The sequence below is a fragment of the Ichthyophthirius multifiliis genome, assembly GCF_000220395.1.
Source record: "Ichthyophthirius multifiliis unplaced genomic scaffold scaff_1120509249449, whole genome shotgun sequence".
Lineage (NCBI taxonomy): Eukaryota > Ciliophora > Oligohymenophorea > Hymenostomatida > Ichthyophthirius > Ichthyophthirius multifiliis.
The window spans coordinates 1-56,733 of NW_004087701.1; the positions used below are offsets into that span (position 1 = coordinate 1).

Genomic DNA, 56,733 nt, shown 5'->3' on the forward strand with positions numbered 1-56,733 from the left:
TAATAATAATAATATAAAGCCAAATTAATATAATTAAAAAATAAGTCTTATAAATTAAATTAAAATTATTTAAATTTAAATTTAAATTAATATTTATTAAATTTATAATTATTATATATAAATTTATATTTTTTTTTTGTTTCCATCTCATATATTTAATTTAAGAAATTTGATTTTAATTTAAAATGAATAAAAATTAAAATATAATTTTTATATATTAAGCCTTTTTTATTTTTTGAAATTACATTTTTAATTAAAATTAAAATAAATTTTTTATTGATTATATTTAATTTTACTTTTTTTACGAAAATTATTTATTTATTTTTCTAAAAAAAAAATTATTAAATATTAAAAATATAGAAAATATTTAGTATAAAATTTTTGTATTTCATATTTTCATATAAAAAATTAAAATAAAAATATATTAAGGTCAAAAAAAATAAATTAATTTAAATTTATTTTATTATTATAAAATATGTTTTACTCAAACCTCAAATAAAAATACAAAATAAATGAATATACTTCAATTTTTTTTTATAAAATAAAAAATTTCAATTTTAAAATATTAATAAGAAAAAGAGAAATAATTAGGAGTAATTTAATAAATATTTTATAGTACTTTTCAAGATATTTATAAATGGAAGAGTAAATAAATTACTGTAATATTTTTTAATAAACTATTAAACCTTCTTTATTTCTAATCTTGTCTTTAAATAAAAAAAATATATTAATTATTTTTAAAAATATTGCATTAAAAAAAATATAAAGCTTAATTGTTTGTTTATAAAAATCTTTAGAGAAAAAATGATAACTATTAATTTAAATGATAATTATTATAGTTATATATATATATATAAATAATTTAAATTATTATAATATTAATAATAATGTATATAACTTTTATTTAAATCAAAATAAGTTTAATTTACAAAAATAATGCAAACCTTCACTATATTATCACAAACCACATATTTATATTATTATTTTTTACTTTTTTTTTAAATAAAAATTTCACTAATATAAAAAATAATTAATACAAATATATTATAAATTTTTTACTATTTTATATTCATTATTTTTAAAAATAATTTTTATTTTATGAAATGTATCTAATTTTTATTAATATGTCTTTTATTTAATTATTTAATATTTTCCTTATGAAATTATAATATATAAGTTTAAACTAAGAAATAAAAGTTTTATATCAATTTATCTTTTATTTTTGATAGGGTATATAATACACTTTTTTAATTTTTTTATAATCATAATAAAATTAATTTAATATATAAATTTCATTTAAAATTGAAACAAAAATATGTTTTATTTTCTTTAGTTTAATTTAATATTTATAAATTTAATAAAATATAAATTATTAATAATAAAGATAATAAAAAATTAAAATATAATATGTTTGTAATCAATAAATCTGTTTTATAAATCATTATTATTATATATATTCAAATTAAATATTAAATAGTTTTTATTCATACTAAATAGTTTAGTATATTTTATTTTTTTTAATAGATCTTTATTATGAATTAAATTTTTTATGATAAAAATGAAATAATGGTAAAAATAAAATCATAAAAAAAAATTATAATAAATTTGTAATTTACTATTAATATTAATTATAAATTATTATTTATATTGTTTTTTTTATAATAAAAATAAATAAAATTGAATAATGATAATTCGAATATTATTTAATAATAATAAGTATTCAAATAAAAACGATTTTACATATTGATAATAATTGTTTATATTAATGAAAATTAGTCATTAATATTCTGTAACTATATTAAATATATATATATTTAATAAATTAAATAATATATATTAAAAATATTTTAAAATAAATTAAAATAGTAAATTATTTAACTAACAAAATAATTATTAGTATATAAAGTAATAATAGTAAAATATTAAATTTTTAAATATTATCAATTCAATTGTCTTTTCTAACATATTTCTAATATCTTTCTTAATTCCTCTAAAGAATACCCTCTATAGGCCCCAATAATCTTTTAAAGCTATCACTGTCTAAATAAAGTAATTTACAATCATCCTTAAATAAAATTTAAAATAATTTAATAAATTATAAATATATAATTAAATATATTACTAGTGCAATAACATTAGCCTATCTTGGAACATTATTGACAAGAGCCAATTCACCAAAGTAGTCACCTTCTTTATATTCATAAACAGTCTCTTCTTTTCCATTTTCTAAAAATTATAAATATAATATATATATATAAAATAATAAATACTGTCAGTTTTTGAAGCTTTTAAATTTCCACTTTCCACAATATAAAAATTATTTCCAACTTCTCCCTTTTATTTTGTTTTTTTTTAAAAAAATATAAAAAAAAAATACTTCTCTAATAATATATTCACCAGCTTTATATTTAATGTCTTTCATACCATCACATAAATTAGTTAATTCATAAGGATCCATACATTCCAAAAGTTGAACTTTTTTCAAAGTATATTCCATTCTTTCTCTTTTCTTAAATGTAGAATCTTTAACAATATTATTAAAGCATTCCCTATCTAATCTAAATAACAAGCTATCTACTTTAGCCTATATAGAAGCTGCCCTTGGTGCATTATAAAGTAAAGCTAATTCTCCAAAAGCTTCACCTGGTTTATATGTTTTTAAATAAGTGTTTTCATCTGAATTTTTATTAAACTTTTTAAAACAATCTAACTCTCCTGAATCTACAACATATAAATTATCTCCATCCTCCCCTTGTTTTATTACCCATTCTCCGGCCGCAAAACGTACTTCTTCCATTGCATTTATAACTATTTCTCTTTCTTTCTCATCCAAAGCAGAAAACATAAATGCTTGCATTAACCTGTGTTCAATTCGTTTTTTTGAATCTTAATCTTTTTATATTACTTTTGCAAAATAGGACTTCTTCTAATTAAAATTTCCATATACTTCAGCACTGACACTGGTTCGCATATTTTTTACGGGTTTTTAACTTGCTTATCTTTTTATTTAAGTTTCGTCAAATAACTCTTCTTCATCATCTTCTTCATCATCGGATTTATGTAATAAATCTTGAATTGCAGGTTTACCTTTTGGGGAAAAAAATTATTAATGATAATTTTCTTCTTCTTCTTCCTTTTTTTTATTTATTTTTAAATCTTTTATATTTATTTTACTAATTGTTTAAAAATTTTTATTGGTTATTTTTATATTTCAAGGTCTTATTATTTTCCTTTTGATTCCAACCAATCAATGATAAATTTAATCTTTTTTTTTTTTTTTTTAAGTTTTTATTTATATTTCTCTTACATGATCTTGAGGCATTTCTTTTATTAAATCTAAAATTAATTTCTCAAATACAGGATTTATTTAATTTTTGTATTTTTACAATTATTCTAATTTTTCATTGTTCATTTTTATTATTTTTTATTGTTATATTATAAAAGTTTTTTATGTTTTTTTATTTATGTATTATTATTAATATATATATTTAAAAAACTATTTTTTTACATTTTATAATCATAAAAATTAATATTGATAAGTAAAAAAACAAGCATTTAAATATATATAAATATAGAAAAAATGAATTTGATTGAAGAAATATATCCAAGAGTTAAAAGATCAATAGATTTATCTTTATAAAATTAAACAAAAATACAATAGAATTCTCTATTTTTAAAAAAGAAAACATTTGAATTTACAGAGGAATAAATAAATAAAAAAAAGTAATAAATAGAAGAGAATTTGTTAAAAAATCAATAAAAAAACGATTAAGTATCAAACCATTAATTATAACTAGATATATTAGAAGAAGATACGTTAATAAATGTATATTTTTTTCATTTTTTACTAAATAAAAAAATATAATAAAAGGATGCAATTAAAATATTAAAAAAAGATCAAAAATATAGAACTTAAAAAGAAATTTAAATTTTATTAAAATGTGCTGGAGACTTAGCATTTTTTAAAAATTAATTCGGAGAAAATAATAAAAAATTAATTCTTGAATGTACTGAATATTTTTAACATATTTCTATCAAGTAAGATTAAATAGTTTTTAAATAAGGTATATTTAATTTTTTACTAAGAAAAAAAAAACAAAACAAAAATCTAAGGAATGCCTGAAAGTTTATTTTATATTATACTAAGAGGAACAGTAAGTGTAAATATTGATGTTAAAAGTATTATTTAATAAGAAACTAAAAACGGAATAGTAGAGTAAGAAATTATTGAAAATGTAAAAATAAGGGAATTAAATAAAGGTTTTAATAATTAATTCAATATTTTTTTATTTTTAAACAATATAAATATATAAATAAAAGGAGAAAGTTTCGGAGAATTGGCATTGATAGATAAAAATCCAAGAAGTGCAAATATAGTTTGTTTAAAAGACTGTGATTTTATTACTTTAGATAAAAATTCATTTAATAAAATATTAAGTATAAATTTTAAATAAGAAAAACATGTTTTATTTTAAAAAATATAAAAAGAATCTTATTAAATTACAAAGTTAAATGAAGAACTTACTATTCTAAAAAAAAGTCCTTTATTTTAATTCTTTTAATTGAATACTTTAAAATAAATATTTTTATTATTTTAAGTAAATAATTATGTTAAAGACGAATACGTAATTCAAGAAGGATAAATAAGTGATAAAATATATTTTATAAAAAATGGAGAATTTAGGGTTATTTTTAAGATTTTAATTATATTTATTATTTATAAAAATAAAAGATTACTAAATCTGTATTAATTAAAATAGAAGATGAAGAATAGTGTTTTCTTAACAAAAATGCTAAATAAACAAAAATTTAAATGTTAAAAGTAAATAATATATTTATTATATATGACTATAAAATAAAAACAAAGATTGGTATTTTAGGCGCTTTTTAGACATTTGGAGAAGAAGAATTTTTTACAAATGATAAAAGATAAGTAAATATTAAGTGTATTTCTAATACTGCTTAAGTGATTTTATAATGCTCATTTAATTTATTATTTTTTTTTAAAAAAAAAATATATTAATATATAGGTTATGATATTAAATAAAAAAGATTTCATGAAAAAAATGGCAAATGATAACGAACAATTATAAAAAATTTAACAAATAACTTTAGAAAAAAAAAAATATAGAGAAAATTAAATATAAATTTAATTGTCAATATTTTAAAATATATATAGATAAACAAATAACTAATATATAGAAGAATATCCAATAACCCCATTTAATAAATAAGATACTAAATATCATTTTTATACTATTAATAAAAGAAAGAAATTCTTAAAAGAAGAATAAAAAAATAACATTTCAAATGAATCTTACCATTATGAAAAGTCTGAAACATAAAGTTAAAAAGAAAAAAATCTTAAAAAAAAAGTTTTTTTTTTTTTCCTTTTTTTTTTTTTATTTTAATATTTATTTTTATTTTGTTTTTTTTATAAAAATATTTAAACTAAACATTTTTCTAAAAAAGGAACATAAATAAAATGTTCATCACCGAGATAAAAAAATAATACTCATAGTGATTATAATAGGTAAAAAAATAAATAAAAAATACACTATAAAATAAAAATTAAAAGTGAATGCTAATTAAATAAATTATGTTCGAAAAGAACTTATGATTAATCTAATGAATAATAATATGTAGATAAAACAAAAAATAATGACTATAAATTATAATAACTTGAAAATTAAGAACAAAAATAATTATCTTTGAAAAAAACTTAATCAAAAATATAATAATTAGGATATATTTCACCTAGATATTAATAGTAATAGTAATAACTATAATTGTTGAGTTTTTTAAAAATGCCTTTATTATAAAATGTACATAAACCATTCTAAAAATCTTAAAAATTTAAAAATATTTTCTTTAATAGTTTAGAAGATAAAACAGCAGGAACATGGAATTCTTTTATGGAAGCCAAAATAAAAAATATAAAGCCAACAGTTGATTTAAAAGAATATTTTAGTCATAAATAAAAGCAAAAATAAATATAAACAAATATTTCAACTTTTAATTAAAATTCTTTATCAAGTTCTCCACGATACTATCCTTTTAATTAACCTTTAGAAAATCCAAACAAAAGCTAATAATTATTTTAAAATCCTATATATAAAATACAAACTCCATAAATATAACTAAAACAAAATTTTACTTAACTAACTGGTATAGAGAATACAAAAAATAACATTAGCAATAGTATTATTTAGAATAATAATCTTTCTTATTCCTAATAATCACTTAAAAAAAATTTTTTGATAAAAAATAGAATAAATTACCATTTTAATATAATTAGAATACTTTAAATAATGTAGTTTAATATATTAACCAAATCTTTTATAAAAAAAGAAATAATTTTGATAAATTAAATTAAGGGAATATTTATAAATAAATATAGAAAGATAATTAAAAATTTAGTTTAATTGATCAAAATAGTAAAATATGATTAAATAAATAATATTATTTTTTTCTTATTATATGTTTCTATAAAAAATATAAATAAAATAGAATTAAAATTATATATTTTTAATTTAAAATAATATAATCAAATTAATAATATTTATTTATCTTTTAGTTTTATGATATATATTAATTATATAGAGAAGAAAAAAATATATATTTTGAGATTCTTTATTTTAAAATTTTAATTTTATTTATTGATTTTTTATTTTTTTTTCTAAAATTACTTATAAACAAATAAACAATAATGAGTAATTATTTATTATATATATTTTTAATAAAATTATTATACCAAAAATAGATTAAAACTAACAATCTTTATAGCTTGATTTAAAAAGTGAAATAAAAATTACTTAAAATATAAATAATGATATAATAAAGGATTCAATAATTCCTTAAATATCAAACACACCAAAAAGCTTATAAAACATCGAAAGTTAAGATTTATAAAATGAATAGTAAAATTAAAAAAATTATATTTTGATTTAAAAAAGTAAATAATTAGTTTATATTTTATAGAATTATGGCAATTTAAGATTTTGATAATTTGAAAAATGTAAGTGAATAAAATTTAGCTATTTTGGAAAATAAAAAATAAATAAATAAAAACTTTATTTTTATAAATTATGAGATACTAAGATATTAATTAATTAAAGATATATTACTTGTAGCAATTTTTTTTTTTATAGCATTAAATTTATTTAACTTTATTTATGGAAGCCTGCAAGTTTATAGATTAAAAAATATAAATATTTAATACATAATTGTCCTTTTATTAGAATTAATATTAATAATTCCTCTAATACTGTTTTTTGCAATAATATTAAACGATAATAATTTCATATAAAATAGCAAAATCCTTCATAAGATTCTTAAAAAAATAAATTTAAACTAAACTTTCATTTTATTTTTTATCATCAGTTGTACATAAGTTATTTTTTTGATAATTTTTTTAGTGTTTAATTATTTGAATTAATTAAAATTAGATTTTTTTAAATATATAATATTAATTTCTGTATTTTCTAAATATCTATATATATAATATATATATTTACTTGAAAAAAGTTTAATTTGAAAAAGTTTATTTTTAAAAAAATAATTACTTAAATATAAATATAAATGACAATAAAAAAAAAAAAACTTTATAAATATAAATACATAGATATATAATAATAAAAAAATAAATTAATATTTAGTTAATAATTTATATAAGTGGGTGTGTAGCTCAATTGGCAGAGCGCTTGATTTGCATTCAAGAGGCAGGGGGATCGATGCCCCCCTCATCCATATATTTTTTTTATAAAAATTAATATTAATTAAATTATAATTTTTTTTTTTTTTATAAATATTTATTAATTTAAATAATAAAATATATAAGTAAGAATTTAGTTTATTTAAATGGACTAATATTAAAAAAAAATACCTATAAGCGATTGGATAGGAAAAACAGTATGTTAAAATTATAAAATAATACAAAAAATCGGATAAGGATCATTTGGTAGTATTTATAAAGCTTCTCGAAATCCTGAATCTTAAAATAAACATTTAAATATAATAGGAGATGATTTATACGCAATAAAAATAGAAGAAGATCTAAAAAATGATATATTAGTAAAAGAAGCTCGAATACTAAATGAATTAAATGGATAATATGGATTCCCAAGAATGCATTATTTTATAAAAACAAAAGATGCAAGTAAAATGGTTATATCATTATTAGATAAATCAATAGAGATTTTATTTAATATATGTAATAAAAAGTTCAAATTAAAAACAATATTGATGATAGCTGATTAAATGATAACAAGAATTCAAGATTTACATAAAAAAATTATATTCATAGAGACATAAAGCCTGATAATTTCATGATTGGAAGAAAAGAAGAAAAAAACTTAATTTTTTTGATTGATTTTGGACTTGCTAAAAATTTTCTTAAAAAAGATGGAACACATATCCCTTTTTAAAATAATGTTGGATTGATTGGAACTACCAGATATACTTCAATTTAATCTCATTTAGGTAATGAATAATCTAGAAAAGATGATTTAGAATCTTTAGGTTATTGCTTAATATATTTATTTAATGGAACATTGCCTTGGATAGACTTGAAATGTAAAAATAAATAAGAAAGATAATAAATGGTACTTTAAATTAAATAAAAAATATAAATAACAGAATTATGTAAAGGTATGCCTTTTGAATTCAATAAATATATGATTTATGTAAAAAATCTTTCCTTTACTGAAGAGCCAAATTATAATTTTATTAAAAATCTATTTAGAGTACTTTTCTTAGAATTAAAATATGAATATGACGATAAATTCGATTGGATTATTCAGGATTGTATATACTTATTTTTAACTTTATTTTTTATTTTTTTGTAAAAAAAATTATAAAATAAATAAAAAATAGAATTAAATAATAATGAAATATAATAAAACTTTTTAAGTATATAATCACTATAAAACTAATAATCAAATATCCCTTAAAATACATCGAGTTCATATTCAAATAAAATAAATATTTTAGATAAAAATATATCAAGTGAAGATAAGCAATGTATGCATAATGTAATTTTTTTCATTTTTTATTTTAGTTGGAAATTACAGGTAAGTTTGTTAGAAGAAAGGTTAAAAACTAAACTTAAGAATAAAAAAAAGTTGAAGAATTATTTATTAAAGACGATATGAGATATTTTGTTGATAGGTAATTAGATATAAATAGCAGTTAAAAATCTAAAATAAATAGTTAAAATAATAATTTATAAGAAGAAATTAATAAAATTGATAATTATGAAAAATAAATTATAAATTTTTAATTATAAAAAAATAATTTAAATTTATAGTTTGAAGAAAATATTATGAAAAATGATGATGAAAATATTATGTAAAATGATGAAGAAGAAAAAAAAATAGATGAAAATATGAAATAGTTAACAAATAATTATATTAAAATGTATTTAAAATTTTATATATATATATATATATCTATATATATATATTTATTATTTTTAGAAAAAGATTTTAACAATTTTGATTTTAAACTATATTAATCATATTAATCTATAAAATAATTTATTTGATATAAAATTATTTATTTATAAATTAATTTTTTATATAAATAAAAAAAAAATAATGACTAAAATATTAAATAATTAAAAAAAAATATTAGATATATAAAAATAATTGATATTATATAAAATGAATAATAATTATATTATGAAATTCTACATTCAATAATTATTAGCATTAAAAAAATTAATTAAATATTAATTAGTAAATATTTTAAAAGTAGAATAAAGATATTTACATTTTTTTGTATTTTAATATATAATTAAAAAAATTAAAAAAAATGAATTTAATATATTAATAATAAATTTTTATATTAATTAAAAATATTAGAAAATATAATTAATAAAAAAAAATATGAATTGAATAAAATTTTTTGAAAAAAATTAAATATGAAAAATAATATTTTTTTATAAATAAAATTAAATAAACTGAAAAGATAAAAAATTACAATATATAAAATTATTTGTAAAAAATATATAACTGTTTTAAAATTAAGATACAATATATTAAAAAAATTAAAAATATAATAATAATAATAATAATAATAATAATAATAATAATAATAATAATAATTTTGATATTATAAAAAAATCTTAAAACAAAAAAAAATACAAAATAAACATATATATAAATAATAATTTATTATAATAATAATTTTAAATATATCTAATAATTTTAGTTATTATATTTATGAATAAAACATGATTATTTTTTAAAAAATGTGCTAAAAATGAATATAATTAATGATTATATAAATTATTATATTTATTATTTAATTTAAATATATTTATAATATTTATAGTACATATTAATTTTTATAATTAAAAATATTTTAAAAAATATCTATATATCTTAATAATTAATTTTTTTATTTTATATTTATATATTTAGAAGCATCATAAATTAATATTTTCTTATTATTTATTTTTAAGAAATAAAAATGAAAATCTATTAATAATATTAGAAAAAAATGAATATAATTTAATACAAATAATAAAAAATATATTATAAAACTTTGAACTTGATAATATATTTAATTCCTATTCGTATAACTTCGTATAATGTAACTTATGTTCTTTTTTTTATTAATATGATAATTAATTATATACTTAATGATTTTTTTTTTTAAATATATTTTATGACGAATGCAATTTAGATTGCTATAATTTTTTTATGTTTAATATCATATAATAAAAAAAAATTAATTAATATAATTTGAAAAGTAATATATAAAATATAAATTCAAATTATAATTATAATATATTTAGTTGAAGAAGTAAAATGGAATAAAAATGGTTAGAATAAAAATATTATTTTTTAAAAATATATTTTTTATTAAATAAATTATTTTTTTATTAAAAAAATAAAAAAATATTTTTTAAGAAAATTGTTTTAAAAACAAAACTTTAAAAAAAAATATAAATAAAAATAAAAAAATTCATATGTAAATAAAAATTCTTATATAAATAAAAAATATATTCATCTATTATTTTTATTATCACCATTAATAGCAATTTCATTATTGGTAGTATTATTATAAACAAAAGAGGAATCTTCTATAAAGATCCTTAAATTATTTTTTTCCTAGTAAATGTTTTTTTGTTCACATTTTTTTATTTTTCTTGATTTAATTAAATTCTGATTTATAATTATCATCTATAATATTTACTTATTAATTTTAAGTACTTTTATCATCTTCCTTATCTTTATTATTAATTTAAAAATTATGTTTTTATGTTTCTGATTCTTAAATATTTATTAGTTCTGGCTCTTCAACAAGAGCATTTTTATCATTTTTTCTCTTCTTAATAATAAAAATTAAATACCAAAAAGCAATTATTAAAATAACGAAAGCTGTCACAATAACAAAATAATAAAATATATGCATATTATTATTATTATTTAATTTAAAATTATTTTCATTTTAAATAATCTCTGAAACTAATTAAAATTCAACGTTTTCTTACGCGTAAATAATAAACTCTAAATTTTAATAATTTTAAGGTAATTTAACTTAAAACTCTTACTAATTTTCTATTTAAAAAATATTTTCTTTGTTCGAATTAAATTAATGAATTATAATAACTTTAAAATCTTTTACATTATTCTTTAAAATTAGATTATAATGGCAAATCTAATTATTTATTTCTTTCCTTGGATTCTAAAATTATATTATTTCGAAACCTTATAAACCTATTTTTCCAAAAACACTTTTAGTTAAAGGAAAAACATTATTTTTTTCAAAAATAGAGGATTTAAATGCTATCTAGAATCTGTTTTCTTACGAATTAAAAATATTAATTTACAAGAAAGAAGGAGTTTTTTCCAAATAAAAATAAAACTGAAATATAGAATTATTTTAAAGCACTATTTATTGATAAGATTAAATATCTTCTTAATTATTTGGCTTTATTTATATTTATATTTCTTTATTGTTTTTTAATTGTAGACTATTTTAATTATTTAACATATAAAATTCTAATAAATATTTCTAGCTTATTTGCAAAGGCTTTATTTTTTATACTTAAAATTCAATTTTTTCACCTTTCAATATTTATTATTCTTCAAAATTTATTGCTTTTTTAGATTTATCATTAACTTATATTTCTATTTGGAGATTTTGTTCACCTTCTTAAATTAATATGTAATAATTAAGAGTTTCAGAAAGGTATATTGTACATATTTCTAAAAGGGAAAATAAGCAAATTTATTAATATTAGCTATATTAATAGTCAAATTAATTAATTTCCAAATGTTTTACAAGTTATAATGCAGACTCATAATTATTAAATATATGCATTTAAGGATAATTATGATAATCTTATATATCCTTTAATTTAATTTAAATTTCTTTAGTCTTATTAATTTCTGAGAGACTAAATTAATACATATTTTACTTAAGCTAATTATTTATAATTATCTAAGTAGGCTTATTTATGGGAATGTCTTTAAATAATTTTTATTATTGCGTTTTTATATTTATTATTATTAAAAAAAAAAAAAAAAATTTATATGTCATTTTTTTTTTTTTTATTGTTAGAATTATAGGCAATTATATTATATTTTATTTTTTAAAATAATATATTGACTTCTTTTTTTAAAAAAATAAAATATTAAATTAAGTATATTTAAATATAAAAATATAAAAATATAAATTTTTAACTTATCTTATTTTATTTTATTTAAAATAAATAACAAATATAAACTAATAAAATTTATTTTTATTATTTAAATAAATATCTAGAAATCAATTATATTTTATTTTTTAAAAAAAAATAATATAAATATAATTTAAATTTTATAATTTTTTATTATAAATATAGATAATTTCTTTAAATTTTATTTCAAAAAATATTATAAAAAATGTAATAATAAAAAGAAAATATTAGCTTTTTTGCATCATTAAAAAGATTTATATTTGGAAATTAGTAAAACTCTTAAGTAAGATACAAACAAATAGAATAATTATTAAATCAACATTAAAAAAGTATAAAACAATTGCAAGAATTTATATAATAATTAGATGAATTATAATATTTTTCATTTTCAAAAACATTCAAATTCAATAAAAACATAAATAAACATTGCGAGAAGTATTTTATGACAGAAGAAGATATAAGAATATAAAGAATATAAAAAGATTAAAAAAAATATTAAAGTATTTAAAATAACAAAAAAAAATATGATAATGAAAAGGAATAAAAATAGGAAAAGAAATTCACATAAATAATATAAAACAATTAATAATAAAAAAATTTATAAGAAAAAGAATAAAAACATTAAGAAAATATAGAAGACGAAATAACTGAACGAAAGAAGATATTTAAATAAAAATCAAGAAGATCATAAACAATAAATAAACTATTAACTTCTTATCAAGTGGTAAAGAGTAGAAAAATAGCCAATTAAGCGATTACAATTCAAGTTTTTTAAGATGAATAAATAAAAGATGAAAATGATAGAAGCTTTTATAAAATTATTATTAATGAAAAAAATTATTTGCAAAAATCATCCTAAAATAATACGTTATATAATAATATGGAAAATATAAAAGATAATAATATTAATGAAAATATCAAAAACTGTGATTCTTATTTTCCTTAAGTTGTATTTAGATTTGCAGATAATTTAATTAAAATGAATAAATGTAGATATAATTCTATTTAAGTTAAAGTACATTAAATATTATTAATAATAATTATATTTAAATATATTTAAATATTAGCTAGAATATAATTATAATTAAGATTTGACAGAAGAAGAAAAATAAATAAATAAATATATTGATAAATTAGACCCAATTTATAAAAACTTAACATTTTTATAAAGAATTTAAGGACTTTTATCTTTTTATCTATATGAAAGTGAATCAGTGCTAATTAAAATGTAATAATACTAAGAAGCTTATACAATAGAAAGGTAAAGATTAGAAAATTTATAAATGAATACTAAAGCAAATAGTGCAACAAAGAAAAAAAATAAATTTGAATAATAATAATAAAATAGAAAAAGTCAAGAATACAGTTTTAAATAATATTTTATAAAGTATTATTTAAATAGAGAAGAAGATCTAAGAGTAAAAAAAATATATACATATAAATATAAATATACATATACATATAAATATACATATAAATATATATATAATAATATATAAATATATATTTATATATATATTTTTTTTTTTATATATATATTTTGTTTTATTTTTTAACAAAAACAATACTTTTTGATTATTTATAGCATATAAATTATATTATATAAATTATAAATATATAACAAAAATTATTAATTTTTTTTTAGTTTTTAATGCTTCATTTAATTAATAAATAAATGTTATACCATACTTATTGTCTTGAATAAATTAATATTGAAGAGAGATGGATATTATCAAATTAAGGTGAAGATGGATAAAATATAAATGAATAGATAGAATGTGTTTTAGATGAAGTCAATTCTTACTTAAATGAAGTTATTAAAGATAAAAATTTAAAAGATGATGAGGAGAATTAAAAAAACAAAAAATGAAATATTAATTTTTAATTTTAATTAATTTTAAACTTTCTGTTTATTATTTAAAATAAATTACTAATACATGCATTTAATACTTATTATTGTTTTTTTATTTCAAATTAAAAAGTTAAAAAAAAAAATTAAAAAAAATTTAAAATAACAGAGTAATTTAATTTTTATATTTTTGTTTTTTATTATAAAAAAAATATAAAAAAATGCATAAATAATCTTTATTTTTAAAAGAAAATTCTGCAAAACATTCACGTTCAAAATCAACTGCAACCGCTCAAAATTGCCTTTAATTTTTTCCTCAAAACCTACAATAATATTAATAATAATAATAAATTGAAAAAAAGATTTTAAAATAAAAAAACATAAATAATTAATATCCCATTAATTAAAACGATTTAATATTGAGAAAATGCATAACTCCGTTTGATAAAGAATGTAAGAAAAAATAATCCTCATAACGTGTCATATAAAAAGACTTAAAAAAAATAGTAAAATCGCAATATTTATATATATATATGAAATTTTAATTAAAAAATAGACAATTCTTCACCTGATAAATGTTAAAGTTTTCATCATTCAAGGACCATATCTCATACATAAGATACATCATTTTAGCAAAAGTAAACCAATAAATTAACACTATCATCAAATACATCAAAACATATAAGCGGATTTCGAGCATAAAATACATATAAGAATATAAACAACATCAATAATAATACTAAAAAAATATAAAAAAACTAATAAATAAATTACTTATCAAACTAAAGTGTTTAAATATAATAAGTAAATGCTCCAAACTATTATTATAAAAATGAATATAATTCCACAAAACCACAATAAAATAGATAAAGAGCCAATAAATCAGTTAATGGTTAATTTTATTTTTAATAATAACAATAATTATATCCTCCGCAATAAAAATAATAAAATATGAGTAATTATAATGCAAATAATTTATCTATGTCTTTTTAAAAAGAAGATAATTATTATACTTTATAAAAAATTCCAAAACAACCTATTTTAAATAAAGCCGCAATTGAATTTTTCTAAAAAGGTAAATAATTATTTAAAGAGAACAACATTGAAGAAGCTTTAAAATGTTTCAATGAAGCACTTAAAGAAGATCAAATGATGCTTGAAAGTTAATATTTATTAGGAGTTTGTTTCTTATCTTTTAATTAATATTCTAAAGCTATAGAATAATTCTGTGATTTATTAGAAAAAAATGAAAATTTCAAAAAAAACGTTTTTTTATTAATCGCTATTGCTTATAAAAAAACTAACGAAATTAATGCAGCTATATAAATAGTAAAATTTTTTTTTATTTACTTAAATATAAATATTATTTATAAATAGCTTGGAAAAGCTATAATGTAATATCCTTAATATTACGATGCTTATATATATAGAGGCAAGTTATAAGTTAAAATGAAAAGATTTGAAAAAGCAATTTAAGATTTTGATATAGCTATTCATTTAAATCCTTAATGCGGTTTAGGTATTTTTATATAACTTTTTTAATTTGTTTTAATACTATTTTTATTTTTTTAATAAATAAAATAGGTTATATGGGAAAAGGAGATTGTTTAAGATTTAGTGGATAATTTAGTAGCGCTATAAATCTTTATACATAAGCCTTAGAAAAAGAAGAAATAATTGGGTAAGTAGCAATTTTAAAAAGAGCAATAACTTATATAGAAGCAAAATAATATGATAACGCGAAATAAGATTTATAAATAGTAAAAAAAAATTGATAAATATTTAAAAAATAAAATATAGATATTAAATTAAGATAATAAAAATTCAGAAGCGTATTATTTTAAAGGATTATTATACTATACATAAAGTAAAATATATATATATAAATATATATATATATATATATATATATATATATATTTATATATATATATATTTATTTTTTCTTTTAAAATAGATAACCTTAATGATGCCATATTATGTTTTGAATAGGCTATAAAACATAATAATTCTCGAAAAGCTGTAACAAAAGCATTATATTAAATAGCTAAAATAAAAATAGAATTACGTGATTTTTATTAAGCATTCCACACAATAACCAGAGCAGAATTTTTAGACGTAGATAAAAAGGCCTTAGAAAAATTTAGAATATTTACAGACGGAGTAACTTTTTTAATGAAACGTAAATATTAAGAGGGAATAGAAAATTTATCTAAATTAGTAAAAGGATATAATCTGGGTGATTTTTTGAAACCTTTAGTGTATACTTATCGTTCTTACGGATATTTTTGTTTAGGAAAACATCAAAAAGCACTCCTAGATTTACAAACTGTAGAAAATAAACTCGAGAAATGTTCGAATTATAACAAATATATATGCGAGGGAATTTTAAGTGCCCAAAACAATTAATTCGAACAAGCCATGAATTTTTTTAATAAGGCCAACAAACTTTTCTCTCAAAAAATGGAACCTTTCTTCTATAAAGCAATGACTTTAGTAAGATTTACTAATAAACTAATCCCCAAAACCGACGAATAAAAGCGAATTTAATACAAATAAAACGCTTTAAAAAACCTCGATAAAGGAATAGAGTTAAATGATCAAAATGCCAATATATATTTTCATAGAGGAGTCTTACGTTTCTCCTTAAACTAAATAAACGACAGTATATAAGACTTTGATAAAGCAATAGAAAAATCAGAAGACAATAATGCTAAACACTACTATGCTCGAGGACTAGCTTATGCTTGCATAAACTGTAAAAAATAAGCCATAAACGATCTTTCAATAGCCATAAATCTCGACTAAAATTACTCAAATGCATATTTAAATCGTGCGAAATGCTTTCACTTAATTGGTGATAGAAATTCTGCTTTTGTAGATTTATAAAAATTTGTAAATATAAAACCTTAAGACCCTGATATTCATTTATGGGCAGGTAATCTACTATTTAACATAGGAGCATATGAGGATGCAATAAAAGCTTATTCTCATGTAAATAATATAAGTAAAAATTGCGATATACTTCTTCTAAGGGCAAAATGCTATATGGTATTTAAAGAACTAAATAGTGCATTAGAAGATATGGAGAAAATAATAGAATTAAATTAGGAAAATTTAGATATTCGATTCGATTAAGTTTGCCTTATGTCGCTTAAAATTGCCTCTTAAGGAAGTCAAGAAATCGAATAAATTTCTTTTTTTGAATAGGCACTTGAGAAAATTTAATAAAGCAAATAATTCGAAAAAAGGTCAGGAGCTTTTTTTAAAAGATCAGATAGTTTATTCTTTAAAGGGTTCTATAAATTCCATTTAAGAGACTATGAAGGAGCTTTAAGAAAGTTTAAAAAAAGTTTCGAATTTAAAAATTAAGAATGTAAACTTAAAGAATAAAATCTTTGCGAATTACTTGAAGATGATGATGAAGCAGTACATATTTCAGAACTAGAAGAATATGAATTTTAGAATAAAACTTATAATATTTATGAGTATTATTATAATTGTGCCAGTTGTCTTATTATGATGGAAAAATATCAAGAAGCATTCAAATATTTAATATAATTATAAGAAATATTACCAGAGGAAGAAAAAGTCAAATGTTTGGAAGGACTTTTATTGGTTTTAAATGATGAAATTGAAAATAAAAATACAAATAATATTTGTAATTTTATTTTTGAATATATATATTTATTAATAAATATATATTAATATATATATATATATAGATATATATACTATTATATATATATATATATATATATATTTATTTATTATATATATATATTTTTAGAATTAAATAACTTTTAGCTATTTCCTGTTAAAAATAGACTTTGCTCAATCTTCCCAAGTTTAAAAGCTCCTTTTAAATCGCATAAAGATTTTGTAATTTTATTATATTATATAATAGTTATTTATATTTTTTAAAAATTTTCTTTATAAGTAAGTTACTTTATATTTTTGTTTACCAAAAGTTGAAGCACCATCTATGATTCCATTCTTTGATGAAAATTTACTATAATAATTATAGGTATTTTTTTTATATATATATATAATAATTTTGTAATATGTAATTTAAAAACATAACAATAAATAAAGCCTACTGTAGTAGAAAATAAGCCTGAAGCTCCCTGGATAAGGAAGACTTCAGAAGGAATAATATTCACAGATAATGTTTAACATTTTGAAGATTTAGATTTGAAAACAGAAACTAAAAGAGAATCAGGTAAATATTTTTTTATAATAATTAATTTTTTTATTTTTTTAAAATAGATGATAATTAATAGGAAGAAGTATAAAATAAAAATATTAATTAAAAAATTCATGCTTTTGATTATGATGAATTAATGTTTGATAACTCACATTATTTATATAATGATTATAAAGATATAGGTATTTTTATTATTATTATTAAAATTATTTATAAAATACTCTATATTTATTAAAATTTTTAAAATAAAGATTATTCTTATGATGGAGATGAAGGTAAAAACGATTAAGTTATTGAAAAAAATAAATTAAAAGATATTCTTAAATTAGATGAGGATATTGAAAAAAAATTAGCAAAATTAAATAGAAAAATATGACTTCATATCATAATTAAACTTAAAAAACTTTAAATTTTATGATATCTTATAATATTATAATAATATAATATATTTTGCCTATAAATTAAAATTAATTTATTTAACTACATTTTTTAAAATATTAAAAACTTTTATAAAAATAAATAAATAAACAACTTTTAAAGAAATGAAAAAGGAAAATAGTTATATTAATTGTTAACATTGTTTTTTTTTCATATTTTCTATAATAAACTTAATCAAAAAAATAAAAAAATAGAAAGACACATTGAATAAAAAAGCCTTTTGTTTTTATTTTTTTGGATTAAATTTAAAAAATAAAAAGAAAAAATAAATAATATATTATTTTATTTTATTAATTATAAAATATATACATTTATTTATATATATATTAATATTTTTTTTTTTAATATTTATATTATATCTTTTTAAAATAAATTCAATTATTTTTAAGATTACAAATTAAAAAAATTATTTCCAAATAAAAAAAAAGCAAAAATTAATTTAACAAGTAAAAATATATTATTGAAATGGCTCCCAAAAAAAAAAAAAATCAAGTCAATTAAAATCAAAACCAGTCTTCAAATCAAGTCCAAGCTGATAAATTAAAAGTAAAAAAGTTTAAACTTTTTAAAAAAAATTAATCTCATAACAACAACAACAAAAATTATCTATAAAAATATAATAAAAAATTCAAAGGAATTAGGGAATAAATCGTTATAAAATGAAAATTATTTAAAAGCAATAGAACTATATACATAAGCAATTAAATTAGATGATTAATCTTTTGCATATTTTCATAATCGCTCTCTGGCTTATTATTTATCAGAAAAATTTGAAGAGTCTTTATAAGATGCGACATAATGTAAAAATTTAAACCCTGAATATATTTAAGCATATTTAAGAGAATCATCAGCTTTACTATAATTAGATAGATTAGAAGTTTTCTTTTAATTATAAAAATAAAAAATATACATATATTTAAATAGGAGTCATTTTAAGTATTAGAAAATGGATTAAAATTGGATAATCAAAATGAAGAATTATTATAATTAAAATAAAAAATATAATAAGAAATAAATTAAGTATATTTTAAAAAAGTTAAAAAATTATTAAATTAAAAATTAAAAAAAAAGTTAAATATATTACCTCCTAATCATCCTGAAATTGTAGTTCATTAAAAACTTTTAGATTGGCTAAATGATGGAAAAGCTGAATTCAGTAACTTAAGAATATAAACCTATTGTAAAAATTATAGAGGAGTACATACACGAAGAAAAATTTATGTAAAAAAATAATATTTATTACTTTTTTGTAAAATAATAAAAAGAATAAATAAATAATACTATTTATTCCAAAATCTCATTTAATAACATTAGAAATGTCCAAATAAACATCAGTAAGTAAAAAGATAATAGCAAAAAAGCTAAATTTATTATCCCCAAAGCATTCCTACTTATCCACATTTTTATTATAAGAAAAAAGAAATCCTGACTCACTTTGGTCTATTTATATAAATATTCTTCCAAGTGATTATAATCAATATCCTATATTTTTCCCAGAAGAAGATCTCGAATGGCTTTCCGGTTCTCCATTTTTGAATTAAGTACTTGAAAAAAAAGCTGATATAAAAAGAGATTATGATGATATATGCTCAATAGCTCCAGAGTTTGCAATAAACACATTCCAAGACTTTTGTTGGGCAAGAATTACTGCTTCTTCAAGAGTTTTCGGTCTTTAAATAGATGGATAAAAAACTGATGCTTTTGTGCCTTTGGCAGATATGTTGAATCACAGAAGACCGAAATAAACCTCTTGGTAATACGATGATAATAGACAAGGTTTTATAATTGAAGCTTTAGAAGATATTCCTCGAGGGGATTAAGTATATGACTCTTATGGGTAAAAATGCAACTCGAGATTTTCCTTAATTATGGATTTATTAATATGAATAATGATGCAAATGAAGTAGCTTTAAAGTTAAATTTTGATTAAGACGATCCTACTTTAGCTAGAAAAATAGAAATGATGGGAGGTGAACTTCCCGATCTGAAGATTTTTAGAATTCAAGAAAACTATTAAGAGACTAATGTTATTGAATTTATGGGATATATTAGATTTATTCTTATTAGAGATTAATAAAAATTACTTCTATTAAGCAATTTATAAGAATAATAATAAGAAAATAATGACAGTAAATTTTACAAGCCTAAAAAAACTCCGCCTATTTCTATACAAAATGAAATCGATATGTGGAATAAAATAAATTAAGTTTGTTAGAATTAAATGTAATTATATAAGACTAATATTGAAGTAGCTTTTTTTAGTTTAAATTTTATATATATATTTTAATATAATTTAATTTATTAGGAAGATAATTAATTACTTTAAGACAATAATCTAACTTTAAATTAAAGAAATTGTGTTTTATTGAGATTAGGAGAAAAAGATGTAAATATATATTTTATTTTGGTTATCTATATTATATACAGATTTTGAGATTTTACATAGAAATGTCATAGAAAATGATTACATTATTAAAATTAAATAGAAAAGTTTTTTTTTTTTTTAAATTTAAATTTTTTTTTTTTTTTAGGAAATTAAAAAAGTTTATATCTAAGGTTAATACATTAAATACAACTCTTACATAAATAAAGTTATTATTTAAACACTTCTATAAGTAAATAACGAATGAAAATAAACAAAAATAATATATATTTGTTTTTGTATTTTATATAAGCTTTAATTAAATCAACTTTCGTTTGTTTATTTATATATTTATTTAAAGTTCAAATAATTTTTATTACTAATTTAATATTTTTAATTTTTTTTTAAATATATATCATATATAAATATATATATGTTAATAAACTCTCTTCATTATTTTTTTTTTCTTAAGTAGTGGTATACTTAGGAATTTTAGAACTAAAGTTTTAATATTATTTAAATGCTATGTCTAATATAAAAAAAATATATATAATTATAAAATAATTTTATAAGATATAGAATACCTCTATATTATTAATATTATTAACAAAAATCTATTTTTAATACACTTGTTAAATATCCATATGTAAATAAAGTATTAATAAGTAGACAAGCTGTAAATGTCAAACTAAATTAACAAATAAAGTTAGAAAGTAAATATAATCCAACAATCAACTTTTATTTTAATTAATCAAAAATAATAAGTATTTAGAATTAATTAATATATAAATTGATATTTTTTTTTGTTACTTTTATTTATAAATCAGTTGACTAGTGAGTTTTTTTGAAAAATTATGTAACTGCAGTCTTAATATTCAATATCTAAATAATGTAAAGTTAAATTGTTTCTTCAGTTACAAATAGGTAATCTTCATCTTCATCTCTATATATTTTTTTTTTAATATTTTATATTGAAAAACATATAAATATATCTTTTTTATATTACGAATTTTTAGTTTTCAAAACAAATTTAAGTAATAATAAATAAGCAATATTGAGCAAAGTAAATATGAATGCAAAACTAAGTAAAGAAGCGAATAATCCTTAATCATTAAGATATATCGAAAAAAATAACGCATTTAAGGTTGCTAAAATAAGAATAGATTATTTTTAGTTTTTCCATGAAAACAATTCTGGCAATTCTATAGAAGTAAATATAATATTTTAAATGTAAAATTTAAACATATATATAAATTATATATATTTAACACAACAAGTTGACATATTTTTTATATAAATTAATAAATATATCTTTTTTTAATTAAAAATGCAAAAATATATATTATATATTATATTAATATATAAAAATTATTTTTATATTTATTTTATTTTTTTTATAATATTTATTATATATATTAAAAACTTATATAATTAATTGATAATAATATGAAAAAAAAAAAAAATTATAAAAACTGACATTTTATTTTCTTTAAAAATACAAAACCATACTTTAATTCTATAAGTTTAGATTCAATTTTTATTTTTTTAAATGATTTATGAATTTAATTAAATTTTATTATCATATAATTTATTTGTAATAATAAAAAAAATATATATATAAAAATTAAAATATTAACTTTTATATATAATTTATATTAAATATTCAAAGCTTATATGAAATCGAAATTGGCCATTAATTAAAATCTTCATTATATAATTAAAAAAAAAATATTAAAAAATGAATGCAATAATATATTGTTAATATGACTATTATAATAATTTTTTTTTAAATAAATTAAATTTATTATAAACAAGAATATATATATATTTATATATATCTTATTATATTTTATGTAAAAAAGATTATTAATGCAAATTTGTGATATTCGCAAAATATTTTCTGAAAATTATAATTATCATTATATAGATAGAAAGCATAATTTTTTAAACTTTACGAATTATAAAAAGATATATTAAACATGAAATATTTTTAAAATAAATACATAAGTAATAATATATAAAAAAGTCTTTTAATAATATTTTTTTTATCAATTCGAAAATAGGTTATTGAAAATTTAAACTTATTTCTAATTTTTAATTAATATTAATTAAAATCTATATAAAACTATTGTCGAACTTTAATATATATAAAAAAATATATAAATATATTTAATAATTAAATATTTTAAGAATTTTAAATTATTTCACTTAAAAAAGAATTGACGATTTTATTTTATTAATATTTAAATAATGAAACAATTATTATGAAAAGATTAATATTTTTTTATTAATACTATTTTTAATGAAATGAAATTTATTTTTAATATTATACAAAATAAAATTATTTCTAAATATTTAAATTAACTTAATTTATTTTTTTTTAAACGCAAAAAAATTAAATTATATTTTTAATTTTTATTCAATCAATCGATATAGTATTTTTTAAATATAATTATATGAATAATTACTGTAAAGCTAACTATAACTAATTCCGTTTTATAACTCTTATCTCGATTTATTTTTAGTTCTATTGTATAATCTTATCCTTCCTTCAATTTACTTCTTTTATATCATTCGTTTCTTATTTTTTAATAATAACTACTATATTTTATTTAAATTTTTATAATATACTGAATAAATATAGTATATATGCTTAACTAATAATTTATTTATTATATTTTACAATATTGAAACATGAATACGTATATTTTTTCGAATTACTTACAATAATTTAATTATTTTATAAGTTCAATAATCAATTTGATATATAAAATTATTTTGAAATAATGTACATTAAAATTATGTTTATAATTAAAAATTTTTGATATTAAAAAAATAATATTTATTTCCCTTTCCCAAGTATTACAAAAAGGTAACAAAAATTTAAAAAAATGTCATTACTTTTGTATAACCTCATTTCCCATTAAGAAGGCTAATTTATTAATTTTAGAGAGAGTTATATATGGTCTCTTTGTCAGCAATGAAGGAAAATAAATTAATTTAAGACATAATGAACTATAATTAATAATATAAATAAAATAAATATGGAAAATATATATTATAAAATAATATATATAAATTAACGAGTTTCTAAATATTTAAATAATTATAAAATTTGTCTATGAAATAAATTTTATCAAACAAATGATTAATATAAGTTATATTAAAAATATGTATTTATATATAAATAAGTAATATAAGTCAATAAATAAAAATTAACTTATAAGTATTATATTATTTTTTATTTCATTTAAAAATAATTTATCATTTTTTTTAAGTCTATTTATTAATAAAAAAAATAATTAATTTGAATTATTAATTTTAAAACAAAATATTATTTAAAAATTACCCATTACTAGATTAATATTAAGAACCGAAAATTTTATGTGAATATAAAAATTGTCTAATATTTAAATTTTAAATTCAATCATAACAAATGAATTTTTAATTTTTTTATTTTGTACTATGCACTTTTATAAATTTATTATTATTTTTATTTTTCTATAAAAGAATAAATTATGCTATTTTATAATATCTATATTTTTTTTCCTCTTTATATATTATAATTTATTTTTTAAAAAAAAAAAAAAAACTAAAAAGCAAAAAAAGCAACAAAAAAAGCTTTAAAGCGAACTGAATATAAAAAACAAAATTAATTAAAAAAAGTCATCGAAATTGAGTATAAAAATCCTCCACAATCATAAGAACACATTTATCAGACTTCGACTACATTTTTATGAACCAAGTTTAATCTACTTTAGATATTATAATATTAGGAAACCAAAACGTGGGTAAATAATCACTCAGAAACATGCTAACGAATACGTAAGAAGACGAAAGAGACTTAAAGAGAGTAATAAAATAATAAAAATAAATAAGAATAAGTATAATTTAATTTTAAATAATTTATATTTGAATAAAAGAACTCAAAGGCAAACAGAATTAACACAACAAGATGCATGTATCAATTGAATAATAGTATGAATTTTAGAATTAGATATTGGATAAATAGGGGTGAATTTAAATAAAATTAATATACTTTAAAGACTATTGAAAATATTAAGGTTATTATTGTACTTATTGATCTTAGCGGTATTTTTTTTTTTGGGGAAAAATATGAATATATTTACATATTCTTACTCTTATAAAACTAATTTATTTTTAATAAATTAATTTAAATATATTCTATATAGATAGAAAATCTATTTAGAATATAAACAATATTTTCTTTAGTTTTTAGAAGTAGAAGTATCCTTTATTTTTGATAGGAAACAAAACAGATTTATAAAGGTTTAAAATAAAAAATAACATATAACTTATATCAATAAAAATATATATTTATATATATACGAAGGTAAATTAGTTAATAGTAAGTAATGTCTTTGATAACAAAATATGATGTTTAATATATGGAAGTTTCTTTGAAAAACGGAGAAAACACACAATAGCTTTATTAATCAATTCTATTAAGTGCAATAGTTGATAATTTTAGTCCTTAAAGCATCCGTACTTTTATTAAAAACATTAGAAAAATACAAGTTTAGAAATAAAAAGCATTATATTATCGATTAGTACTTGAAAAAAGTTTTGGAAAATATTTCAGAAAAGACATTCTCGATCATACTCTAAAGAATATTATTAATAATGATTTAAATGATAATGAAATAAATATAGAATGTTGTGAAATAAACAATAAAGAAATACCTTAATATAACCTTTGTTTCCCTATTAAAAATAATTATCAAAATGCTAAGATCATCTAAAGTATTGAATACTAATCTTAAGATATATAAAATATAGCTTTTTGAAGCGATATTTTATATTTTCAATATTGATTGGTTTATAAAATTATTAAGTCGAAGTTTATATATATTATATATATATCATCTATTATTATTTTTTATTTTTAAAAAAATAAAAGAATTTTTTATTATATTTTTACTTTTTTTCTATTTTTTTTTAATTTTTTTTTTTTTTTAAAATATATATATAAATAATATTATTTTTTAATATTATCAAATTTTAATTTATACTTTAAAATATAAGAATAATTTTGTCAATTTTCTTTAATATTTTAGTTGTTTTTAAACTTTAAAATTGTAATTTTATTTTAATTAAATGCTTTTTTTTAAAAGAATATTGAAAATTTATAAATTAAATTTATTGAAATATTTTTATATTATTAAACATAATATTTATTTATACATATTTAAGAAATTCATATTTATAATAGTTTAACTAATGTAAACTCTCATTTAATAAAAATAAAATTTTCAATAATATTTTATTCTTAGTTTTTTTTAAAGAAATAATAAATTATGCAATTTTTTTTTAATAAAAATACCATTTTAATATAAATAAGTACTTTTACATAAAATATTTTTAAACAAAAAGACATATCTTTATACATTAATTAATATTTATTTTTCATTTTCTTAAATTTAATTAGATATTAATCATAATTTTTTTAAAAAAATAAAAATAAAATAAAAACATAACAGCTAAAAATTAATTATAATTTAAATTTTAATAAAATTATATAAATAAAAATAATGAAAAATATTAAAATCATAAATTAAAAAAAAAATTCTACTTTATAATATATTTATAATCTAAATACTTTCAAATTTTAATATTTCTTCTTATAAAATTTAGATAAATTATTAAAATACTTTTTAAATATATTATAATACTAAAAAAATATATCAAATATTAATTATAAAATTAAGTTAAATATTAAATAAAAATTAAAGGTATAAAAAATAAATAAAAAGATTTTTTTTATATTTTCCTTTTATTAATAATATAAAGAAAAAAATACAAAGTAAAAACACTTATAAATAAAAACTAAATATATATTTATAATAATAAAATTAAAATTAGAAAGAAAGAAAATAAAATAAAAAAACAAATGGGAATTTCAAGAGATAGCCGTCATAAAAGAAGAGCAACAGGAGGTCGTATGCCTATTCACAAAAAGAAGAGAGCTTTCGAAAAAGGAAGACCAGCAGCATTAACAAAATTAACAACTCAATCAACCACAATAACTGAAAAAAGAAGAATTAGACCCATTAGAGCTAGAGGTGGAAATATGAAATTTAGAGCTTTAAGATTATTTGATGGTAATTTTTCATGGGTTCTGAAAATATAACAAGAAAAGTAAATATTATAATTTTATTTATAAATTATTATATTTTTAATTTAATTTTTTGTAAAAAAAAGACTAAAATTTTGGATGTTAAATATAACGCAACAAACAACGAATTGGTTAGAACTAAAACTCTTGTTAAAAATTCTATTGTAGAAATCAATGCCACTCCATTCAGAGAATGGTACAAAAAATATTATGGATTAGATATTGGTCTTAAGAAAGGAGGAGGAGTCTAATCAGTTTTAGGAAATAAAGAAAAATCCAGACATGTTGAAAAGAGAGTTAAAAGACAAAAAACTAGAGTCATTGATCCTAAAGTTGAAGAATAGTTCCCTTCTTAAAGAATACTTGCTTGTATTTCTTCAAGACCTGGATAATCTGGAAGGTGTGATGGTTATATTTTAGAAGGAAAAGAACTTGAATTTTACGTAAGAAAATTAATGTCTAAGAAGAAATGAAGAAAGTGCTAATATCTTTATTTTTTATAATAAAAAAAAGTATTTATTTTTACTTTTTTTTGTTTTTTATTTCTTTATTAATATATGTGTAGGTTTTTCTTACTCTTTTTTTATTTTGCATAGCCATTTTTTTTATTCTAAAAAAAATAAATTTGCAAAATAAATAAAAAAGGAGATAGATATTATTTAAATATTTTCATCATTTATTTTATTTAAAAAAAAAAATTGTAAAAAAATACTATATATTGAAAAATTCAATTGAAATAAATATATGTTTCTAAATAATAATAAAATAAAAAAAACATTAAATTCATTATTTATAAATATTTTCTAAATTGGCTTTAACTTTATCACAAACATCTTTAGCTCCACCCAACAACATTTAAGCATTTTACTTATAGAAAAGTGGATTATCAATATCAGCATATCCAGTACCCATAGATCTTTTATTAATAATTACAGTTTTAGCTTTCCAAACTTCCAAAACAGGCATACCAGCAATAGGTGATTCTGGGTCTTCTACAGCACTCGAATTGACAATATCATTAGCTCCGCAAACTAGAACAACATCAGTATTTTCGAAATCATGGTTAATTTCTTCCATTTCATGTACAATATCATATGGTACTCCTACTTCTGCTAAAAGTACATTAAGTTAACCAGGCATTCTTCCAGCAACAGGGTGAATAGCAAATCTAACTTTAACTCCATTAGAGATAAGTATTTTACAGATTTCATAAATAGGATATTATGCTTAAGCAACTGCCATACCATATCCAGGGACAATAATAACAGATTTTGATTAAGAAAGAAGTTCACTAACTGTATCGGCATTAGTTTCTTAATGAACTTTCTTTTCTTAACTTTTCTATAATTAATCAGTCTTAGGTGCAACCCAAGTTCCAAAAATGACATTATAAAGCGATCTATTCATTGCCTTGCACATTATATAAGATAGAATAGCACCAGAACTTCCAATAAGAGAACCCACAATAGTCAACATAGGATTTCCAAGCATAAAACCTTCTGCACATAAAGCCCATCCTGAGTAAGAATTTAAAACAGTAATAGCAACAGGCATATCAGCTGATCCAATAGAATTAGTAATATTCCAACCTAAAGCAAAAGATGTAAAAGTAGCATTTAAAAGTGCCAAAAGACCTAAAGTAGGTGATTATGTGGCTAACATAGCAGTTAAACCAATTATATTTAACAAAGCTAAAGGCTTATTCAAATTATTTTTCATAGGAAGATCAAAAGTAAACTTCATTCCTGAAAGTTTAATAAAGGCTGCAATAGATCCCGTAAAAGTAATTCCTCCAATAAAAGTACCAAAGTAAGCAGCTACGGTATGTAAAGTAGTAGGATTTAAATCCATCATAAAAGATGCTATAGATGTAGTTACAGCAGCCAAACCAACTAAAGCATGAAAAGCGGCAACTGTTTAAGGCAACTCAGTTACCTTTACTTATTATCCAATATATCTTCCAGCAACACCAGCAACTCCTAAAAGAGATAAAGCCTAAACAAGAACCGGGAAAGAGAAATTCATAGCCAATAAAGCAGTAACGACACCTGTAGAAACACCCATAATTCCCAAAGCATTTCCTACACGGGAAGTTTTTTATGATGCCAAACCTGAGATTCCTCCAATACAACATAGACTTGAAGCTAAATATCCCATAGTATATACGGAAGGAATAGCCGCAAAATGGGCAGCTAATAAGCATCCAACACTTCCAAGGGTAGGGATTGAATACATATAATTATATTCTGCAGGATCTGTTTTTCTTTTAAACATATCAAGCATTCTCTTAGTAATAGTAAATCCACCTACAATATTAGTGGCAGATAAAAGAACAGCACTAGCCGCCAAAGCTTAAGCTACTGAATGTGGTACAAAACCTCCTCCTAATAAAAGAAGACCTCCAACAGCAGTTACACCCGAAATAGCATTAGTAATAGACATCAAAGGTGTATGTAAAGCAGGCACAACTCCCCAAACAGACTAATAACCAGCAACAACAGCCAAAGAGAAAATAGTAGTCATAGTTAAAAATGCCGGATCAGGGCACAAGACTCCTAATCCTAATAAAGAAGATAACGAAAGAGTAGTATAAAGTGAATTTTTGAGAGTTTTCTAGTATAAATTAACTGGTTATTATTATTACTAAACAGGTTATTTTTCCATAGGTTTTTTCACCGCATCTAACATAGGAGGATTAGGATTAGGCCATAATAATTTGCCTTCATGTGTAACAATAGCCCCTCTAGTAATAGGATCTTCTAAATCAATATCAAAATTTTTATCTTTATCACTAAGATGTAAAAGAAACTTAGAAATATTATTACTATATAAACTTGAGGCTGATCCACTCATTCTACTAGGTAAATCAGTTAAACCAACAACTGTAACTCCATTATGTTTAATAACTTAATCTTTTTAAGTATATTCACAATTACCTCCATTTTCAGCTGCTAAATCAACAATTACACTTCCTGGTCTCATCGCTTCTACCATTTCTTTAGTAATTAAAGTTGGTGCTTTTTTTCCAGGAATTAATGCTGTAGTAATTATTATATCTACTTCTTTTGCTTAATCCATGAAAAGTTTCATTTCAGCCGCAATAAATTCAGGAGACATTTCCTTAGCATAACCACCTGTCCCTTCTCCTGATTCCTTTAATTTTATTTCCAAAAATTCAGCACCTAACGACTTTACTTATTCCTTAACAGCCTCTCTAGTATCAAAAGCTCTTACTATAGCTCCTAAGCTTCTAGCAGTAGCAATTGCTGATAAACCAGCTACTCCTCCTCCTATAACAAGTACTTTTGCAGGTGGAAGTTTTCCCGCAGCAGTCATTTATCCTGTAAAAAATCGCCCGAAATGAGTGGCGGCTTCAATAACAGCTTTATATCCGGCTATATTGGCCATAGAAGATAAGGCATCAAAAGTTTAAGCTTTGGTCATTCTAGGAACTTAATCCATGGCGAGACACGTAATTTTTTTCTAGTTCAATTTCTCAATTAAGTCTTTATTTTAAGTAGGATGAAGGAAAGATACTAACTTAGAGTTAGGCTTCATTAAATCTATTTCGTGTTTTTTTAATTCTGGATGTATTTATGGAGGTCTCACTTTCAAAACAATATCTGATTTGTAAACTTCTTCTGTAGAAACTAACTTTGCTCCAATTTTCTCATACACATCATCAGGAACACTAGCTTATTGACCAGCAGATTTCTCTATATTTATTTACTTGTAACCGGCTTTTAATAATCTTTCGACTGCTTCAGGTACTATTGAAACTCTCTTTTCGTTAGGATATACTTCTTTTGGAACTCCTATGGAGAGGTTTTATAAACTCTAAGATGAAAAATCTTATTGATGAATTTTGAATAATAATCTTTATTTTTAACATAGAGATATTTTGCGTAAACAATTAGATATCATATTATTAAAATTATTTTATTTTTTATATTATTATTTTTTTTATACTTATTTATTAAAATGGATTTTTTTAAAGTTTTTTTTTGTTTTTTTTTTTTTAAAATACAATTTATTTTTGATAGGCCAATTTATAAATTTATATGCATTTTTTTTAGTTTATTTTTTAATATCTTTAAAATTTTACTTTATATATTTTATTTACATATTTTATATATTGTTTTAAATATTTTTGCACGTATTTAAATATTATTTGTTTCAAGTTTAATTTTATTTATTTTAATGATTTCAGCGAATTAATAATAAAATAATAATAAGATATATTTTTTTCATTTTATTTATTATTTTAAAGTAAAAATTAAAAATTATAAAAAAATTGAAATTAAATAAATAAATTTAAATTAAATATAAATAAATTTTTTTATTAAATAAATTTTAATTTGTTTATTTAATAAAATGAAAGTTTAAATAAAATAATTAAATTTTTTTCTTTTCTTTTTTTACAAACTCATATTTTAATTTATTAATTAAATAAGTATTCAAAATAAACAATAACACAAAACACAAATATACAAAAAATTAAAAAAAATATTGTTTATATATATAAAATAAAAATATATTTATTTTATTATTATTATTATTTTTTTTCCTTCATTTAAATATAAAATAAAGAAAAAGCAAAATATAATATAATATAATAAATAAAAAATGAATAGGTTCTTCAAAGTTAACTCAAATTATTCATATTATAAATATTTAGAAAAATATGATGCCAACTTTTTAAGAAGATACTAATCTGAAACACATTATTACTTAGGAAGAAGGTTCCTACATAAAAATAATATAATAAAAAAAAAATATTAATATATAAATATTTTAAAAAAATAATATTTACCATTTATTTAATTAAAAAAATAAAAAATATCAATATTTTAGAGGTGCATGGAGAAACTTAGTAATCAAATATGCTGGTGATCATATTGCACTTGAAGAAGAACACAATTTCAAATATAAAACACATTTATCTTTCGTATATTTAAGTTATAGACTAGCCTGGTTTTTATTTGGAATGACTATGATTTATAATACATTTTTATTAGGTGATATTGGTAAGACTTTTAATATTGGAGAATGGGATTATCCTATTAAACCATCATCCGAAAGAGATTATGCCACTAGATATGAATCATTATATGTTATTGATAAATTTCAAAAATGGTGATAAAAAAATAAATATTGAAGAACGAATATTTATTTTAAGACATTATATAAATAAAAAATATAATTTTAAAATAAATATTTATCTAAAAAATGCATATTCAATTACAAAATACACATATTAATTAATTTTAGAAATTGAATTCAACAAAATAAAATCATTTTTATTTTAACTCAATTATAAAAATATTATAATATATAAATGATTATATTAATATTAAATTACTTTAATATAAAAATTATATTTTCTTAATAATCTCTATAATATTTCCATTTTATTTTTCAAATATAATTTCCTACAAATACAAAAATTAAAATATTTATGTATGTATTAAACATGATTTAAAACTCATTTTTGACGATTATTTAAATATTTTTTTTTTTCAAAAATAAATATAGTATTTAACAAAACAACATAATTTAAGTATTTTATTGTTTGGGAAAATCAAATTTTTGTTCGATTTTTATATACAAATGTAAATAATCATAATTTTATGAATTTTTGGATAATCTATCTTATATTATTTTTGTTTATATAATCGTAATGTCTAAAAAGCTATCTACTATTTTCAAATTTTAATTATATTAATTTTATTTTAAACTTAATTAATTAATATTTTTAATAAAATATGTTATTATTATAAATAAAAAAATCTAAATTAAAATATTTAATCTAAATTATTTAATAAATAATTTATGTAGAATATTAATATATATAAATTATATAAATGTCTTAAACATAGTTTTTTAAAACATTTATTAATTGTTATTTTTTTACATTAAATATGATTACTAAAATTCTTAAAGTTATGTATTTATTTATTGTTAGGCAAAAATTCTTACATATTGTTATTAATTTATCTCTAAAATTATGAGTTATATTTATATTATTTTTCTATTTTTTTTCAAAAAATTTGCTTTAATATCTAATTATTTAGCACATGAATTATATTTTTATATTATAAAAATTATCCTATAAAACATAATATTAATTTACTTTTATATAATTATATTAAATTATTATTTTTTACGATTATAATTAAATACAAATAAATAAATAAATAAAATATAACTAATAAATATATAAAAACCATTTTTTTTTTAGCAAAATATATTTTAATTATAAATATATATATATATGCTTTCAATATATAGTATTTATAAATTAAATTATATTATTTATATTTTTTTTGAAAATAATAATAAATAAAATTACAATTATATATCATAAATATTATTAAATTTTTACTTATCTATAATATTTTATAATAAATTAAAAACAATATTATTCTAATAATTTAAAATATTTTTCATATTTTTATAAAAAATAAAAGACTAATTATTAATATTTTTTTTAATGAAAAAATTGTGTAATAAACTTTAATAAATGTACAAACTATAGTAAAAATATTTGAATAAAAATTAAACTATATATAATAATTTCATAAATAAATAATTTAACTTAATTGTAAAAAATATCATTATATAATTTTTTTATATTACTAATATTTCTTTTAAAATAATATTTTAAGTTTAAATAAAACCAAAAAAAAATATGAAAAAAAAAAAGAAATACATAAGACATATTAACTTATAATTATTATTTTATTTTGTAATAATAATTTTACAAAAAAAAATAATTTTTTTTTGCTTTTCAAATCAATGAGAGAATTTTCTTTATCTTTATTCCATAACAGTTTCGTATATACCATCACCTTCAGGTAAACTGACCCAAGGTTTCTTTCCTTATCCAATAACAAAGATATTTCCAATTCTGGTAGCAAAAGAGTTACCTTTAGTATCTTTAACGTGAACAATATCAAAGGAACCAGGGTGTTTTTCAATATGAGTAATAAGACCAACTCTTCCGATGTTGTTTCCGTTTTAAACAAAGCATATATTACCAGATTCTAAGTGGGCAAATTCAAGTATCTTATTTTTTACAATATCGTATTTTATTGTATCACCAATTTTAATGTTGGGATTAGGGAATCTAATAGTTCTAGAGTCATGAGTAACAATATAAGGAACTTAATTAGGACCAATAGCTTTACCTTTAACTTTAAGTAATTTGAACTATTTTTAAAAAATAATTAAAAAATTATATTATTTCATTCATATTATTTTACTTATGCTTCTTATTTGTTAAGGGTCTTGAGGACAAATCTACCTTTAGTGTCATAAAGAACTCTGAATTATTCATCAGTTTTGGGAATGCTTACTACATCCATAAGGCCAGTAGGGAAACTTCTGTCTCTTCTGCATTTTCCGTCAACAAATACGTTTTATTCCTTATCATTTAAAATTAAAGTTACATCTCTTCCATTCAAAGCGTAGTTCAATCTATTCCTGTAATTTTTATTTTTATTAATATTGTTTAAATTAATTTTATTATTGCAATTATATATATAAAGTTGATTTTTTAATTTTAATTAATTATATTTTTATCATTATTACTTTAATAAAACAAAAAGAGGCAAAGATTCTCTAAGTTTATGGGGACCTTAAGAAGGTCTAGTTACCTTTTTTTTTTATTTTTTTTATTTTTAAATATAAATATTTAATTATTTTTATTACCCAAATTCCTCCTAATTTGCTAATCATCCATGATTTAGGAGCACATATTCTTTTTAAGTGTTTTTTAGGACCTCTTACCTTTTTTTTTTTAATAAATATTTACTTTTTTAAAGAACAAATATTATTTTTAAATATATACCATATTTTTTAATTTTTTTTTTTTTTTGTTATTATTATTATTATTCTTTTATTTTTTTATTTTTTTATATCCTAATTAATTATTTTTATTTTAGCATTATAAATAATTTCACCTTTTAATTATTTTTTTATTTTAAAAAGTAAAAAAAAATATTAATAGATAATGAGTAATTTAATAAATATATAAATTTTAGTTTTTTATACTTTTTGATATAAATTGAAACTTTTTAAATATTTATTTCATTTTATTATTTATATATTTCAATAATTTCATTAAATAATTTATAAATTTTAGTTAATTATTAACTATCTATTAAATATTTTCTTTTATTCTTAACAAGGAAAACGAAAATTGTACATAAAATGTGCATTAATAATAATTGTATTTAAAGGTTATCTATATAAATCACATTTAAATATTTTTTTTGAATTTCTTTTAAATATCTTCTAACATTAAAATAATAATATAAAATTTTAATAATTTGTTTTACTTTTTATAATTCGCTTTACAAAAATTACACTTCTTATAATGTTTTATTTTTTATTGATTAATCTAATATGAATACTATTAAATTTAATTAATCGTTTTTCTTTTTTTTTTATTATATATAAAATATTATTTCCATTTAATTAATATAGATTTAAAATATTTATTTATAAAGATTACTTATTTAAAACAATTTATATAATAAACTTAATAAATTATTATTCTAATTTTAAAACTTATATTTTTTATTTAAATTAAATATATATCATTCATAACTTTATTTAAAAGCTTATAATTTTATTTTAGTTTAAAAGTATTTGTTTTATTATGAATTGATTAGTTTTAAATATAGTCGATTTTTTTTTAATAATATAAAATTTTTATAAATCCTGAGAATTTATAAATTTTATATATCTCAGTTTTTAATATTATAAAATCTATATTTTTTAATACTTTATATTATTTTTCAGATTTTATTTTATTTATTTATTGTTTTGTTGAATTCATTACTTTAATTTCTTTCATAATTATTAAAGTGATATTTTAATTTATAAATATTTTAATATACTATCGTTATATTTTTATTTACATTTTACAACAAAACAACCTATTTTTAAAAATTAACTAAAATAATTATTTTGATATATTATATTTCTTTTTTTTATTTTTAATTTGAATTTTAAATAATTAACTAATATTTTTATCATTTTACTATTATTTTTTCAGATTTACTTTAGAAATTATTAATTCAACCTAATTAAAGCTTTTTTTATTCAAATTAATCTATTATAATTACTGTAAAAATTAATTATAGATAAACTTTGTCATAGTTAAAAAAACCTTAATATAAATAAACTTGAAAAGTTAAATACTTATATATTTAATTATTATTATAATATTTATCTTATTTATTTATGTAATATCTAATTTATCAACTATTTTAGTGTTACTATTTATATATTCATTCTTATTTTTATTTTTAACTTAAATTCATTTACTTTTTATAATTTATGTAAAATAATTTTTCTTGTTTTTTATAAACTTAATATTATATTTTTTTTTGTTAAATAAATATAATCATCAATATTTTATTCTTTTAAATTTTTATAAATGAAATAATTTTATTCACATTATTTAAAAAAAAAAATACACACTTCAGAAGATTTAATAAATTATCTTTTTTTTATAATTTTATTATATTAAAAAAAAATATGATAATAAATATTTTTTTAATATAAAGAATTATTAAAAAAATATACAGGGTATGTTTTATTGGGCGTTTGCATCAGCAACTTAAGAAAAAATGGAATTTATTATTGATTGAATAATAAGAGTTTTATTAAATTAAGTAAATAGTACATTTTAAAATAATTGGAATTTTTATATATTAATTATATTTATTTATATTAACATTAAATATAAAATAAAATATTATTTAAAAGAATATTTTAAAATTATTTTATATTTAATACTTAGATTTATATTTTAATATTTTTATAATAAAAATAAAAATAAAAAAGATATCTAAATTTTAGAAATAAAACAAATATAAAATAATTGTTATATTTATAAATATAAATAATTAATTTTTTTTTAAAAAAATATTAATAATAATAATATAAATATTCAATAAAATAAAAACATAAATGATAAATAAAATACTATTAATAAATAAATTAAATTTTAATTATTTATAACTATTACTTTTTTTTTATTTAATTATTTTTCTTAATTTTAAAATATAAATATTTTATTAATTTAAAATCTTTCTTTAAAATTTATAAAATAATAAATAAAAAATATTATTAATAATTTTATATATTTTTTATTTATCTATTAATTTCTATATGTATGTATAATATTTTAAAATTCTATTTATTATTATATTAATAATTAAAAAAATAAAAAATATCTTGAAAACTAAATTTATAATATTAATAAACTATCATTTAGATAAAAAAATGAATATTAAACTCATTCATTAAGGGATATAAAATGTTTAAAATAATTAAGTAAATAAATTTTAAATCCAATAAAACTAAATATAAAGTTAATCTGAATAAATAAAAAGAGAATCAAATTAAATTAATAATTAAAAAATTTAAAATTATTAAAATGATAAAAAACTAAAAATAAAAGAGCATTTTTAAGATTAATAAATCCATAATTATTTACCTTAAATAACATAATGTAGTATCTCTTTTGATAAAAAATTACTTGATAAATATAAATCTGAAATAAGTTATTAGGAATAATTAGAATCTTCCGTACAAAAAACAAACAAAATTTAAAATGGATAAGATTCTAATTATTATTTTAACAATCTAAAAAACTATTTAAAGAAAGACATTTTAATATTTGAGCAAAAGTCAGTTTACGATTTAAATGAAATAGTCAATTTATTGGACTTATGCTCAAAAAATTATAAAGAAGCAGCTGTTTCTATATATAATATAATAAATAATTAAATAGGTAGAGATTTCAATTAATTTATAAATAAATATAAATTTTCATAATAAGCAACTCCTAATATTAATGCATAATTTCTTTAAGAAATGATAGAAAAACCTAAGTAAAAATAAATTTTATAATAATAATAAAATCTTTCATTTATTGATAATTTAGCTCAGTTTTAATAAGAATTGGATATTTTTTTGGATTAAAATGATATTTTTTTAATTGAAATAAGCTAGCTTTCGTTTATTTCTTAATTTATTTATTATTTTATAATATTGGAGAAATAAATATAGTATTAATTAAATGAATATGAGATTTTTTAAATTAATACATTTTAAGATTTTCAAAATTATACTTTAGAATATTCTCTTAATAATATCTTATTATCATAATAAAAACTAATTGATGTACTAATTTAAAGTATAGATATATAATAATAATAATAAAAGCTTTAATTTTAAAAAATTGCTTAAAAATTTTAATAATAAAATTTATATATTAATTTCTTTTTTAAAAAACCTTAAAATAACCAAGCTAAATCAGTATTTTATTTTACTTATATATAAAAAATAAATATTTTTATTTTTTTCCAATTTTTAGCTAAAATAAGTTTTTGATAATTTAATTACTAAATATGATTTAGGCTGTAAACATTCTTATTTTTAAACTCTTCAAAAAGGAGAAGTTCCATCAGCATGCCAAGGTTCAGATATAGAAAAAAAGTATTTACATACAGCTCCATTTATTAATTGGATAATATGGATTAGTCAAGTAAAAAATGAAGTCAATTTTTTTCAAAATTATGTAAAGTCTATATTTGAAATTAAAAATTAAAAGTTTAACTTTAATAATAATATAGATTTTTTGAAATTTGAAGAAGACATTTATTTGTAAATCTAAAATAATTTTAATTTATATTTAGGTTCTGTCTTATAATATAATAACGATAATAATAAAAATATAAAAGACTATAATGTATTTAAAAGAATTATATATTTAGCTTAAAATACTCCTATATAAATTTAATAATAAATAGATTTTTAAAATATTTATGCTTAATTTTATCCAAATTAAGGTTTAAACGGTTATTTTTACTTTAAGTATAATTATTCTGTTATAAGTGTTGAAATTAAATCAAATAATAATGATTTATAAATTTAACAAATTTAATAATTATAAGAAAATTTAAAATTTAAATTTGTTTTGGATTAAAATTAATAATTTGTTTAAATATTTAATAAATATACTAAAATAAATAACTTTTATTTTTAGATTTTAATTTCATTTGTAATAAATTGCTTAATTGATTATGTTTAAAAAGATATTGACTAAAAATAATCTTTTAGTTAAAGAGATTAAATTTTTATTTAAGACTTTAAATAATTAATTAATTTTAATGAATTAATTAATACTAACAAGTTAATTTGAAAAAAGAAAAATATTATAAATATATACAAATATATATTTTAAATAATCAAGAAAAATTAATTTATAAATATATATATATATATATATATATATAATATATATATATTATATATTCTAATATATATATTTATAGAACAAAAAGAAATTCTAATTTATTATTTATATTAATATTAAAAAAAAAAATCTTGTATTAAACAATAAAAAAATTTAATGTAAAAATAAGTTTTATTAAATCAAATAAATAAACTATTTTTTTAATATACATTAAATAAAAAATATGCATAATTCCAAATTTCGATTTGACTCAGAAGATTATGAATCAATATATGATTAATCTGATCATTATTAATCCGAAGAAATGTCGTTTTTTGAGGAATATATGATAGGTTCTTTTGTTTAATACAACGAAGAAATAACTGAGAAAATATTGACAGATTTTATAATTGAAAATAGTTGTGATTTTGAAAAAAGTCAAACAAATGTATCTATGAATTTAAATGCCTAAAAAGAAATAGCAAATGACTTAATATTATCGATACAAAAAAATGTTGCAGATTCATAAATAATATAAAAACATTTATATAAATTAAATGCATTAAATATAGATACAAAGTAAAAAAAAAAAAAAAACAAAAAAAACAAAAAAAAAGAAATGATAATGGAATGAATGCATTTTTAGAATGTTGTAACAGCGGAAAATATGAGTTAATGAAAAAATTAGTAATAGATTTTCAAAGTAATTTGGGCTCTATAAATCCATAAACAAAAAGATGCGGTTTACATTATGCGGCAATTTATAATAATGCAAATATTATATAATTTATACTCCAAAATAATTCAAGTCTAAAAAATTTTTAAGACTATTAGCTTTGCACCCCATTGTTTCTTGCAGCCTTAAATAATAGTGAAAAATGTGTAGAAGTTTTATTAAATTTTGATGCAAATATTCATCTTAAAAACATTTAAAATTTTACTCCTTTCGAAGTTACGACTTCTAAATGTATTAAATAAATGTTTTTAAGTAAATATACACTGATTAATAATGATTTTTATTCGAGAAGCTAATTTGAAAATAGCAACTTTCTCGTTTAAAATTCAAGAAAAGATCGAATTTCAAATTTATTATAAAAAGTAAAAATATGTTAGAATTAATAAAAAGAAAAAAGATTTGAAGAAAATAATTAAAAAAAAATTAATTATTAAAAAAAATATATATTAAAATTAATCGAAAAAACACAAAATTAATTAATAAAACAAGAAACCGTCACATAAGAATATATTGAGTAATTAAAAATTTAAAATGATAATAATAAAATAAATTAAATTAAACCAGAGTAAAAAGCAGAACTTAAATTAAAAAAGAAAATTTCTTTGGAAGATTTTATTTTTTACAGATCGATTGGAGAAGGTGCTTTTGGAGAAGTTTTTTTAGTTACTTTTAAAGAAGGTGTTTTGTATTAAAATTAAGAATCTTAAATTTTAAAAAACGATAAACTTTATGCTTTAAAAGTTTTGAAAAAAGAAATGCTTAAAAAAACAAAAATGGATAAATATATATAAGCAGAAAAGTAAATTATGTAATCTTTTAATCATCCTTTTATTGCAAAATTAAATTTATCGTTTTAAAATGACACACATTTATTTATTTTAATGGATTTTTGTATTTTTTTAAATTTAAAAATTAAAATTATTATTTTCTTAACAAAAAAAAAAGTTTAAGGAGGGGATTTGGGAAGAATCCTAGCGGAAAATATAAAAATAGAAGAAAAGTACATTAAAATATGGGCAAGTTAAGTTGTTTTAGCTTTAGAGGAACTTCATAATAAGGATATTATTTACAGGGATTTAAAACCTGAGAATTTAGTACTTGATCAAGATGGAAATCTTCAATTAATTGATTTCGGGTTATGTAAAAAAGGTGCAAATAATTTAACTGGAAGTTTTTGTGGAACTCCAATATATCTACCACCCGAAGTGGTTGACAAAACAGGACATAATAAAATGGTTGATTGGTATAGTTTAGGTGTTATTATATATGAAATGCTTATTGGAAGACCTCCTTATTTTTCAACAGATTATGATAAATTATATAATGAAATTAAAACAGCTCCTTTAAGACTACCGAAATCTTTACCTCAAGAAAGTAAGGATATTTTGATTGGAGTATTTTTTATTTTTTTAAATATTATTAATTTATCATTTAAAAAGTTATTGAAAAAAAATTATAATAAAAGGCTTGGATATAAAAACGATGCATAAGAAGTTAAATAACATCATTGGTTTAAAGATATTGATTGGTAATTAGTTTTAGAAAAGTAAATTTATTTTATATATATTATATTTATATTATTTTTATCTATTTTAAGAAAATACGAATGTATAAAACCTAAACTATTGAAAATACCAGATCAACCTATGTAATTTAACTTAGGACATGCTAAAAAATAAGATCTTTAATTTACTTAATAATGGACTTATTATAAATAAGCAAGCTAAAATGAAGAAGATGATGAATGAAAAGACTAAAATTCTTTTATATTTTTTATAAATATGAATATTTGTGATATTTTAATATTTTTGATAAATTTATTAATATGCATTTTAGTATATAAAAGTTTAAATAAGTATATTTAAAATAAATAATATAAATTTTTGTATATTATTGACTATGATTATTCAAATAGTCAAATTAAATAAATATAGTTTTTACTTTGATATATAGTTTTTTTATATGAATTTTTTTATAATTATATTAAAAAAACTTCAAAATAATTTTTAAATTATTCTAAAAATTAAATCTAATAAAATATTATTATTAAAATTTAATTTATTCTTAAAAATCAAATAAAATGGGTTGCATGACAAATAAACCTAATTAATAACAAAATAGAAGTTAAAATAATTAATAATCAAATAGGTAAAGAAACCAATTTGAATACTAAGTAAATCATGATTTTGGTCCTATATTAAATATAAATCATCCATATAATGTTAATAAAAAATATGAATCCTTTCAGGAAGTAATAAAAGAAAAATATACAGGAGTAGGTTTTAAAAAAACTGTTTCATATAAAACATGCCTAACATAACAAGAAATGATAATAAAAAGGGAAGAATTTTGGGGTATTATATATTTAAATACTTAATTAATTTATATTGATATATAAATTAATAAAAAAGGAACTAGAGTCGAAGGATAATAATAGGTTTGGAATTTGCTAAGAAAAGCTCTTGATTTAGAAGAATGTATAATTTTATTAAAAAATTAATAATAAATAAAAAAATATTTTAACATATTTTTGATAATATATAGCAAAAGCTTTAGCTACTCTTTTAAATGGTGGAATAAAACTAATTAAAGGATCAATATAAATAACATATGATAAAAATGGTTTAGAAATTTAATAATTATTGTTATTTATTATTATTAATATTAAATTTAATAAAATAATTAATTATTTTTACATTTAATTGTTTTTTATAAAAAGGACATAAATATGATTTACCAATTTTCATAATAAACGAACCTTTAGAATATGCTTAATACTCAAAAAAAGAACGATATATTACTTAAAATTTTTAAGTATAGAATGTATAAGTAAAAACAAAAATAGAATTCGTTTAAATTTTGCCAAAAAAACATAGTTTTTTTTAAGGGTTATTGGGTTTGATAAAGACTTTTAAATATAAATTTAGAACTCTGAAACAATTTAAGATTTTAAAAAAAAAGCTCAAATTATCATATAAAACGAATATAAAAGATTTAGATTATTTTTTGGTGGAAGAGAAATGTTAGATCATCATAAAATTGGAAATTATAATATAAAATAAGATGTAATAGTGTAAGCTTTTGTTTCAAATATAGAATGAAATAAATTAATAATAATAATTTATGAAAAAAAAATATTTTTTATATAAAATATTATAATTTAATTAAATGAAAATAAAAAAAACTTATAAAAATTATAAAATAAAAATAGTTAATTTATTAATAGATTACATAATATGAAATTATAATTTAACCAACAAAAATATTTTATTAATAAAGTAAATAAAAATAAATTTTATTATTATAAAGTAAAAAGAATAATATGAACAATAATAACACAATATATAATATATTATAAAAACTCATAATAATAATTCCCTAAATAGACATCATAAAAGCTAAGGAAACCATAGAGTAATACTTTTAAAATGCAAACTAATAAACATAGTAATTATAAGAATAAATAAATGATGTAAATTAATTAAATAATTTGATATAAGAATTAATAAACTAGATATAATTTCCTTTAAATAAATAAGATTCATAATTACATTTGATTTATATGAATGATTTATCAATAGAACAAGAAAAATATATATAAGTATTTTTAACTTTGCAATAAAACTAAAACAAAAAATAAGTTTTTAATAAAATAGAAAGAAACTCGCCATTACAATTTAATAAAAATCTATATGAATAAATTAATTAAGTTAGAAATAAATTTTAAAATAAAAATGAAATTTTTAATAATAAAAACTAATTTTAAAATAATGAAAATTATGTTCTTTAATAAAAAAGCTAAAATATAATAAAATGTTAAAAAAATTTAGGAAAAACAACTATAAATTAATATAATAAAAATAAAAGTAAATAATAAATTCACAATTATATATTCTTTATTATATATTTACATATTTTTTTATTTTTAATTTATTAAAAATTTTACAGTAGCTTAATCATGTGTATAATTTGATTCTAATGAATTTGATAAAGAAAATGATTTCTATCATATGATTCAGGATTTAAATATAAATTAAAAACATAATATTAGTTATGATTTTGCTTAAATTAATATATCTAAAAAGTATTAATAGTAATAAATTTCTAATGAAGAAGAATTTAATGATTTAAATAAATAAAAAATGAATTATGAAAATTATTTTTAATTAGATTAATTCACTGTTGATGAATATTTATAATGATTAATAAAATTAAAATCAACTTTATATAAAAAAAACTTTTATGTTTACAAAAATCTTAATGATTAATATAATATATTTATTAATTCAATATTTTTATTGAAATTAATTATATATATATATATATTAATAATTTTTAGCTAAATAAATTTAATTTATTTTATATTTTAGTTAAAAAAAAATAAATTAAAAAATGTATTTTAACAAGTTTATATTATAAAATAAGGCTAATAAAATATCTAATTCTTGTATCTCTTAAAATAATTCTATTAATAATTCCTTTAGTAATGCTTTTGTAAATAAAATACAACCATAATCAAACGAAAATATATAATATTTATAAGATTTATCCTTAAAAAATAATAATAATAATAATACTAATGCTTTCATAAACACAAATTCTAATTAAAATATACAGAAAGAAATTTTAACAAATTAAAACTCTATACAAGACTTTCAACTGTAATAGAAAAATAGTATTATAAATGAATACTTAAACATTTAAAAATATAAAAGTAAAAATTAACAAAGTTTATATTTATTTTTAAATATAATAAGAATAATAAATGTAAGAAGAACTAAATGAAAACATAAAAAATCTAAAAAAATATTTCAAAGAATAATTTTCAAGCTAAATTTAAGCTGAAGTTGTTTCTTTAAATAACTACTATGTTTTATATGAAGAAAAGCTTAAAAGATTTGAACTAAAGTTAGAATAAAGTGTTCTACCCATTAATAAGTTTATAGTATAAAATGGTAAGAATAATAAAAGTTCTTTGAAAATACTAAAATCTTAGTATACTATTGATATTTAACACTTAAATTAAATTCTAATTAAAATTAAAGATGATATTAATTAATAAAAAAATCAAATCATTAAAGTCTTTAACGATGATGTTAATTAGTCTACAAAAATTCTTTTTAATTAAATTGGAAAAGTTAAAGAATCAATTAAAAAAGAAATAAAAAGTAATAAAAAAATTAAGGTTAATAAAAAATGATTTTTTAATAAATTTAAATTAATATTATATAAATATTATTTATTATTAAAAATTTTTATTAAAAGTAATATTGATTCAATTAATTTTTTTATCTATAACAATTATTTTTATTTTTTAATTTAGAATTCCATATAAAATATAATAATTCGATTATATTAATCAATAATAATTATATATATTTCATATAAAAAATAGTTTTTAAAATGAAAATTTTATTATAATTATTTAATTTTATATCTATATTAAAAAATAAAACACAAAAAAATATGGAACACATTTAATTCAAAAAAAATATATATATACAATAACTAACTTTTTAACCAAAAAATAAATAAAAGACTAAAAAAAAATTATTAACAAAAAACTATTTAATTTAATTAAAAAATAAAAGAAAAAAATATGTAAAATAATTAATAAAAGCTATAAATGTCTAATAAAAATTAGTCATATAGCTTAGATGAACTAAATTAAAATTTAAACAAAATAATATAATAAATAAAAGAACAATCTGAAATTCAAATACCTCTTTAAGAATTATAATAAAGTAAAAAGTTAAATCAAATTTTATAAAATATATATAATAATAATATAAATAGTTCTATAAGAAAAAATTTAAAGCTTAGACGAAGAATAATTTGAATTTATGTTTAATACATTAATAAAAGTATTAAATAAACTATCAGTATATAATATGAATTATAATAATTTTGAAAAAGCCAAAAATTTACTGAATTTTTGTTCCTAGAATACCAAAAATACATAAATGAAATTTTATGTATCTTTAAGGGCTTTAACATTAAATAATTTAGGTTGTTTTTACAAAAGAGTTAAAGATTTTTCTACTTCTCTCCAAACATTGCAAAAAGCAATTACAATATAAAATTAAAATAATTGTACTTAATATATTGGATTGACATATTTAAATATTTCAGCAGTACTAAATTAAATAGGAGAACATTAATAAGCTCTTAAAAATGCTGAAAGAGCAATATAATTCCTTGAAAAGCAATATGAAGAAAAGAAAGAAAAAAAAATTATAGATGAAGAGTATATTTATACTTGTAACAATCTTGCATTAGCTTATTTTAATGCTGCTAACGAATAGGAATTCTTTTAAAATATTTAAAAAGCTGAAGCAAATTATTAAAGGGCTGTCCTATTTTCAAGAGAAGGTAAAAATGAAAAACTAGAGTAAAAATTTAACTAAATTTTAAAACTTTTCATGGATTCGAAATATAAAAAACAGCAAATACAGAACATTAATTAACAATAGCCAAAAAAATATATAGACAAAAAAAATATTGAAATAAGATAAGTATATATTCCTAAAAGTCTAAATAATATTCCAAAACTAAGAATGAAATCTGCAGGTAGAAAACTAATATATATGAGAGAAGATTAAGAATTCTAAAATGAAATAAAATCTCCAATAAAATATAAATAAACGACAATATAAAAAAAATATCATACAATAACTACATAAATGATACGTAATGTTAAATAAAATAAAATAATATATCAAACAATAATAGTAATTAAAAAAATAACTTAATTAATAAAAATGATTTCGAGAATAGAAATATTAAATTTAAATCTTCAAGTTAAAATGCAAGAAAAACAGGGGCATATACAGCAGCATTAAAATATCATAAAACAAATTAAACAAATAATAAAAAAGAAAAAAATGATAATAATAATAATAATAATAATAATAATAATAATAATAATAGTAATAGTAATAGTAATAACTATGTTACCAGAAAATTTTAAAGTTCATTTAATAAAATAAGATCTTCTTCAACAAATAGTAGGAAAAATACATATAATACATAATATTTTTAAAAAGATGTATAATAATTATTATAAAATAATTTTTCATAATCAAACATAAGCAATAATAATATAGAACAATTAAAGTTAAATTAAATTATCCAATAAAAAAAAGAAATTGAATTATAAATTGAAAAACTGAAAAATATAGAGAATGAAGAAATTCTTAAACTTGAGCTTATTTTAAAATAGTCTTCCTAATAATTTTTTTTACTGAACAAAATTATATATTAAATCAATCTTAATGCGGTTCCTTATAAGCATCTTTTGATACTTAATCTTAAATTTTACATATTTTTTTTACCCCAGAAAACTAAAAGATATACTAAATATTCTTAGACGTGTCTAATTTCCTCGATTTTATTCCAGAAAATGAACTATATGATGTTATTGTTAATCTTTTTGAAAGTTATGTATTGAAAATTTTATTTTGGGATGAAAATGATTCGAATATAAATATAAAAGTAAATCAAGAAAATCTCTTTTTGCACATGTAACAATACTTTATGTTATTTGTTGTATAAAATAATAAAAAAAACTATTTCTAAATATTAGATTTATGTAGGTTTTTAAATGAAAAATTACTAAAATAGCCAAATTTGGAAATAATATAGTCATATTAGCAATAAAATACTTATTTTTATAATACAATATATATAAAAGATTAAATTATTTTAATTTTCATCTAATTTTAGTGCAAAAGAAATACTTTTGAAAGAAAGAATTTAGATATATCTTGTATATAAAACTAATAAAATAATTAAGAAATATTAAATTAGTTAATTTAAAATTTTGATTTTTAAAATTTTAATTGGACAAATAAAATGGATTTTATTGATGAAATTTAAGAAATTTCCTACAAAATTTAAGTTTAAAGTGATAATAAAGGATTTATTTTAGAAAAAAATACACATTTTTTTCCTAAAATAATTAAAGATTAATTCTCTTAAAAATATATTAATTCTTGTTTATTTTTATAAGTTTATTTTAAATAATAAAAGTTAATTTAATAAACATTAAGTTAAAAATAATTCTTTTTTATTTAAAAAAACTATTCTCTTCTTTAAAATAAAAATCTTTTTTTAACTTTTTTCTAATTCTAAAATCAGTACTTTTTGACTGCAGATCCTCTATTTATAATAAAAAAAAAAAAAAAAAAAAATTAAACCTATTAAAAAATGTATTTTCTCGTATATTGACTAATTAAAAATTGAAAAAAACCCTTCCAAATATGTAATATAATATATTTTATTAAAAATAGTATTCCCAAATTTAATATTTTATTGATAAAATAAAAAATAGTTTAAAATAAAAAATAATTAATTCATTGAAAAAACGGAATATTTTATTATAATTTAACTCTTTTTTAAAAAAAAAATTGCTTAAATTAATTATAATAGATACAAAAAACCTACAAAAAAAAATCATTGTATAAGAGTTTCTAATTTAGATAATTTCAATTAGATTATATTTTATTAAAAAGATATATTTTTCAATGCCAAAATATATGTTATTGAAAAAAATAAGCTTAAAAAAATATCATTTTATAATACTAATTAACAAGAAACTAAATATATAAAATAAAATATAAATAATTTAAACTAAATTTTTGAATTAAAAGAAAATAAAAAACTTGTTTTTATAAAAAAAGAAGATCTTTCGGCTATTAAAATACAAAATTTCCATAGAAAAAGTATTATTTAGAAACAGACACTAATTTAAAAATTAATACCTAATAAACCTGCATTATTATTTCAAATATTAAATAAATAAAAAGAAGATTATTATGTCAAAATAGAGAAAAATAATTATCAAAAACTTTATTTATAAGTTCATAAAATATATGCTAAATATTATCTTTAATAAATTCTTCAAAAAAAGTTTAGTTTTGAAAAAGAGTTCGATTTTTCTTTTAAAGAAAATATTTTTATATAGAAGGAACAAAGAAAAAAGGAAATTTCAACTTAAATTATAAATGAAAAAATCAATCAAAAACTACAACTTAAAAATTTGTTGAAATAAAAAATAAAAATACATTCTTAAAAAAAGTTTTTAACAAATCTTAAAAATTAATTTCTTCTTACTTTCTTATATTCATTTTAAAATAATATATACTATATTTCTTTGTAATCTTTAATAAGAAAATCTATTAAACTTCCTAAAATTAATAAGTTTTTAATTGTTCCTAACTTCGTTTCTACTCATTTTCTTTAATTATCAGAAGCTTTCTAATTTTTAAACTATGTATTTATTTATTTTTATGAATAAAAATAGTATTATTTTTTAATTTTAAAAAATTAGTTTGAGATAAAAGAATAGGAAGGAATTTTTGAATGGAAAAAAGACGCTTTATAGAAATTTGCAATTTAAAAAGTAATTAGCTTATTCCGTAAAAACTATTTGAGAAAAAATAAAAAGTTTATTTATAATTAGATACTCAAAAATAAATATTTATTTACAATTTAATAAGCCAAATGCCTTAAATATAAAATAAATATTTAAAATATATAAAATAACTATTTTTCTAATTTAATAATTAGTTCTCAAATATTTAACAATATAGTTTAAAGCAAAAAACCAATAGAAGAATGTTTCTAAATAAAAGAAAATCCTTTATAAATTTTATTAAATGAAGAGTTTTTTCTTAATTAATAAATTAACTTTAATAATGAAAATTAAAATAATTAAATAGATATTATATAATAAATAAGCTAAAAAAACTAAATAGTGAAATAAATATCTCTAAATTAACCTCTTTAAATTAAAAAAAATTAAATTAAATAAAGCAAAACTTATTAGTTAGATATTAGTAATATTAATTAAGAAGAAAATACTAACTTTTTTTAAAAAAATAGCAATAAAAATGATTAAATATAATTTATTAAATCAAATAATATGAATCGAGAGATCGAAATATTAAATTAACACAATAATAATAAAAACAAAGAATATAATTAAGAATAATAAGAAAACAATTCATAGAAAAGCAAAAAAGAAAGTAAATAAAATGATCAAACAATTAACTAATAACTTGAAGAGTATAATTAAAATTTTGAAGAACATAATTAAAAATTTGAAGAATATAATGGAGAAGTATAAACATAACGATAATAATTAAATTATGAACAATAAGATAAAGAAATTTAATAAAAATAAAATTCAGTTTTTAGTCAAAAACAAGGATTAAGTAGTCAAATGATTGCAGATGATAGTGATGAACATTTTTCGCTTGAAAATAATTAAATTTAGTAAACAATAATATTAAAAGAAAGTGTTTTTAGTTAAGATGCACAATCTTAAAATTAAATTTAAAACAAAGAAAAGTTAATGAGATAAGAAGAATAAAATTTAAGAGAATATTATGATTTGTAATTTAGGAGTTAACTTGAAAATTTTCAAAATCAAGAACGTTCGGGTCAACTTTCAAAATTATTATCTTAAGAAAATATTAAAATATAAGAAGATTTAGAAAACTCTAATAAATATAAAAAGTAGCAATAAGAAAATAATAATGAAACAAGAGAATAATAATAGTTAACCTATAAAGAAGAATAAAGAATAAAAGGAAACGAAGATGCATAATAATAAGAAAAAGAAGACAAAGTATTAAAAGTAGTAAAAGTAGTAAATGAAGATTTATAAAGTCAAAAAAGTATTGTAAAAAATCCTGAAAATATTTAAGACGAAGATGATGAGAAAATAACTAAAAACTAAAAATATTAAACTATTTACAAAATTAGTTAATAAAGTTTTGAAAAAATTAACAAAAACCAAAAATTTTAGAAAAGTTTAACTTTATCTTAAAATTAGTATATTTCATAAATTTAAAATAAAGAAGAAAACTCAAAATTTGTTTCTTAAAGTTTAATATTATAGAATCAATAATAAAGCCAATAAAATGGACAAAAGCCTCTAATGAAAAAAAAATCGCTCATAAAAAATGATGAAAAGCAAAAATAATAAGAAGAATAAAATTAATTTAGTAAAATTCATCTAGATATCAATATATAGAAATAATTAATTGATACTAAAGAATATGAAGTTAATTATAAAGAAATAGATAAAAAAGAAGATGAAAATAATAAAAAATAAAAATAAAATAATTAATAGAATCAAGTTTCATAAAATAATTCTAATATTTCAATTATTAGTATAAAAAGTTAAAAATATAAAGCCTTATCACCAAAAAACAAAGCAGTATCTTTTTAAAAATAAGAAACAAATGAAGCAACTTATAATTAAAATTAAAAACACTATTCAATTTAATTTATCCCAAAACAAGAAAGTTAAATTACCTATCATAAATATAATCCTTAAAAAAGTAATAAAATATCTTAAGGAAAGATTGACTAATCTTAGATTTAATAATAATAAATATAAGAAGAAAACAATTAATAATAAAAAAATAACTAATAACATGTGATTTAAAATTAAGAAGAAAAATTAATTTAAGAAAATAATAAATATCATTAAGATGAAAATAAAAAAGAAACTTAAAATGATGTCGAAAACAAAATCTTAGATTAAGTAAATTAAAGAGATTAGGCAATATAAAATATTAAGAAAACACTTTAAAATTAATAAATTTTTAAACATATTCCTGTAAAAATTAATTAATAAGTATAAGGAGATGCGAAATTTTTAAGAGTTGGGCTAGAATGGAAAATATAAGTTAGAACTTAATAAGAAAACAAATAATTTACAATTTCCGATGAAATTTTATTAGGAATAATTTAAAAATAAAAGAAATAATTTATCATAAATACTTTTAAATAGAAAATAAATTCAACTTTAATAATAGACCAAAAAGAATAATTAGTTTTTTAGAATAAAAATATATTCAATTGAATAAAAAAATGAATTATTATTTAATATTCATAAATAATTTTAAAATATATATAGTGCGAATGAAAATTGTATTTCTATTTTTTTTAAAAAAGCTATAAATAAAAATCAAAATTATATTTTATATTTTTATGGAAATTCTAAAACTTTTTATTGAGAGTTTTAATTGCTTATTCATCTAAACCATTGAAGCTTAATTATATTTAATAAATTAATTTTTAATTTAAATAGTTATTTTTTATAATATTACCTTAATAAAAATTCACTTTTTAATTCTAGATGTTATTTAATTACATCTAAGCTGTTAATTATATCATTAATACCTTCTAATTACATATAGTTTTTACTTTTTTTTATTTCAATAAAATAATACATAAAAAATAATATTATATAAAGTACCCTAATAATAAAGTTAAACCTTATATTTTTTTATATTTAATTTATTCAATTATTTTTGCAAATTGTTAAGCCCCTTATACATCAATTTAATTTTATCTTTTTTTAAAAAAAAAACAAAAATTGTAATATTAAAAACAAAGAAATCATTTTTATAAATAACCCTAAACTCAATTCAATATATTCTAAAAAATTAGATTTCATTTAGGTTAAAGCTTAAAATATAATAATACTTCCTTAATTTTTGAATTTATTTAAACTTCATAAAAAAAAATAAAAAAAAAATAAAGTAAAAACGAGACAAAAACTAAAAAACCTTAAATATAATTTAACTTTACAAAGTACAGGAGCTTTAAAATTATCAAGAATAAATTTAATTTTTTAAGCATCTTCAACACCTTTTAATTTATTAAAACTAAGATTAAGTTCAAATTAATTGAGATGTTTTAATTCACAAAAAGTTAAACTTTTTACTAAACTATCAAGCCCAATACTTCTAATTAAATTTTTTTAAAGCTTAATATGAAGTTAAGTTAAACTATTAATGTTAACCTAACTAATTAAGCTATATAAGAAATGACATGCTGATAGTCCTATTTACTTTACCCTTTAATTTTTATTTAAAATATTCTTATTCTAATTAAATAATATAAAATTACTATAAGTTAAAAAAAATCTTGTAAACTTTTTCTTTATTACTTTAATTAATGAATTTTTATAGTTTTTCAAAATCTCCTTCATTTTTTATTTCTATTTTTTCAGACTTTTAAATATATAAGTATATATAAATATATATATATATATATATATATATATTATTTAAATTTTATAATTTAAAATTTTTACTATAATGCAAAGTTTATATAAAACTATGTTTACACTATCTAAACTAATTCTTTATTAGGATCTATTCTAAAAGTCTAGAAATTACGATACCCAATTCTTCTGCTTCTTATTTTAATAATATAACTGCTTCTTAGTATTTTTAGCATTCAATTAATTGTAAAAAAGAATTACATTATTCTTCTTTTTCTCCTAATAAACTAATTTAAGACAAAACTATACCCGCACTCCACAAATCAGCTTTTTTATAGTCAATGTTTTTTTTATTATTTCTAATTTCTGGCGCTTAATATATTAAATTATCTTTACTTATTTAATTTCTACAATATTTAATCCTATTTGTTGAAAAATCGGAAACTTTTGCATAAAGTTTTTCTCCTTATAAAAGAATATTATTAATACTTATATTTCCATGTGCACAAAGTAAACTTTTCTACAAATAATTTAGTGATTAAACAATTTAATTTAATATTTTCCTTTTATTTTTAACCAATTATACTTATAAATCTTTAATTTCTTCTACATATTCATATATTACAAATATATTATTATCCTTTTAATATACTTCTAGTAACTTATTTATGTATGAAAAACATTATCTTTATACTTATTAATGGATAAATATATCTTCATATATAACTCCGATTTCGAATCTGCTTAAATTTCGATAAGATTTCATTATATAATATGGTGAATATTAAGTTTTGTTTACTACTTATTTTTAAACAATATAAATGTTCATTTTTAGAGTTTTTACGATTTGATAATAATCTAATGCACTAATATTGAATATTTATGAAGGCTTTTATTTATTTTTTGAACATATATATCCCATTTTTATTTTTTAGTATATATTTTCTTATTAAATATTAACTTATGTATGATAAAAATATATATTAAAATTTATTTTATTATGTAATATAATATAAAATATATATTATATTATTATTAATTATTATATTTTCATTGATTTAAACTAATAATCTTTGATAAATATACTTATATATCACTAACAGCATTAAAATAAAATAATCATATTAAATAATAAAACATATAATTTAATATAAACAATTGATTATCATCCTCATATATTCAATATATAAAAATAATTCATTAAATAAAAAAATTACCTAACCGAACCAATTACATAATAAAAAAACTTCAAAAATGAGCAAATTACTCCCTAAAAAAAATTCGACACATCCTTAAAAAAACAGATTAAACTAATCCTATATAAACTAACCTAAAAATTATCTAAAATATTATTTATTGGGAAATATATTACCTTATAATTTAACAGGTAAATAAACCTTATTGATTTTAATGAATAAAAAAAATAGTAAAAATAATATTATTATTTTTTTTAAAAAAAAAATACATTCCAAAATTTATTTAATGTTTAATAAAGAATAATAAATTTTCAATAAACAAGTTTAGACTCTAAAAAAAGTAAAGCATTTTGTTAATATAAAAAAAAAAAATTAAATATTTCAAAAGTAGAGCTTTTCGCAAAATTTTGAATTAAAATAAATAAAAATAAATAAATTAAAATATAGTAAATAAAAAATAATAAAATAAATAATGTATAATTATTAATAAATATATTAGCTTTGAAACTGAGTATTTCTAAATAAAAGGATTTGTCTTAATACTAATAAATCAACTTAAAAAATTATTCTCTCTTAAAACTAAGATAGACTTAGATTAAAAATTTGAAACTTTAAAAAATATAAATAAACAATGTTCATTAGAATCAATTTATGGTAAGAATCATTAAGAAAATAAACCCATTAATAAAATATGCATTTATTTAAACGCAGTACAGTTGATTAAGAAACCCACATATTTAAAAAAAACTGGCCTATTCAAATAGCTTATATATAAAATAATAATTATAGAATTTTATTTTTTCAAAATAATTTTAATTTTTTTAATATAAATGAATATTTTTTAATAAAAATAATATAAAAGTTGAAATTGTTAAAAAAAATAATCCTTTTATAAAAACATTTATATTAATAAAAGAAAAACTTAAAAATATATGTCATACATGAATTAAAAAGTTATATATTTAAGCTAAAAAAACTAATGTATTATTTAATTTTTAAATTTAATATATAATAAAAAGATTAATTATTTTTATTTTCGAATTTTAATAATTTTAATTTTTTAGATATAAAAATAAAAAAGCTAAATATTATTAAAATAATTATTTTTTAAAAAGATGAAAAACAAAATTACAAATATATTTCTAAATTCTTAATTAGAAATGATAAATAAAATAAAAATATAATATTATATTAAATAAATAAAAGTTTCTATATTTTTATAATACTAATTAAAAAAATTATATTTAATAATTTATTTTTAAAAACTAATAAACATATATAAAAATTAAAAATATATAATTTAAAGATATTCTTCTCTTTCATCAAGTGTTTATACTAAAGAATAAAAAATAACATATTTCATATAATATTTTTTTTATATTTTAAATTTTACTATATAAATCATTTAATTTTAAATAGTTGATGTATTTATTGATTTTAAATATATTAAATTTGCAAATTTTATATTTAAAATAATATTTTTTTCATTTAGATATATATATATAAATATATATATATATTTATATATATAAATAAAAGTATATATTTAAATGTTAGATATTATTTATTTTTTATATAAATAAAAATCTATAATTAAAATATTCCCTATATTATATTTTTTTTTTAATCAATCAGTTTCAGATATTATTTATCTAAAAATTAAAATATAAGTTTTATACAATAGATTTATAATTTTAGATATAAATTATTTTTTTTATATAAAAAAATATAATGAAATTAATAATAATTAATAAAAACAAAATCTAAAAAATATATATATATATATAAAAAATTAAGTAAATAAAATTTATGTTTCTTAAAAATAATAAAAAAAA

The 56,733-nt window shown here is 16.7% G+C and overlaps 13 protein-coding genes and 1 non-coding gene across 14 annotated transcripts, besides 57 other annotated features; 11 read left to right on the forward strand and 3 right to left on the reverse strand. All coding sequences in view use genetic code 6, as the record gives it.

The window, feature by feature from the left end:
- Window positions 1-50: 50 nt before the first annotated feature.
- Window positions 51-89: a microsatellite.
- Window positions 51-110: a microsatellite.
- Window positions 76-128: a microsatellite.
- A 1,666-nt stretch (window positions 129-1,794) lies between these two features.
- Window positions 1,795-1,841: a microsatellite.
- Window positions 1,842-1,900: 59 nt separating this feature from the next.
- On the reverse strand, window positions 1,901-3,453 carry IMG5_005050 (hypothetical protein). The gene is made up of 5 exons (XM_004039896.1): window positions 3,175-3,453; window positions 2,378-3,133; window positions 2,271-2,334; window positions 2,123-2,226; window positions 1,901-2,065 (listed from the first exon to the last, which is right to left on the reverse strand). Exons 1-5 carry the CDS (start codon window positions 3,403-3,405, stop codon window positions 1,946-1,948), a joined length of 1,275 nt encoding a protein of 424 aa, XP_004039944.1. The 5' UTR covers window positions 3,406-3,453; the 3' UTR covers window positions 1,901-1,945.
- Window positions 3,027-3,052: a microsatellite.
- A 662-nt stretch (window positions 3,454-4,115) lies between the features above and the next one.
- IMG5_005060 (hypothetical protein) lies at window positions 4,116-5,953 on the forward strand (the record flags this gene model as incomplete). The annotated part of the gene is made up of 6 exons (XM_004039897.1): window positions 4,116-4,260; window positions 4,321-4,437; window positions 4,489-4,685; window positions 4,733-4,822; window positions 4,868-4,933; window positions 5,879-5,953. 6 exons carry the CDS (start codon window positions 4,116-4,118, stop codon window positions 5,951-5,953), a joined length of 690 nt encoding a protein of 229 aa, XP_004039945.1.
- Window positions 5,954-7,517: 1,564 nt separating this feature from the next.
- Window positions 7,518-7,557: a microsatellite.
- Window positions 7,558-7,676: 119 nt separating this feature from the next.
- On the forward strand, window positions 7,677-7,749 carry IMG5_005070. The gene has a single exon. It is a non-coding gene; the product is annotated as a tRNA-Ala (tRNA).
- A 578-nt stretch (window positions 7,750-8,327) lies between these two features.
- Window positions 8,328-9,498, forward strand: IMG5_005080 (hypothetical protein; the record flags this gene model as incomplete). Its single annotated transcript, XM_004039898.1, has 6 exons — window positions 8,328-8,574; window positions 8,638-8,805; window positions 8,992-9,032; window positions 9,059-9,091; window positions 9,308-9,393; window positions 9,477-9,498. The coding sequence occupies 6 exons, from the start codon at window positions 8,328-8,330 to the stop codon at window positions 9,496-9,498; spliced, it is 597 nt and encodes a 198-aa protein (XP_004039946.1).
- Window positions 9,310-9,369: a microsatellite.
- Window positions 9,314-9,360: a microsatellite.
- Window positions 9,431-9,463: a microsatellite.
- Window positions 9,499-9,622: 124 nt separating the features above from the next.
- Window positions 9,623-9,664: a microsatellite.
- Window positions 9,665-9,863: 199 nt separating this feature from the next.
- Window positions 9,864-9,902: a microsatellite.
- A 154-nt stretch (window positions 9,903-10,056) lies between these two features.
- Window positions 10,057-10,106: a microsatellite.
- A 173-nt stretch (window positions 10,107-10,279) lies between these two features.
- Window positions 10,280-10,329: a microsatellite.
- A 506-nt stretch (window positions 10,330-10,835) lies between these two features.
- Window positions 10,836-10,868: a microsatellite.
- Window positions 10,836-10,895: a microsatellite.
- Window positions 10,896-10,959: 64 nt separating this feature from the next.
- Window positions 10,960-11,007: a microsatellite.
- A 1,656-nt stretch (window positions 11,008-12,663) lies between these two features.
- Window positions 12,664-12,688: a microsatellite.
- A 324-nt stretch (window positions 12,689-13,012) lies between these two features.
- IMG5_005090 (hypothetical protein) lies at window positions 13,013-13,675 on the forward strand. Its single transcript, XM_004039899.1, has one exon. The coding sequence runs from the start codon at window positions 13,216-13,218 to the stop codon at window positions 13,672-13,674; it is 459 nt and encodes a 152-aa protein (XP_004039947.1). The 5' UTR covers window positions 13,013-13,215; the 3' UTR covers window position 13,675.
- Window positions 13,259-13,301: a microsatellite.
- A 441-nt stretch (window positions 13,676-14,116) lies between the features above and the next one.
- Window positions 14,117-14,207: a microsatellite.
- Window positions 14,121-14,195: a microsatellite.
- Window positions 14,121-14,210: a microsatellite.
- Window positions 14,198-14,238: a microsatellite.
- Window positions 14,202-14,240: a microsatellite.
- A 1,251-nt stretch (window positions 14,241-15,491) lies between these two features.
- Window positions 15,492-19,123, forward strand: IMG5_005100 (hypothetical protein; the record flags this gene model as incomplete). Its single annotated transcript, XM_004039900.1, has 8 exons — window positions 15,492-15,495; window positions 15,538-16,059; window positions 16,125-16,300; window positions 16,341-16,407; window positions 16,498-18,201; window positions 18,389-18,567; window positions 18,636-18,762; window positions 19,017-19,123. 8 exons carry the CDS (start codon window positions 15,492-15,494, stop codon window positions 19,121-19,123), a joined length of 2,886 nt encoding a protein of 961 aa, XP_004039948.1.
- Window positions 16,063-16,115: a microsatellite.
- Window positions 16,413-16,476: a microsatellite.
- Window positions 18,218-18,324: a microsatellite.
- Window positions 19,124-19,844: 721 nt separating the features above from the next.
- Window positions 19,845-21,071, forward strand: IMG5_005110 (SET domain protein; the record flags this gene model as incomplete). The annotated part of the gene is made up of 3 exons (XM_004039901.1): window positions 19,845-20,062; window positions 20,110-20,406; window positions 20,606-21,071. 3 exons carry the CDS (start codon window positions 19,845-19,847, stop codon window positions 21,069-21,071), a joined length of 981 nt encoding a protein of 326 aa, XP_004039949.1.
- A 74-nt stretch (window positions 21,072-21,145) lies between these two features.
- Window positions 21,146-21,815, forward strand: IMG5_005120 (SET domain protein; the record flags this gene model as incomplete). The annotated part of the gene is made up of 4 exons (XM_004039902.1): window positions 21,146-21,433; window positions 21,491-21,571; window positions 21,613-21,675; window positions 21,717-21,815. The coding sequence occupies 4 exons, from the start codon at window positions 21,146-21,148 to the stop codon at window positions 21,813-21,815; spliced, it is 531 nt and encodes a 176-aa protein (XP_004039950.1).
- Window positions 21,677-21,725: a microsatellite.
- Window positions 21,816-23,707: 1,892 nt separating the features above from the next.
- Window positions 23,708-23,741: a microsatellite.
- An 829-nt stretch (window positions 23,742-24,570) lies between these two features.
- Window positions 24,571-24,626: a microsatellite.
- A 1,843-nt stretch (window positions 24,627-26,469) lies between these two features.
- Window positions 26,470-26,524: a microsatellite.
- Window positions 26,471-26,525: a microsatellite.
- A 912-nt stretch (window positions 26,526-27,437) lies between these two features.
- IMG5_005130 (hypothetical protein) lies at window positions 27,438-28,370 on the forward strand. The gene is made up of 2 exons (XM_004039903.1): window positions 27,438-27,706; window positions 27,770-28,370. The coding sequence occupies exons 1-2, from the start codon at window positions 27,680-27,682 to the stop codon at window positions 28,154-28,156; spliced, it is 414 nt and encodes a 137-aa protein (XP_004039951.1). The 5' UTR covers window positions 27,438-27,679; the 3' UTR covers window positions 28,157-28,370.
- Window positions 27,708-27,751: a microsatellite.
- A 26-nt stretch (window positions 28,371-28,396) lies between the features above and the next one.
- Window positions 28,397-31,607, reverse strand: IMG5_005140 (nicotinamide nucleotide transhydrogenase, putative; the record flags this gene model as incomplete). The annotated part of the gene is made up of 1 exon (XM_004039904.1): window positions 28,397-31,607. One exon carries the CDS (start codon window positions 31,605-31,607, stop codon window positions 28,467-28,469), a length of 3,141 nt encoding a protein of 1,046 aa, XP_004039952.1. The 3' UTR covers window positions 28,397-28,466.
- Window positions 31,608-31,616: 9 nt separating this feature from the next.
- Window positions 31,617-31,658: a microsatellite.
- Window positions 31,659-31,781: 123 nt separating this feature from the next.
- Window positions 31,782-31,815: a microsatellite.
- Window positions 31,789-31,834: a microsatellite.
- Window positions 31,835-31,968: 134 nt separating this feature from the next.
- Window positions 31,969-32,020: a microsatellite.
- Window positions 32,021-32,309: 289 nt separating this feature from the next.
- Window positions 32,310-32,876, forward strand: IMG5_005150 (hypothetical protein; the record flags this gene model as incomplete). Its single annotated transcript, XM_004039905.1, has 2 exons — window positions 32,310-32,425; window positions 32,538-32,876. The coding sequence occupies 2 exons, from the start codon at window positions 32,310-32,312 to the stop codon at window positions 32,821-32,823; spliced, it is 402 nt and encodes a 133-aa protein (XP_004039953.1). The 3' UTR covers window positions 32,824-32,876.
- A 978-nt stretch (window positions 32,877-33,854) lies between these two features.
- Window positions 33,855-33,901: a microsatellite.
- A 175-nt stretch (window positions 33,902-34,076) lies between these two features.
- Window positions 34,077-34,123: a microsatellite.
- Window positions 34,124-34,332: 209 nt separating this feature from the next.
- Window positions 34,333-35,551, reverse strand: IMG5_005160 (ribosomal protein, putative). Its single transcript, XM_004039906.1, has 5 exons — window positions 35,536-35,551; window positions 35,397-35,474; window positions 35,277-35,341; window positions 34,949-35,168; window positions 34,333-34,895 (listed from the first exon to the last, which is right to left on the reverse strand). Exons 1-5 carry the CDS (start codon window positions 35,536-35,538, stop codon window positions 34,479-34,481), a joined length of 783 nt encoding a protein of 260 aa, XP_004039954.1. The 5' UTR covers window positions 35,539-35,551; the 3' UTR covers window positions 34,333-34,478.
- Window positions 35,538-35,603: a microsatellite.
- Window positions 35,540-35,601: a microsatellite.
- Window positions 35,604-38,666: 3,063 nt separating the features above from the next.
- Window positions 38,667-38,707: a microsatellite.
- Window positions 38,708-39,968: 1,261 nt separating this feature from the next.
- Window positions 39,969-40,038: a microsatellite.
- Window positions 40,039-40,520: 482 nt separating this feature from the next.
- Window positions 40,521-40,555: a microsatellite.
- Window position 40,556: 1 nt separating this feature from the next.
- On the forward strand, window positions 40,557-42,221 carry IMG5_005170 (protein kinase domain protein; the record flags this gene model as incomplete). The annotated part of the gene is made up of 3 exons (XM_004039907.1): window positions 40,557-41,566; window positions 41,621-42,069; window positions 42,115-42,221. Coding segments are annotated over 3 exons (1,565 nt in total), but the record flags the coding sequence as incomplete, so codon positions are not given.
- Window positions 41,081-41,127: a microsatellite.
- Window positions 42,222-43,933: 1,712 nt separating the features above from the next.
- Window positions 43,934-43,997: a microsatellite.
- Window positions 43,940-43,996: a microsatellite.
- Window positions 43,998-44,389: 392 nt separating the features above from the next.
- Window positions 44,390-44,446: a microsatellite.
- Window positions 44,447-45,897: 1,451 nt separating this feature from the next.
- Window positions 45,898-45,936: a microsatellite.
- A 338-nt stretch (window positions 45,937-46,274) lies between these two features.
- Window positions 46,275-47,847, forward strand: IMG5_005180 (hypothetical protein; the record flags this gene model as incomplete). Its single annotated transcript, XM_004039908.1, has 2 exons — window positions 46,275-46,419; window positions 46,472-47,847. 2 exons carry the CDS (start codon window positions 46,275-46,277, stop codon window positions 47,845-47,847), a joined length of 1,521 nt encoding a protein of 506 aa, XP_004039956.1.
- Window positions 47,563-47,623: a microsatellite.
- A 2,889-nt stretch (window positions 47,848-50,736) lies between the features above and the next one.
- Window positions 50,737-50,792: a microsatellite.
- A 2,924-nt stretch (window positions 50,793-53,716) lies between these two features.
- Window positions 53,717-53,762: a microsatellite.
- Window positions 53,763-54,677: 915 nt separating this feature from the next.
- Window positions 54,678-54,735: a microsatellite.
- Window positions 54,736-55,314: 579 nt separating this feature from the next.
- Window positions 55,315-55,368: a microsatellite.
- Window positions 55,369-55,711: 343 nt separating this feature from the next.
- Window positions 55,712-55,755: a microsatellite.
- A 402-nt stretch (window positions 55,756-56,157) lies between these two features.
- Window positions 56,158-56,196: a microsatellite.
- A 194-nt stretch (window positions 56,197-56,390) lies between these two features.
- Window positions 56,391-56,429: a microsatellite.
- Window positions 56,394-56,447: a microsatellite.
- The last annotated feature ends 286 nt before the right edge of the window (window positions 56,448-56,733 follow it).